The 72,089-nt window shown below is 41.5% G+C and overlaps 1 protein-coding gene across 2 annotated transcripts; it reads right to left on the bottom strand.

The window, feature by feature from the left end:
- Positions 1-29,849: 29,849 nt before the first annotated feature.
- On the bottom strand, positions 29,850-71,539 carry ANAPC4 (anaphase promoting complex subunit 4). 2 transcript variants are annotated; one of them, XM_079921093.1, is made up of 28 exons: positions 71,192-71,538; positions 68,326-68,431; positions 66,498-66,630; positions 64,896-64,970; positions 64,754-64,780; positions 64,617-64,661; positions 63,881-63,965; positions 63,143-63,247; positions 61,766-61,849; positions 60,608-60,694; positions 60,121-60,185; positions 59,320-59,362; positions 59,135-59,211; positions 57,583-57,683; positions 57,447-57,498; positions 51,021-51,076; positions 48,667-48,713; positions 40,319-40,375; positions 39,933-39,989; positions 37,759-37,852; positions 34,436-34,533; positions 33,802-33,863; positions 33,681-33,719; positions 33,483-33,584; positions 32,596-32,670; positions 31,498-31,671; positions 30,738-30,861; positions 29,851-30,371 (listed from the first exon to the last, which is right to left on the bottom strand). In XM_079921093.1, the coding sequence occupies exons 1-28, from the start codon at positions 71,318-71,320 to the stop codon at positions 30,144-30,146; spliced, it is 2,427 nt and encodes an 808-aa protein (XP_079777219.1). In that variant the 5' UTR covers positions 71,321-71,538; the 3' UTR covers positions 29,851-30,143. The 2 variants fall into 2 exon arrangements, with proteins under 2 accessions (XP_079777220.1, XP_079777219.1); XM_079921094.1 differs by lacking the exon at positions 31,498-31,671 and having other exon boundaries at positions 29,850-30,371; positions 71,192-71,539.
- Positions 71,540-72,089: the final 550 nt, after the last annotated feature.

Genomic DNA, 72,089 nt, shown 5'->3' with positions numbered 1-72,089 from the left:
CATCCACGGCTATCTCTCTGTCTCTCTGACTTGCCTCAGCCTAATCCCAGCTTCAGAGCCCGTGGCTTAGCCCTACTCCGTACAGAACTCCCTGCGTCCACACTCCCCTTGGCTCCTGGGGCATCCTTTGTCGAGGACCTTGATCAGATGGATTCAGACATCCTCCCCTCACCCTACAGGAGGCTAGGCCCTGTCCCTCAGTGAAGACTGATTGGAGGAGAGCAGAGAATTGGAATCTAGTAGAAAAACAAAAAAGCCCCAATAGCATACTTATTGATTTGGGGAGCCTGTTCAAACTTCTCAGCAAAACTCCTCAGAATCAACATTACTCCTGCATGGGCCAAGTGGAAACACTGGGAACAATGTCTCAGACACCAGGGTCCCGATGACTGGAGTGCCTCCGTCCTGGGCCGTCCAATCAGCCATCCTTTCAACACGTTTGATTTATTGCCTACTATGGGCCAAGCCAGACCTTGGCTCTGGGGACACAAAGATGAAAAGCTGTAGTGTAGCAAGAAGAAACAAATACAGGCAAACACTTACGTAAAATGGAAGTCTCTAGAAAGCAGATGTGTGATAGCAGTGAGACCAGGCTCATCCTGGGTCATCCAGTGTCGTTTTCACGCCTCAAACTGTGACTAAGAGCTCGTCCCCGAATAAACCACAAAGCTCTGACGGCTCCCTCCCCAGGAAAACCAACATTTGGTTCACTCAATTTCTGGAAGGCAGAAGTGTGTCTGACATGGACGTGCCATTGATCCACCCCGCCACACACACACACACACACATACACACACACACACACACATACACAGGGCACCAACACCCCCTGGAAAGAAACTCATGCAAACACACAAACCCAGAGGACTGACCTCTCTCCGTCCCTGGAGTGCATGTGGGAAATTTCCAGAAATGCACATGTGTCAAGAAAGCAGTGAGAAGAGGTGGCAGCAAACACAATGAGGGCTATTTCCATCAGCCCATCAGTCATCAAGATGGGATTTACTTTCCCATCTACTTCTGAGTTTTAAATACCCAGCCCCTGCCCTCCGCCTCCACTTTACAGCCAGCGATTGTCAGTGTCCAAAGCTTATTTGCATACACTACCTTTATTCCAAACCACCAAGACCCCAGGGCCACCCACGCCCTCCTGGCTCTGCTGTGTGTGCCACGAGCACGATGCAGGCTTCCCCGGCCACGCCCTGGCGGGAGACACATACGAGCATCCCGAGAGAAACAATAATTCCTCCCAGGTTGCATTGCAGGATGGGTGCCAGATTCCTGGTTTTATCCGCAAAACCCAGGTGTCCTTTCGCTGCCTGGCCAGATGATAAAAGTCAGAAAGAGTGTTAGCCTTGGTTTATCATCTTTTGAGAGGCTTTGGAAAGAACTGCCAGGTGGTCTGCACCCAACACTTAGATAAGTTTCCTCTGCCACTGCGCTGCTCTGCAGGGTGAGGCCAATCGAGTGACATAAGCCAGTAGAGGGCTCAGAGAAGTCAGGAAGAGCAAAAGTGGTGAGGCCTGTCCCCCACGCTGCAAGAACACCCAGGCTCTGGAATGGCGGCCTTGAGTTCGAGTCCTAACTCTGCCACCTGTGTGATTTCGATGCTGAGCATGTCCTGGCCTCCAAGATGGACGCACGGGCCACGCTCCCCTGCCCGCTGCTCAGGGTGGCCGTGCAGATTCCACACCAAGGCAAGCCAAGTTTCAGACACCAAGGAGGGCTGCTTAATCAATGCCAGTCTCCAACCCTTTCCCAGTGAGGTTTGTATTTATGATGATTTTAAACATCACTGATGGAATTCCAGGCCCCCCTGAGCTGGAAACAGGTTTCATATAAGTTAATATAAGGCATCCCTTGGAACATAGGAAACAGGAAAGGAGACAATGAAAGGAACAGCTCTCCAGACTCTGGGGCCCCCTAGCAAGCTAAGATCTGCCTTGGCCTCCTTTCAGCACTCAAACCTCCCCCTCCCTCTCACACACTAACTAGGTTCTCCTAAATGTTGGTGTTCTTTCAGGCCTCAGGGCCTTTGCACATGCTGTTCCCTCTACCTAGAAAGCCCTTCCTCCTCTTCTTCACTTGGACATCCCCAACTCATTCTTCAGAACTAAGCTCAGGGGTTTGTTCCTCCTCCAGGAAGCCTTCCTGTCCCCACCCAGGCTGGGCTGGGTGTTCCCTCTGTGACTACTCTGAACATCTGCTTGTTTGCTCATCTCCCCACCAGACCAAGAGCCCTGGAGCCAGAGACCGGATTTCACTGATATAGTAACATTCCCAGCACCTGGCACATAGAAGACACCCAATACCTGTTGATTCATTCATTAAACAAGTATTTACTGAGCACCTGCTCTGTGCCTGGCACACAGAGACTGTGGTTAACAAAAAGGCCAACTCCCTGCCATCATGAAGCCAGAAGCCAGACAATAAAAAAATTAATCAAGAAAGTATATTACAAGTCCAGTCATTGTAAGCACCAAGAAGAAAAACTAAAGCAGAGTAACAAGGATGGGATTGTGTTGGAGAGGGGACTGCTATTTTAGGCAGGGTGGGGAGCAAAGGTGGGGCAGTGGGGTGAACATTGAGCAGAGCCCTGCAGCGAGTGAGGATGGGCCATACGGATATTTGTGGGAAGCAGACTGGCTGGATTCAACGCACAGCTCTATCAAGTATTACCTGTGTAATTTTTTTTTTTTTTTTTTTGCGGTACGCGGGCCTCTCACTGTTGTGGCCTCTCCCGTTGCGGAGCACAGGCTCCGGATGCACAGGCTCAGCGGCCATGGCTCACGGGCCCAGCCGCTCCGCGGCATGTGAGATCTTCCCAGACCGGGGCATGAACCCGTGTCCCCTGCATCGGCAGGCGGACTCTCAACCACTGCGCCACCAGGGAAGCCCTACCTGTGTAATTTTAAGAAAGTCTCCTAACTTCTGTATGCCTCAGTTTCCTCATCTGCAAAATGGGAATCATACCTACTTCATATAATTGTTAAGGTTTTTTTAAATTGTGACAAAATAGACATCAATTAAATTTATCATCTTAATTATTTTTAAGTATACTCTTCAATGGCATTAAGTACATTCACATTGTTGGGCAACCATCACCAACATCCAGCTCCAGAACTCTTTTCATCGTGTAAAACTGGAACTCTGTATCCATTCAACAATAACTCCCCATTCCCTTCCCCTGGCCCTTGGAAACCACCATCCTACTTTCTGTCTCTATGAATTTGACAACTCCAGGTACTTCATATAAACGGGATCTTACAGTATCTGACCTTTTGCCACTGGCTGATTTCACCTGATATAATTTCTTTAGGTTCATGCATGTTGTAGCGTGTGTCAGGATTTACCTCCTTTTTAAAGCTGAATGATATTCCAATGTATGTGTTTACTGCATCGTATGTATATACCACTCACCTGTGGACGAATGCTTGGATTTCTTCCACGTTTTAGCTACGGTGAATAATGCTGCTATGAACATGTGTGTACAAAAATCTCTTTAAATTCCTGCTTTCAGTTCTTTAGGGTATATACCCAGAAGTGGAATAATTGGATGACGTGGTAATTCTATTTTTAATTTTTGGAGGAATAGCCATACTGTTTTCTATAGCCGCTGCACCATTTTACATTGCAATGAACAAGCATCCCAATTTCTTCACATCCTCGCCAAGAATTATCTTGTGTTTTTGATAGTAGCCATCCTAATAGGTATGAAGTGGAATCTCATTGTGGTTTTGGCTTGCATTTCCCTAATGATTAGTGATACTGAGCATCTTTTCACATGGTTATTGGCCATTTGTATATCTTCTTCGGAGATTGTCTACTCAAGTCCTTTGCCTACTTTTTAATTGAGCTGTTTGTTTGTTGGTTGCTTTGCTACTGCTTTGTAGGAATTCTTTGAGTATTCTGGATATTAACCCCTTATCAGACGTGTGATTTGCAAATATTTTCTCCCATTCCATGGGCTGCCTTTTCACTCTGATTGTGTCCTTTGACACACAGAAATTTTTAGTTTTGGTGCAGTTCAATATTTCTATTTTTTTCTTTTGTTGCCTGTGCTTTTGGTGTCATATCCAAGAAATCATTGCCACATCCAACGTCATAAAGCTTTTCCTCTGTTTCCTTCTAAGAGTTTCACAGTTTTAGCTCTCAGGTGTAGGTCTTTGATCTACATATGTAGTTATTTTTGTAGACAACTTTTTGTGTGACGTTATTTTCTCCTTGAGTGCAGAGATCAGGTCTGTATTCCCTACGATATCTAGGGCAGTGCAGGATGCATTAGAAGGCGCTCAGTAAAGGAACCTTGCAGATGATGGCAGTGATTATTGGCCAGCAGAACTTCCTGTTTGAAACCTCCCTGTGAGAGGATAGGACAGACTAACACAACTACCTAGTGTCAAACCAGCCCACCCCCAAAGTTTGTTTGTTTGTTTGGCTGCATTGGGTCTTTGCTGCTGTGTGCAGGCTTTTTCTGTTTGCAGCGAGCGGGGGCTACTCTTTGTTGTGGAGCACGGACTCTAGGCGCACGGGCTTCAGTAGTTTCAGCACACGGGCTCAGTAGTTGTGGCTCACCAGCTGTAGAGCGCAGGCTCAGTAGTTGTGGCGCACAGGCTTAGCTGCTCCATGGCATGTGGGGTGTTCCCGGACCAGCGATCGAGCCCGTGTCCCCTGCATTGGCTGGCGGATTCTTAACCACTGCCCCACCAGGGAAGTCCCACCTCCCAAGTTTTTTAACCAGCATTTCCTCTCTCAATTAATTGAAAATATGAGCCAGGAATGAAGTCAAAAGCAGCTACTGCAGTGGGCTGGGTTGGCTGCTCACGCATCTTTAGAACCACGCTGGAGTTTACCATGAGGGATGTGCTTTGGCAGGTAAATGGACCAAACAGTCCCTGCGACACCAATCTTGCTGCCCATCAGCTCTCCCTACTCAGTCTCCAGCTCTGGGCAGAAATAACTGCCCAACCTCAGCAAGAATGATGAGGCAGGAGAGTGGTGGACATGAGCAAACAGATACACTCCCACGGGGAAAAAACTCACCGTAATCTTTTTGGGCAAGGCCAGGAGCCTCAACTTCCCGACAGATCAAAGAGGAAACAACAGTCTAAAAATAGGACCTGGGAGGAGGAAGGAAGGACCAAGAGAGAGATGAGACTAAAACATCAAAAGAGAAAGGTTACACCAGTGCAGCCCAGCCAACTGCCAGGACCCACTCCTGTGCTTTGGTTACCAAGGGCACACAGAATCCACTTGGTGGAATCACACGTTTGGTCATTACTGTCCACATAGCATCCACGCTGCTACTGGGGTCAGTCATGTCCCAGGCTAAAGTGGACTCAGCAACAAGAGAAGCTGTGACACTTCCAGAAAGATTTTAAAGTTCCTATATGAGAATGCGTTCTCAGTCTCCTCCCCAATCTCACATCACCATGGCAACCAAATCACCTGACAAAAGCGGGCAGGAGGTGATGATTCCATTCCATCCAGAGGCCTTGCCCCTTGATAGTTCAAGATTTTACCACCATCCATTGTGCTGCACTGTATTTGGAAGATCTCAAAGCACTTAAATGTTTGTCAGTGGAGCTTGTTTCACACCCATGGGGTTCCAGAAAGAGCAATGATATTCTAAAGCAATCTGCTTATTCCCACCCAATGACCCTGAGGAACCCTGGCAAAGAACAAAGAGAGAGGTTGAAAGGCAACCTGGATATATTCCTGTCCCTCTGGTTTTATTTACCAATCAAATTTTATGTTAGCTCATCTTTTTTTTTTTTTTTTTTTTTTTTGCGGTACGCGGGCCTCTCACTGTTGGGGCCTCTCCCGTTGCGGAGCACAGGCTCCGGACGCGCAGGCTCAACCGCCATGGCTCACGGGCCCAGCCGCTCCGTGGCACGTGGGATCTTCCCAGACCGGGGCATGAACCCGTGTCCCCTGCATCGGCAGGTGGACTCTCAACCACTGCGCCACCAGGGAAGCCCTAGCTCATCTTTTGATTAATAACTTTAAATATTTCTCAACAATAATCAGCAGGAATTCAATAACTCCTGACTCCACCTTGCAAATATTGGAACCACTAACTCTTGAGCTGGAAGTGCCTTGGGTAAGTACAGAGAGCTTGGACCTGGGCTGGCCAGGCATGTCCTCTCCTGAGTATTCTCCCGTTGTCCCCCTTCAACTACCGCAAGCCAGCACACGGCAGGTGCCCAATAACTGGATGAGGATGAGCATGATGGAAGTGTGCTTCAGTTTCCTCATCTATAAAAGGGAAACAAATAGCGTGACCTAGGAGAGTCTTTGGAGCATAACATGAGCTTTTATGGATACAGCTGTCACATGTTAGCTGCCGCCACTCGTATTTTACTACGTATTCACCCACCACCCACACACCCATGGGGCCAGATGTCCCAGAGAGAAAGAGCCGTCCACTCGGCGGTGTGCCTTAAAATCATAAATATCTCACATTTCCTCTTGGAAGGAAAGGAGGGAGAGTGGGAGGGGAAGAGAGGAGGAAGAGGAAATAATTCATTCTGGATGCCCACTAAGTAACCTCCTCCCTCACTGCATTATTTCTTTTACTCCTCATGCAACTTTAGTGATTATGTTTTTTTTTTTCTCGTACGATTGATTGATATTTAATTTTTTTATTTGATTTTTTAAAAATTTTTATTTTATGTTGGAGTATTGATTAACAATGTTGTGTTAGTTTCAGGTGTACAGCAAAGTGATTCAGTTATACATATACAAGTATCTATTCTTTTTCAAATACTTTTCCCATTTAGGTTGTTACATAATACTGAGCAGAGTTCCATGTGCTATACAGTATATCCTTGTTGGTTATCTATTTTATTATAAGTTTATTTATTTATTTATTGGCTGTGTTGGGTCTTCGTTGCTGCACACAGGCTTTTTCTAGTTGCAGCAAGTGGGAGCTACTCTTCGTTGTGGTGCACGGGCTTCTCATTGCGGTGGCTTCCATTGTTGTGGAGCATGGGCTCTAGGTGCGTGGGCTTCAGTAGTTGCGACTCAAGGGCTCTGGAGCGCAGGCTTAGTAGCTGTGGTGCACAGGCTTAGTTGTTCCACGGCATGTGGGATCTTCCTAGACCAGGGCTCGAACCCATGTCCCCTGCACTGGCAGGTGGATTCTCAACCACAGCACCACAAGGGAAGCCCTTGGGTACCTATTTTAAATATAGCAATGTGTTCATGTTGATCTCAAACTGCCAGTCTATCCCTACCCCCACCCTTCCCTCACTGGTAACCATAAGTTTGTTCTCTAAGTCTGTGAGTCTGTTTCTGTTTTGTAAATAAGTTCATTTGTATCATTTTTTCTTAGAGTCTGCATAAGCAATATCATATGATATTTGTGTTTCTCTGACTTATTTCACTTAGTATGGTAATCTCTAGGTCCATCCATGTTGCTGCAAATGGCATTATTTCATTCTTTTTAATGGCTGAGTAATATTCCGTCATATATATGTAGCACATGTTCTTTATGCATTCATCTGTAAATGGACACTTAGGTTGCTTCTATGTCTTAGCTATTGTAAACAGTGCTGCAATGTCTAGTGATCATGTTTTATGTTTTATTTTTCCCACTTACAATGAGAAACCCAAGTAAACATGAAGCCTAGAAAGTTTAAGTTGCCCAAGGTCACAGAGCTTATGCAATTTGGACAAAGCTAGGAACCCAACAGAGCTCTGAACCAGGGCCTATCTTTCCCGCAACTGCCAGTGCCTTGGGGATTAGTGAGAATAAACGAGGGGGGTTGAATCACCTTCTAGGAACATTTAAAATCACCTTCTCTATGTCTTCTTCACCCTTCAGGTGCCCCTGGCCCCATAGAGCTGACACCCTCAACTCCCGGTCCCGCTTTACCCGTCGGTCGTGGAGAAGTACTTCGTCAGCAGGAAAGCATTCTGATCTGTGAAGACTGACTCGGGCCTTTTTGTAAAAACCAAGTCTTAATGCTATGTGCATAAAATGGTATTTTATGCAATTTAATGCTATTTTCTCCCCATCTGTGAGCAAAGAGAAAATTCTTAAACATGTACACTTCCCAATAAAAGCATCAAAATGATCCTCTCTGCTAAGGGCTGAATTGTATTCATCCAGAAGATATGTTGCAGTCCTAATCCGTAGTCAGTGCCTGAGAATGTGACCTTATTTGGAAACAGGGCTGTTGCAGATGGAATTAGTTAAAAGTTCAGATGAGGTCATACCAGAGTACGATGGGCACTAAATCCAGCATGACTAGTGTCCTTAAAAGAAGAAGAGAGGGCTTCCCTGGTGGCGCAGTGGTTGAGAGTCCGCCTGTCGACGCAGGGGACACGGGTTCGTGCCCCGGTCCGGGAAGATCCCACATGCCACGGAGCGGGTGGGCCCGTAAGCCATGGCCGCTGAGCCTGCGTGTCCGGAGCCTGTGCTCCGCAACGGGAGAGGCCACAACAGTGAGGGGCCCACGTACCGCAAAAAAAAAAAAACAAAAAAGAAGAAGAGAGACACCCAGGAAGAGGACAGCCATGTAACAACAGAGACAGAGATTGGAGTGAGGCAACAGTAAGCAAAGGGACCCCAAAGATTGCCAGCAAACACCAGAAGCGAGAAAAGGCAAGGAAAGACCCTTCCCTAGAACCTCAGGAGAGAGCACAGCCCCACTGACACCTTGATTTTGGACTTCTAGCCTCCAGAACTGAGAGAATACATTTCTGTTGTAAAGCCACTTTGTTTGTGGTACTCTGCTACATCAGCCCTAAGAAACGCCCTCCATCAATCAGCAGCCTATCCACACGGCCACTGTAATTCTGGGAAACTCCCAGCCCCACCTCACCCATCTTACCTCACAGCTCTGACTTCTGCTGCAGCCCTCAGGGCTCTGACTGGAGGGGCAACTCCGAGCATCCCCACAGAGGCCTGGCATTGCCTCAAGATCCACACCAGAATCACCCTGTTGGAAACAGTGTTTCTCAAACCGTGGTACCCACTGGATCAGAATCACTTCAGACAGTTGTATAAAATGCTGAGACCGATTGACTCAGCATCTGGGGCCCAGCAGCTTGAATTTTTAACAGACATCACATGGGCCTCTTATGTACAGAAAATTTTGAGAAAGGATGGGCTTGGATATATTTTCTGAAGGTACCCATCTCACTTCCCCGAATGTACTGTGTCCCTGAGAAGCTCCGTCAGCCAGGTGGAGGGAAGGCAAAATGTCAGCCTTCGGAGAACGTTGTAAAGGAGAAAACGGCCTCAAAATGGACATTTCGGGGCCAAGGAGGGAGCAAAGGGGCAAAGGTAATGGGTGAAATGGAAACTATTTCAGAGGGTGGGCAAGGGGACCTCGGGGCAAGAGGATGTGAGGGTGAGGAAGGGGAAGGCAGAGGAAACTGGTTCAGAGAGGACACATAAGGAAAGATGGAGTAGGGACTTGCCGTGGGGAGGGATAGCTGCTGGGAGTTATACAGCAGGGAGGCCAGGGAGAGGGACAGAGTGGAGCAGGTGGACCTGCCTTCAACACCAGCTCTACGCCTTACCAGCTGTGCAACCCTGGGTACGTCCTGTCCCTCTCTGGTCCTGCATTTCCCCATCTGTAAAAAGGAGATAGTGCCTGTGCTTCCTACTTCACAGAGCACCAAGTGAGATGAAGGATATGAATAATAAAGAGCTCTGGTAACTATAAGTCTAGGGGTGAGAAGGGAGATGATGTAGGTGTTATTATCAGTGCCCCAACACAACAAGAGACCTGGGGAAACCAGAGGCCAAGAGCCCCTGGGGATACAGTCAGGGGCACAGAATCTGCAGCTGGAGGATCCTCGTTTGCATGACAGTTTCTCTATGTACTGGCTGTGTGTTCTCAGAGTTACTCAACCCCTCTGTTCCTTGGCTTCTGTAAAACGCGGCTAACAATAGTTCCTACTTCACAGGGTTATTACAAGTATTAAGTGGATTACTGTTGGAAAAGTACTTAGGGTCTGACGCACGGTGAGCATTTGTTAAAATATCTTGTGGGTCAGAGGAGCCTATTTGTCAAGGGAGCCATTGTGGGTAAGGGTGGGGTGGAGGTGGAGAGGGGGTCCTAAGAGGAGAAACAAGCCAACATTTGCAGCTCTCCTGTACGTTTCTCCACCTCTTAACCCCATGCTCAATAACTGCTCCAGCTTATGCTGTTCCCACAGCTGCCCACTAGAGGGAGCCACTTTCTCCTTCCCCTGCCCCGCCAAACACACACACACACACACACACACACACACACACACACACACACACACACACACACACACACACACACACACACACACACACACACACACACACACACACACACACACACACACACACACACACACACACCCTACCTGCGTAGGAAAACACTCATCTTCCTTCTCAGCAAAGCCACATGGCTTTGATCTCTCTAAAACAGTGTTCATCAAGAAACAAAGTCATCTATGGGATCATACAAGTTTGAACCAAATTTTACAGACTTTGGGGCCTCTCCTTGCCCAGATGCCACCTTGAGTCAAACCAGCTGCCCAGTCAAGGGGATGCTGACAGGTTAGGCCCAGTAGGTCCTCATGTTCTCCCAGAGTCCTGCCCTTTCTCTCCACTGCCTTCTGTGGGGAGCTTGACCTGACTTCTACTCTGGGAGGAGAAGATGGATTCTGGGTATTGGGGGGTGGGGCAGTGGACACACTCTCTCTCTAGGGCAGAGGCTAGGCAGGGGGCTGGGGAGGACATAGGTTCCATTAGGGGCCGAGTGGTCATTTCCTACTTGGAGAGCAAATGTTACAGTGAGACCAGCGATCCAGGGAAGTTGTTTCTCCCCTTGGACAGAGGCCTCCCTGTGAATGACCCCTCTGTCCAGCCCAGCCGTCAGCTTTCCCATCTGGTGACCTGTAACCAATGCCCTTGGGTATTGGTTCATACGGGACTGAAGTCCTTCTGTAATAGGGAAGAACAAATCTGACTCCGTATTAGATCTGTTTCTTTTACTTTAACCTTTGTGTTCTATTGCTTTTGCTTCCAGTTAAGAATGTTGCCTATAGCCTGAAATATACAGGATAGCCCATTCTCAAGGCTCTGACCTTTAAGGGCATAACACTTTTTCATTCATATGGAGATACAAAGTTGCAGAACAGAGAATAATATTTGTCTTGTTGGAGGTTTTCAGGAACATCCTGACCTGACCTACATGGACAGCTGCAAGAACAAAGGATTCCGGCACCAGAGAGGTTTGCAACAACCAACCATGCCCCTCCTTTACCTTGCCTTTAAAAATGCTTTGCTGAAACCCTCTGGGGAGTTGAGGGTTTGGGGGCATGGGCCGCGCATTCTCCTTGCATGGCCCTGCAATAAACCTTTCTCTGCTCCAAACTCCAACATTTCAGGTTGTTTGGCGCACAAACTTGCATTCGGTAACACTTCTACTGCTCTGAGCTCCTGGGCAGCGCTGTTCCTCTCCAATCCCTGCACCCAGCACTGCATCTGTGCAGCTCAGAGCCTGTTCAGAAGAGGATAAAAAGGAGGGAGGGGAGAGAGGGGGAGGAAATAATGGGGGAGGAAGATGGGAAGAAAGAAAGAGGGGAGAAGGAGGGAGAGAGGAGGATTGGAGAACAGTTTAGAGGAAGGAGCCAGACATCAAGAAGCAAAAGTGATGGTGCCAAGCCTGCTCTTTGGAGTGAAAAACTGTCTTTGGGGTAATTATAGCAGGAGGATTTCAGAGGAAAAATCATCTCAGAGCACCAACTCTAAATGACAGCAGCTGCCCCTAACCTAGGTCTCTTCCAGCAAGAACTTTAGGTCCCGCCTACAAGGAAAGGTGGGGACCACACTGACTGCAAATAAGAATAACAGCAACTAAGTCAGAATAATAGCATTCCTTGAACACCTACTGTGTGCTCAACACTATTTTATACATATTACAGACGTTTTCTCAATTCAGTTCTCACTGCAACTCTCCAAAGTAGAGGCTGCTTTTTACCCTCGTCGAAGACAAAGAGTTTAGGTGGTTTATCAGATGTGCCACAGAACTTTCTGGGATAGACTAGGGCTAGACCAGGACTTGAGCCTAGATCTGCCAGAATCCAGGATCCACTGGATCTTCACCACTACTGGGTGAGGACTTCAGCAGGCCCATTGCATGATGTTGCATAGGTTGTGGACTGCACAAGAGCTCCCCACCAGGAAGGGCTCTGCCTGCCAGACTCCTTGCAAGGCCATGAGCTCCCACCTGTTCCTAATTCATCCAAACGGGCTGGATGAGCCACTGGTCTCTCTGCCGTTGACCTAGCCTATTTCCTTTTGCTCTTACAACAACCCTTTCAGGAAGGTACAGTAGCCCCCCAGAGTTCACAGACAACATTGACAGGCTTGATTATCTGCAGGACCCCCCAAAGCAAAGCCGGTCTGTGATGTGAAATCATTGGTCTCCTTGCTGGGGCTTAAATCTAAATCCTTGTGGGAAGGTCACGGCTGGCGAGTGGCTCGGTAGCTCACAGGCCTGATTCAGCTCTCAGTGTCACTTGGTTGTGTCCCATTGTTTCCTCTTTTATGGGGAAAACTCGATGGAGGATAGTATTCATAAATATTAGAATTATTTAAAAAATCAAAAAGTATATCATTCAGGGAAGGATGGAGATGGCATACTCCAAGGGTTTAGTTACTATTTATAACGAGTGGGCTGATGAAGGGAGCTAGTGAGCTGGTGCAGACCCCAGAGACCAGCATCAGTGGGGAGCTGGTACCACCTGAGGCCCAGAGCGGTGAGAGGAGAAAACAGCATCCCTAGAAGCAGGCGGAGCTGGAGCTGGCCCAGCAGGGACTGAGACCAAAGAAGAAGGCCGCCTCTGCCAGGAGGGGGGTGGCAGGAATAACACCTTGACTTCTGTCTCCTCTCATCCCCTGATCTCCTGTCCCAGCCTCTCTCTCAGGTCAAACCCAAGAGGATGGCCAAAAACAGAAAGACAGAGTGATTCGATCCATAGAGATCAGCCAGCCCCACAAAGAGTTCAAGGGTGAAAGATGGAGGAGGAATGGGGCTGGGAGGAAGGTAGAGTGTGGCCTCTGCTTCCCTCTGAGAACAGAAGGATGCTTTCCTCAGCTTCTGGGGGTGTTGCTGCCAGACCGCCATCAGCCATCAGCCCTTGTGGGGGGATCAAGGCCTGGAGCCCTCACCTCCCAGGGATGAAACACTTGAGCAACACTGAAGAGTCAGGGAGGATGTAGAGCAACAGGAACTCTTATGCTCTGCTAGCGGGAATCTAGATTGGTATTGACCAACTGGAGACCAATCCGGCAAAACTAAATGAGGCTGGATATTTGCAGACCTCTTGAGTTAGCAATTCCGCTCACAGATAAATACTTTGAAGAATCTCTAGCAAGAACACAAGGACGCAGTATGAAAATGTTCATTGAAGTATTGTTTGTAATAGCAGAAACTTGCAACAGCCTGAACAGCCATCAACAGAAGAATGGCTAAATAACTTGTGATGTATTAACATGATGGAATGTTTGACAGACTTGCAACGACTGAACTACAGCTCTGTGGATCAACCTGGGCAAATCTCCAAAGCATAATATTGAACAACAAAGAAAGGTAAGTTACAGAAAGCTGCACATTGTAGCATAACAGTGTATAATGTATGTACATACACAGTATATATTATTACATAATAAAAATTTTATGTTATAAATGATATGTAAACTTTAACAACATATACAATAATAGAATTATTTATGGAGACAATATTTGTATTAATAATATAAAAACAAGCCTGGGAGTAATAACCAAATTCAGAGAGAGGAAGGAAAGGGAAGGGAACATAGGGGACTCCAATTATGCCTGTAACGTTTGGGGTTTTTCTTGGGAAATCTGGCAAAATGGGAAAATTTTATAAACCCGGGTAGCAGGTGCATGGCTGCCGGGCTCTTCTGCTTGCTGGCATTGTGCATACATTTATAAGGTCTCTAATATTTCATGAATTTCATTCTGGGACCCTTGGGCTCAATATTTCAAATCACCCCTCTGATTAACTAATTTCACTCACGTGTTCCTAAAGACTTCGACCCTCCTCTAAAACCCTGCCCTCCCAGCTCCGTAAGAGAGCTCTCAGTCCTCACTCCACGGCCCCGGAATTCGGGTGAGTGCACTCTTGTTAAATCCAGCATTTGCTTCAGTTTGTTTTCAGAATCCTCTGATATGCAGGCTGCCCCCAAGAACACTTGACTTGTTTCTGCTTCATCACTGGAGAAGTTTCAGGCTGTGCAAAAGGACTCAGGAAAACACTGCCTCCTCCCCCAGGGAACTCTGCCCAGTCCCAGGTACCAGGAAACCTGAGGACACAGGTCTAGAGGGAAAGGCTTTTCCAGTAATTGTGGCACTCAGAGGGCCTGGTTTCCTCTCCAAGCCCTCAGCTTATCTTTATTTTACCCTCAGGAGGTTTCTGGGGGTTGCCGCCTGCCTTTGCCAAAAGCAAAAACCAACTCCAGAGTTTCAAGAACTTCACAGCGGGGGCAGAGCACGATGCCCTCTGAGTTATTTCCCGAAATCTGCACTTAAGAAGGCCTTCGGGGAAATATCTCATCAGACTTGGTCTTGAGTCCTGACAAAAAACCAAAATCGCCTTTCAGTTCACTGCCTCAGAAGCCCCCCTACCTCCTCCAGCCCCTTCTAAATACAGAAAGGGAACTCAGCCACTCCAGGGAGGAAAGGGCAGAAGCTGGGAGTGCGGGGCGATGGCCAGTCCATTCCGGTCTTGCATGCGTCGTCCCCGTGCTCCCTGAGGGCACATTGCAGGGCTGCAACCCACTCTCTGCTCCTCACTGGGCACCAGCCGGGCTGCTGTGCCTGCCGGGCAGGCGGCTGTGAGTCAGGCCAAGGAGCCATGTCTGGAGGAGCTTACCTTCCAGTGGGGGAGACAGGTGATTTACAAGTAAACTAACAGTCACACAGGATCACTGCAGGCGGAGACACGTGCTGGGCGGAAAAGCAAGATGGAGAAAGAGGCGGAGGGTGGGAGTAGTGAGAACAATGCCTCATCAACAGGGTCAGGAGGCCTCCGTGGGGAGGCGACTTCAGAGCACAGTGGACATCTGAACACGGGGTGGGAGCCAGATGGAGACATCTGGGGGAGAATGGGTCCAAGAAGAGGGGCCAGCAAGGACGTGACGGGAGATGCAGGTGGTGACTCAAGCCAGGGCAGACCTTGTCCCAGGGCTGTGAGAGCACTGTCATGGCTGCCATTTTACAGATAAAGAGACAGAGGGTCCAGGAGGTTATAAGGCTTGCCAAGACCGCACAGCCAGTACGTGCGTGCCAGCTGAAGCCGGGCCAACTGACCCTGAGAGGCGTTACTCCCCCCTGCCTCTCTGTCATAGGACACACACAGATCCACAGCCCGTATCCAAACCCTGGTCAGCTGTGGGTTGAAATCCAGAAGACTCCGATTTAAGAATGTTCACACAGTGCAGTATGGCATGGTCCATGACACCCCCAGGGAATCCGGGACAGCACACAATTAGACATATTCGTATTTCTGCATCAAAACATACTAATCTTCACGCTCAGTGGAAAAACATACTAATCTTCACTTTCAGTGGACTAAATAAAGAGCTATTAATAGCCTCCATTCAGGTGAGGTTTTTGCCACCAAATTCAGGTCACTTTTTTTTTAAAAAAATTTTTTTTGGCTGCCTTGGGTCTTCGTTGCTGCACACAGGCTTTCTCTAGTTGTGGTGGGAGGGGGCTACTCTTTGTTGCGGTGCGCGGGCTTCTCATTGTGGTGGCTTCTCTTGTTGCGGAGCATGGGCTCTAGCCGCGAGGGCTTCAGTAGTTGCAGCACGCAGGCTCAGTAGTTGCGGAGTGTGGGCTCTGGGGAATGTGACTCGCGGGCTCTAGAGCTCAGGCTCAGTTGTTGTGACGCACCAGCTTAGTTGCTCCGCAGCATGTGGGATCTTCCCAGACCAGGGCTCAAAGCCGTGTCCCCTGCATTGACAGGCGGATTCTTAACCACTGCGCCACCAGGGAAGTTCCAGGTCACATTATGATGCCAAGTTAGTTATCAAAGTAAAAAACAACTTTCGGTTTTCAGAGCCTTTAGGATTTCTACTAAAAGGACTGGGGGAAGAATGTTATAGCTTCTGAAAATGACAGCTCTGTGAAGACAGGAGGTGGAGAAGCCAGCTGGAAAGGAGGTCACCCACGTTCCCATCTTGGCATGGCTCAGACTGCGGGAGCTGTCACCAAAGTGGCCGAGCGCTCTGGATGCAAACTTCCTCCTTGACAAAGGACCCAACAGCAGCTCAAGAGCAGCTGGCAATGTGCAGGAGAAAGGTGATGCAGAAGTCCAGATCCAGGTGAAAATGGGTGACAGGAAAGCCCAGCTTTACCAATAAGGCACAAAAATGAAAGTTTTCTTTTCAATTCTTCTTATTGTGCCCTTGCTAGACTGGGTTGGGTTTGAAAACCTAGCCAGAGGCAGAGAAGTTAAAGATGGGAGAGACAAGGCTTCCCTGGTGGCGCAGTGGTTGAGAGTCAGCCTGCCGATGCAGGGGACACGGGTTCGTGCCCCGGTCCGGGAGGATCTCACATGCCGTGCAGCGGCTGGGCCCATGAGCCATGGCCGCTGAGCCTGCACGTCCGGAGCCTGTGCTCCACAACGGGAGAGGCCACAACAGTGAGAGGCCCGCGTACCGCAAAAAAAAAAAAAAAAAAAAAAAAGATGGGAGAGACAGAAAAGCATCTTTCTTCAAATTAAAAAAAAAATTGTTGCCTAAGTCTTGGTCCTCCTGCCCCTACCCCTACCAGGAAATGCAAACCAATTTTGGTCCCCCTCCCTGGGGTCCTCCCCGCCACCCTGCCTTAGAAGGGCCAGAACTGGAGTAAGGCTGAGGGCACTGGGCAGAGAAGCCATGCTCGGAGAGGCCATTACTTCCTTCTGCCCCTTAGCCTAGAGAAGAGGCCTTGGCCATCATCCCCACCCAGAGTCAGGTTGAAACTCACAGTCCACGTATGGCCTCCACTTCTGTCCTCATTAGCTTTAAGATTCACTGAGAAATGAATGGCAACAGAAGTAAGAAGGAAATGATATAATCCCAGGCTTTCCTTGGGAAATTGGGGAAATATCCATTCATTCAATTAGTCTACAATGTTTATTGAGCACCTACTATATGCCAGGGGGTTGGGATACATCAGCGAACAGAACAGCAAAAGTCCTCATCCTCACAGGAGCGGGGAGTCAGACTTGGATCCAAAATACCGTGGTGGGCAAAGGTGATGGGTGTTTTGGGGGGTAATATCACAGAATAGGGAGATCAGGGTTCCCGGGCAAGGAATCAAAGTTTTAAATAGGGTGTCAAATTGAGCAAAGAGTCAAAGGAGAAGGAGGAAACCACCCCAACAGTCTGAGAGAGAGTGTTCCAGGCAGAGGGCACAGCCAGGGCAAAGGCCTGGAGCGGGGAGTGTGCCTGTGAGTTCTAAGTACAGCAAGGAGGCTGGTGAGGCTGGAGGTGAGTGAGTAAATGGGAGGAGGGGGAGTAAGTGTCGGGGGGAGGGGGCTCAGACTCACTCAGGGGCCGACCCCTTAGGGTATTTTCTTTTATTCTGGATGAGAAAAGGAGTCGTTGGAGAGTCTTGAGAAAAGCCCATCAGCATGTTGGTTAGAAGAGTCACTCTGGCGTCTCCAGAGCCTGGGGATCATCATACTTGGGGAACCAAGCTGAGCTCTCAGCTTCCAAGTAAAGAGGTCCACTATGACCCCAGGATTTTAGGACTGTAAGTATGGCTTGGAGAAGAGCTGGGAGGGAGCCTGGAAGCCCCAGGAGGAGGCTGCTGGAGGTTCTGGGATGGGGAAGGCCCACTGTGGATGGGGAGCAGGGCATGAAACCGAAAAAATATTTCACAAGTACAGTTCAGACTGGATACAGTGGATCAGTAAAAGGAAAACAGAAGAGACGAGCCGTAAATAAGCGTTCTGATCTGGGAATCTGGACCACAGTGCATTTTAATAAAATGCCCCGAATTAATAAATGGACATGAATACTCATTAGATGACCCACCCTCCAACCGTGTCCAATCAAGTCTATCTCTTACACAAACCACGGTGTGGATGAGTTCAGAACTGGGTTCACTCTGCCCGAGTTTGAATTCTGCTGTCTCACAGACAAAATGGTGTGGGGTTTTTGGTGTGTTTTTTAAAATTTTGTTTTAAATTGCAATAACATATATGTAACATAAAATGTGCTATTTAGCCATCTTCAAGCACACAATTCAGTGGCACTAATTACATTCACAAAGTTGTGCGTGTCGTGCTTCTTTTATAACTTCAACCAGCCTCAGTTTCCTCCTCTGTTAGGTGGGAATGATGATAAAACCTACCTTCCTTCGAGGGCAATGCAAGGATTACACAGAATAATCCAAGTGACACAGCACAGTGCCCAGCATATAACTGACACTCAACAAATATTAGCTATTTTATACCTTACTGCTTGTCTCTTACTTCTTGCATCATCCACAGGCACACTGGCCTTCACGGTACCCTCATCACCTCGTGCTAATTACCAGGTCCCCCACTCCTCCCTCCATGGGGAGTTATCCTAACAGGCAAACGAGATCCAGGCCAGTTTCTGCCTCAAAACTCCACAGGACTCCTCAACCTCATCATCTCGAGCGAGCAGGCAGTGTTTCTCTCACTTGCCCCAGAAGAGAAATCAGATCATGTTCTTCCTCTGCTTAAAATCCTCCAGCAATGTCCCATCTCATTTAGGATGAAACCCACAGGCCTCACCATGTCCCCCAAGGCCCTGTGATGCAGCCTCTCCCACTGTGGGCTGCCCTCCTCCCCTGTCCCCTGCACACACCTCAGGGCCTTGGCAGATCCTGTCCCTTCTGTCAGAATAAATCTATCCCAGATACTCTCTGGCCTCCTCTCTCACCTCCTTCAGATCGCTTCTGGAATGTTCCACCTAACCTAAAACAGCAACTTCTTCCCTCTTCCTTCCTTCCTCTCTAACTCTTTAACTGGCTTCACATTTCTTTTTCTTTCTTTTTTTTTTTTGGCTGCACTGCACAGCTTGTGGGATCTTAGTTCCCTGACCAGGGATCGAACCCAGGGCCACACAGTGAAAGCACCGAGTCCTGATCACTGGACTGCCAGGGAATTCTCTGCTTCACATTTCTTTATTAAGGGTGCCATTCTCTGAAATTATCTTGCTCACTTATTTCTTTGCTGGATTCTTGTCTACCCCTCCCCCACCACTGGAATGTAAGACCACAGGGGTGAGGATTAGGGTTGATGAATACGTATCATCAGTGTCCACAGCGATGAGAGCATGTTTGGTTGTTTTCGTGTTTTGATTTTTGTAATTATTTCTCTATTTTTTTCCAGTTTTATTGAGAAATAATTGACATTCATCACTGTATGAGTTTAAGGTGTAGCGCATGGTGGTTTGATTTACATATACTGGAAAATGATTACCATAGGCTCATCAATCTTCTCATACAGATACAAGAAAAAGAAAAGAGAATTAAATGAATGAGTGAAGAGGAAGAGCAGGAGGTGCAAGAAAACAAGGCACGTGTTGCTGTGGAAATCCTGCATCTCGGGAGCATGAGCTCAACAGTCATGGAAGAAAACAGAAATAAACATCCAAGGCAGAAACTTGGGCCTGAATGATGAGCCACACGGACTCCGTGGGATACTCAGCTGAGGAGAGGTCACTGCCCATCTTCATAAGCCTCTCACGATGGTCCATGGTTGACCTCTGCTCCTCCTCGAAAGCCCTACGCTTGGCTTCCTGACACCCATCTCAGGCTCACTCCTACCTCCCAGCTGTTCCTTCTTGGTTTCCTTTCCGGATTTGGTCCTTCTCCAGAGTTCCACATCCAGAAGGCCAGTAGCCAGGTTCTACCAAAATCCCATTGTCTTCTCACTCTCTGCTCTCTCCTTAGATGACCTCGCCACACCCAGGCCAATGTATGAATTTATATTCCAATTTAGACCATTCTTTTGAATACCCCCAGAAAGCCAACAACCACACTTGGATATATCAAGGGCATCTCCAATTCCATGTATCCAATATCAAGCTAAAGATAGTTCACGGAAATAAAAACTAAATGCACTAAAAACACACACACAATGTTCACATATATTTTCAGAGACATTACACAAGATACTGCAGATCTATAAGAAGGAGGAGGTGAATGAAGAAAATAATAATAATCGAGGAAGAGGAAAGAGCTCTTGGAAATTAAAATATTCTAGAAAAAAATCAAAATTAATTAGAAGATTGGAAGACAAAGTTGAAGAAGTCTTTTAGAAAATAAAGCAAAAGGCTTCCTTTTATTTCTTTTTCTTCTCTGATTGCTGTGGCTAAAAGGAATCCAAATCAGAAAAGAAGAAGTAAAGCTGTCACTGTTTGCAGATGACATGATACTATACATAGAGAATCCCAAAGATGCTACCAGAAAACTACTAGAGCTAATTAATGAATTTGGTAAAGTAGCAGGATACAAAATTAATGCACAGAAATCTCTGGCATCCCTATACACTAATGATGAAAAATCTGAAAGTGAAATCAAGAAAACACTCCCATTTACCACTGCAACAAAAAGAATAAAATATCTAGGAATAAACCTACCTAAGGAGACAAAAGACCTGTATGCAGAAAATTATAAGACACTGATGAAATAAATTAAAGATGATACAAATAGATGGAGAGACATACCATGTTCTTGGATTGGAAGAATCAACATTGTGAAAATGACTATATTACCCAAAGCAATCTACAGACTCAATGCAATCCCTATCAAACTACCACTGGCATTTTTCACAGAACTAGAACAAAAAATTTTATAATTTGTATGGAAACACAAAAGACCCCGAATAGCCAAAGCAATCTTGAGAATGAAAAATGGAGCTGGAGGAATCAGACTCCCTGACTTCAGACTATACTACAAAGCTACAGTAATCAAGACAGTATGGTACTGGCACAAAAACAGAATTATAGATCAATGGAACAGGATAGAAAGCCCAGAGATAAACCCATGCACATATGGTCACCTTATCTTTGATAAAGGAGGGAAGAATATACAGTGGAGAAAAGACAGCCTCTTCAATAAGTGGTGCTGGGAAAACTGGGCAGGTACATGTGAAAGTATGAGATTAGAACACTCCCTAACACCATACAGAAAAATAAGCTCAAAATGGATTAAAGACCTAAATGTAAGGCCAGAAACTATCAAACTGTTAGAGGAAAACATAGGCAGAACACTCTATGACATAAATCACAGCAAGATCATTTTTGACCCACCTCCTAGAGAAATGGAAATAAAAGCAAAAATAAACAAATGGGACCTAAGGAAACTTAAAGGCTTTTGCACAGCAAAGGAAACCATAAAAAAGATCAAAAGACAACCCTCAGAATGGGAGAAAATATTTGCAAATGAAGCAACTGACAAAGGATTAATCTCCAAAATTTACAAGCAGCTCATGCAGCTGAATAACCAAAAAACAAACAACCCTATCCAAAAATTGGCATAAGACGTAAACAGACACTTCTCCAAAGAAAATATATAGATTGCCAACAAACACATGAAAGAATGCTCAACATCATTAATCATTAGAGAAATGCAAATCAAAACTACAATGAGATATCATCTCACACCGGTCAGAATGGCCATTATCAAAAAATCTACAAACAATAAATGCTGGAGAGGGTGTGGAGAAAAGGGAACACTCTCGCACTGCTGGTGGGAATGTGAATTGGTACAGCCACTATGGAGAACAGTATAGAGGTATCTCAAAAAACTACAAATAGAACTACCATATGACCCAGCAATCCCACTACTGGGCATATACCCTGAGAAAACCATAATTCAAAAAGAGTCATGTACCAAAATGTTCATTGCAGCTCTATTTAAAATAGCCCGGAGATGGGGCTTCCCTGGTGGCGCAGTGGTTGAGAGTCCGCCTGCCAATGCAGGGAACACGGGTTCGTGCCCCGGTCTGGGAAGATCCCACATGCTGCGGAGCGGCTAAGCCCGTGAGCCATGGCCGCTGAGCCTGCGCGTCTGGAGCCTTTGCTCCGCAACAGGAGAGGCCACAACAGTGAGAGGCCCGCGTACCGCAAAAAAAAAAAAAAAAAAAAAAAAAAAAAAAAGCCCGTAGATGGAAACAACCTAAGTGTCCATGATCGGATGAATGGATAAAGAAGATGCGGCACATATATATAATGGAATATTACTCAGCCATAAAAAGAAATGAAATTGAGCTATTTGTAATGAGGTGGATAGACCTAGAGTCTGTCATACAGAGTGAAGTAAGTCAGAAAGAGAAAGACAAATACCGTATGCTAACACATACATATGGAATTTAAGAAAAAAAAAATGTCATGAAGAACCTAGGGGTAAGACAGGAATAAAGACACAGACCTACCAGAGAATGGACTTGAGGATATGGGGAGGGGGAAGGGTAAGCTGTGACACAGTGAGAGAGTGGCATGGACATATATACACTGCCAAAAGTAAGGTAGATAGCTAGTGGGAAGCAGCCGCATAGCACAGGGAGATCAGCTCAGTGCTTTGTGACCACCTGGAGGGGTGGGATGTGGAGGGTGGGAGGGAGGGAGTCGCGGGAGGGAAGAGATGTGGGAATGTATGTATATGTATAACTGATTCACTTCGTTGTAGAGCAGAAACTAACACACCATTGTAAAGCAATTATACTCCAATAAAGATGTGGAAAAAAAAAAAAAGACAGGATCAGGCAGGAGAACAACCATGGACAACCACTTCTCAGAGCCAGCAGGGAGAGCTGCTGAGTCCAGCTTTAAAAATCAGAACTGAGCTCCACCTCCACCCTGGCCTTTAGTCTTATCTCCCAGATGGAGGAAGTACCAATCTCCGGGTGATACAGGACTGGAAAACACTGCAGTGCTCACAAGCTGACTTTTTATTCTTATCCTGCACCAGGTCCTCTACAACCCTGGGTTCTGCTTCGAGCATCTCTTGGGCAGTCGGCGTGGGGCTTGGGAGCCTGGCCCTGCCTCAGCCCGCCTGGGCTTGACTCCCTGCCTCATGACTTCCTAAGCGACCTTACATAAGTCACGGACCCTCCTCTGGGCCTCTCAAAGCCCAGGAGCCTTGGAAGCACAGGCAGCTTTTCCTTTCCCTCCTGTTCCGCTCACAGCTGTCACCGCATCCTCCTCCTGCCCTGGTGACCTCAGCACCCAACGCACGGTAACCTTCTCCACCTGGTTGCTGTCATCTCCTTTCTCAGCTTGAGTAGCCACATGGATGGATGAGCCATCCAAAAACCCCGGGCACTCAATTCTTGATCTACTGATCCCCAGTGATTTTCTCCTTCCCAACAGCAGCCACCATGGCCACAGTTCCCCTTGTCCTCATCAACTCCACCACCTCTGTACCACTCACTGCAAACGGCCCCTCTGGCTGCCGCCTGTCTCCCCATCCTTCTGGTTCCCAAACCCCATGATCCTCCACCTTCTAACCCACTGGCCCTGTCACAGTGGTACTACCTTCTCTAAGCCCCTCCTCCCTCTCTGCCTTGTCGCAGTGGTTTGACAAAAGCCCAACCCAGATTAAACCCAATGCTCCACCTAATCCGCCTGACACCTGAGCAGTGGCAGAAAATGATTCCATTAATTGGACTCTTTGAATTTATGCCACAAATCTCCAGCAGACTCTCAATGCTAACACTTCCTCGGCAAAATTCACTTTCCCGTTGGAGGTCAACAATTTCACACATCTCCTCCCATCTCTCTCTGCTGAGACCTTACCTCTTGGGGGAAATTGTTGTACTACCCACAGTTCCACCACCCACCAGCAACTGTCCCCACACACTCCTGTGAGTGTGCGTGGAAGGAACACCGTGCTCCAACCCAAGACAGATCCTTCTGCTGACCAATGGGTCTTAGCTCTTTGCCTTCTCGAGGGTTTCACTCTCACATATTCCCCGCCTTCTCTAGAATGGTCAATTTCTCCCCCTTTCGTGGATTACTCCTATGGTTGTATAAACATGCCTTCACAGCATCCATATTTTTTAAAGAGCCCTGATGCCATGTCTCCCTCTGGCCACCACTCCATTCCTCTCCCCTCTTGCAGCAAGATTCTTCAAGACTTGCCTACTGCTGTGGTCGCCACTTGCTCACTTCACATCTATTTCACACCCACTCAAATAGGGCTGCTGCTGCCAGCACTCCTCTGGAACACTTCCTGTCAGGGTCACCACTTTTTTTTTTAATACTAAAAATCATCTTTCTAAATACATCATCTCTATCCTAAATTCACAAGAATGAAGGCCTTAAAAATTATGTGAAGGCTGAAAACTGGGAATCCTGATTTGGAAATCAAGGCTGATATTTGGATAGAGGTGAGCTTGCAGATCTGTAATTGTTATTTTCGGTAGGTGCAGACCGGGACCAGCAATGACAGTTTTTCTATAGAAAAACAGAAATTAGAGAAATCTAATCCGAGTGTCAAACAATCAGTTTGCAAATTTTGTAATACAGCCCATTTGTGAACAAATTCAACACATTGCAATGTTGTTAAGACTTCAGGATAATTTATCATATTTCAAACCAGTGTCCTCCATTTTGCTGTATATTTTGATAATTGAATCGAGTATATTTTGAGCACCTACTATGTGCCAGGCACTATGCCAGACACTGGGTATAGAGAGGTAAACAAAATGGACATATACTCTGATGCTACAGGGTTTATAATTTAATTTAGACAATAAAATACTAAGCACCAAATTAATATATAAGTACAAAATTGTGACAACTGATCTGAAGGGAAGGGGTCAGTAAGAGAGACTCCTAGAAGCACAGTAGGCTTCTCTGAGGAAGAGACACTGAGCTGAGAAATTAAGAATAAGTGTAAATTAACTTTGTGACGGATTAGGAAACAACATCCCTAGCAAAGGGCATATCCCAAAGCCCCGGAGTAGGAAAGAATTTGGTTCATTCAAGAAAAACAGAAAGAAAGCCCATCTGAGCTGGGGAAGAGCTCCGAGATGACGGGAGAGTGCCGGGGCAGAGCCTGAAGAGCCTTGGAGAAGATGTTAAGGAGACTGAGGGTTATCTGAAAAGCAACCACCACCAACTCTCAGCTTTTCAGAGGTAACAGCCAATCCCCCACCACGCCCTTTCTCCACTTGTTGGCAGCATTTCACGCGGCTGACTGCTCTCCTGACTGGGCTTCCGTCAGCCTGTTACCTGGGTCTCCTCCTGCCACGTGGGTCACTCTTTCCAAGTCTCCCTTGATGGCTCCTCCTGCAGCAGGGAGAAAATGGCACCCAGAACAATAGCCTTGGCCCCTTGGCTATCCACATTCTGCCACCCGGCGGAGACCTTGACTTTGCACCCCAAGAGAGCAAACCAAATCTTTTTTTTTTTTTTTTTAAATCCTTCACATGCCTTCCTGCAGGAATTGGGCAGGACAAAATAAGTGGTGGAAAGGAAAATGGGAAGGAACCTGTTATCAATGTTAGAAAGTTGGGCAGCGTCACTTAAAATGTTGACAATCACATCTAGCTGGGCTCCTAAACACCCAGTTTTACCATCTGAACAGTGGGGAAATTTAAAATAATAATGTTCCCTCTGCAACCGGAATCAGGAATCCAGTCTGGTTGGGGGAACGTGACAACGTCGGAATTCGGAGGCAGGAGGCATGGACTACAGATTTATCTCCTTGCCTGAACGTTTAAAACATCTATCAAGCCGGTAAACACAGTGTCATTAAGTCATGTCATGGGACAGTTTTATCATCGGTACAGCGGTAACCACACAGCACACTTCGTGTCCAGAAGCGCTGTGGCTTCAGTCTGACTGCACACACCTGAGGAAAGGTGACATTTATGAACTGAAATGGACTATTACCAACTCATGGCCCACAGAGACCCAACTGAGCATCTATTACTTGGTTGAACCATACCTTCCTTGGGCTGAAATGTGGCCTTAAGGGATTCATTTATACATGCCATAGTACATAGAGAGTTGGGGTACAATTAGGTCCACCGCCATCTAAATAGACTTAATGGAAGTATGAGCACCTTGCATGTGAAATTCATCACCAGTGAGGGTTATTTTTAAAGGAAAAAAAATACATCAATTTTCAATGCATCTAAGGGAGCAGCTTTTAACCTTACAACAACAACAACAAAATACTAAACATCTAATTACTAAAAAACAGCTTCTGTGGAGAATACTGGTTCTTACCCTTGGTGGGCATAAGATCAGGTGAGCTGGTTAAAAACGCAGACCTGGGCCCCACCTTCACATTCTGACTGAGCAGGCCTGTGGAAGCACCTATAAATTTGCATCTTTAATCACTGGCCCAGGTGATTTTTATGTGGTGGCCTGTGCTTCATGGGAAATCCTGTTCTAGTTCACTCAGAAAGTGAAAAACACTGATTATCTACCATATTAACAGTTCACTTCTTAGCACTAACCCTTCAACAACTGAGAACTTCTGATCACAATATTCCTCCTACGAGTTCAAATACCATTTTCTGCTCTAATATTATCGAAATATTAATATCTTACTCTCACGTTATAAGGTTTTTGTGACCCTGACTTTGTGTAATCCTAGGTACCATCTCCCTCCGGCTCAGTGAGAACTAAAGATGATACGCGCAGTCAAACATAGATTCTAATAAATGCAAACAGTCTATAGATAATTGTCACAACTTCAAGAGGTGCCAAAGAAACTGATTTGCCCCTGGTGAAATCATGCAAACCACAATTTCAGGTATAGCATCCTCTAGAAGTTTTTAGCGTACATCTGCTTGCTGGGCCTCCTCAAGAAGGGAAATTTAGATTAATTCAGATATATACAGACTCCTCTAGTTATGGCATCATAAACTCAGGCTATACCCTAATAGCTTTCTTCACATTTATATTCAAATGCTCTGAATAAAACATGTTTTAGCATCTTTTGGAGGGTAAAATTTTTATTTTGGAAAAAAGTGAACAATAAAACAAACAAAAAAAAGAAACCCAGAGACTTAAAAAGACTATTGTCACTGTCCAATAAGTCTGACAGAGGAAAAAAAAAAAAGGCTATTTAAATTTCTAAAAAACTAACACAATTTAACACAGAAAAGAGCAGCACAGAATACTGTACTAAGAAGTGCTCATCTATCAGGTGTCTCCTACATGCCAACCACAATGCTCTACTGAGCCGTCATTAGTCCTCAAACCTGGGACAGGTTCTCACTTATCCCCACCGTACAAAGGTCAGGGCCCAGAGTTCCGCACACAGCCAGTAACTGGTGGAGGCCCACGGCCCAGGGTGCTCACGTCACCACACCTTACTTGTCATTCACTAAATTCAAAACTCAAATTCAGCATGTGCTGCTAAATACACTAGAAATAAAGTGATAATCTATAATGATCAGATTGCTTCTAAATATTAAAAGCAAAGTTTCTTATGATGTGGAAATGATAGCACGTATCTAAAAATACAATGATAAACAGAAAATTGTTTTATACTTATTAAAACATAAAAAAGATATATGCAGATATCAGTTTAAACTTTTTCACTTTGATATAATACAAACCCAGTTCCAAAATAGGTGATTTATCATGTACATTAAAAGCATTAATGAAAAAACTATACTCCTATAATTAGGAATGATTCACATTTTTTTAAATTGAAGTATAGTTGATTGACAATATTTTGTTACTGGTGTACAGCAAAGTGATTCAGTTATATATATATATATTTTTTTTTTCATATTCTTTTCCTTTATTACAAGATATTGAATATAGTTCCCTGTGCTATACAGTAAGTCTTTGTTTCACATTTTATATATAATAGTATGTTATCTGTTAAGCCCATACTCCTAATTTATCCCTCCCCTGCTTTCCCTTTGGTAACCATAAGTTTTTCTGTGTCTGTGAGTCTACTTTATAAATAAATTCATTTGTATTATTTTTTAGATTCCACATATAAGTGATATCATATAATGTTTGTCTTTCTCTGTCTTACTTCACTAACTATGATATTCCCTAGGTCCATCCATGTTGCTGTAAACAGCAATATTCCATTCTTTTTCATGGCTGAGTAATATTCCAGTGTGTGTGTGTGTGTGTGTGTGTGTGTGTGTGTGTGTGTGTGTGTGCGCGCGCGTGTGCATGTGTGTATCATACGTATTCTTTATTCATTCATCTGTTGGACGCTTAGCTTGCTTCCATGTCTTTGCTACTGTACACACTCCTGCTATGAACACTGGGTGCATGAAGGAGCGACTCACATTAATTTAACTCAATGTTAAGGGACAGCTAGTGCATCAACAGAACTATTTCTGATCCCTGGCTCAAGATAAGGGCAGAGTCTAGGAGTCCCAGTTTCAATCTATCCCTATGCTGGAACCATAGAAAGCAAATATTCACATATCAAAAAATCTTTATAAATTTAATGACGTCACATGAGACAGATTAGTCTAACAAAGAACTGGCTGCTTATTTTGAGACTGTAATTCATTCTAAGAACAATCTGTAATTATTTGTCCCTAAAATCCATCAAAGTTATTTAAATGTTATGTGGTATATCTGTGCAATGCATTCACCCTAATTTGCTCCACATACCTACAACCTGTACTTTCTCTGTAATGTCATCTGACATTTCACCTTTCTTGCTGACAGAAGTTAATTCAAGGCATTCTGCACCATGCCATCAACACTGACCAACCATTAATAAACATATATATAAACTGTATATTAATCGTATTTAAGGACTATTAAGTGCAAGGCTGAGGGCTAGCATGGTTGGTCTCCTGAAGAGAGTTCTAATCTCCAAGCTCATGCACACAACAGTGGATTCTCTTCAGTTTTCCCTTCGAAACCAACAAAGATCAGTCCAACTGAGGTACCTTGAGAATCTTAAGTGTGACATACCTAAAATCAAAGTACAAAAGATCCCTATTAAAGAAACAAATGACACAGCAATCTTGCAATTACCCACTTACCTGGTTATAGTATATGTTGCTGCCTAAAGATATTTAAAGCTTTCAAAAGTGATTCTTTTACTTACCAGTGAACTGATATTAGAATTCACATAGGACTTCCCTGGTGGCACAGTGGTTAGGAGTCCTCCTGCCAATGCAGGGGACACGGGTTCGAGCCCTGGTCCGGGAAGATCCCACATGCCACGGAGCAACTGAGGCTGTGCGCCACAACTACTAAGCCCGCACACCTAGAGCCTGTGCTCTGCAACAAGAGAAGCCACCACAATGAGAAGCCCGCATTCCGCAACGAAGAGTAGCCCCCGCTCGCTGCAACTAGAGAAAGCCCACGAGTAGCAATGAAGACCCAACACAGACAAAAAAAAAAAAAAGAATTCATATATGAAATGGGAACTTTGAAAGTCACATGACAGTACCATTCTACTTTAGAAACGAGCATTAGGAAATCAACAAGCGCTCATTTGCACTAATGCTAAATTATGTTTAGTTGATCCCTATTTCTCATGTTCCCAAGGAATCAACCACACAGACAGCCACATATGTCCTTGACCAATTCTGAACAGGGGAAAAATACACTTCTAAACACTGGTGATTCAAAGAATTCAGAGCTCAAATAAAGTAGCAGTGAGAAAAGATAATCATGCAGGTGTCAAGCAATGTTTTTGCTATTTAGATCATAAAGATAGCACCCATCTCTTGGCTTATTTAGGGTTACAGTAAATCAGTATAAAAACATAATTTTGAAAGCATTCTGGAGATCTAAAGTGAACTAGAAGAGGAAGATGGAAAAACAGGAACAAATGTTGTCTGCGTTTTAAACATACTAAATGCATCAAAACTTCCAGTGATGAATGACTAAACGTAATTTCTTCCTGATACAGGAATGATTCCTGATACCTACCTTTTGACAGAAAAGATTAAACTTTTTCTTCACATTCAATTTATATTTTCTTTAACACTAGTTCTGCACACAGTATTAAAAAGAAATCATGGTGAAAAGAAAATCTATCACAGTGGCTATACCACTAAAAGAAGATGACGCAGAACAAAAAAAATAAAATTTACTGTTTATTTCACAAAGAAAATTAAGTGGTCCAACACATCTTCGATCATCTGTGTCCTTTCTGACAAGAGAACATACAAAATAATGGCAAGCTAGATCATGAGTCTAGCTCAGGGTCAAGTTTTTCTACTTTAATGACCATCTCTGGAGCTAAAGCAGCAGTGCCAGCTTGCTGGTTCTCTGCTTCCGACTCAGACAATACTTCTTCCTTTATTTTTACAGGCTTATTACTGGCTTCCTCCTCTTCATCTGAAGACTCATCAAGCTCCCATTCATCATCTATGTCCATTTCAAATACTCTCACATGACGGAGATTCGAGCTTAACTAAAGAAAAGGCCAAATAAAGAACTTTTAAAATGGCTTAACTAATACATTATATATAAAAAATTAGAAACAAGAAATCGGAAAAAAGTGGTTTTATAGGCAAGTTATTTTCCAATCAATTTACAACAAAATCACTAAACTCAGCTTTCATTTTGTATAAAAGGATCTCCACATACAATTTCAAGATTACTAAAATCTAAAATTGTTATTAATTACTTAGTAAGCTTTCTCAGAACAAGAGAACTAAATAGCTAAGGCCACTACCTGCTCATAATCAATAAAAGCTTGACATCACTAAATGTTTGCACCGAGAGGACTTACAGATCCTGTTGCTTCTGTTACTCTTTGCAACAATTTAATACTTACCACACAGGACACTTTGCGAAAACCATTCCCAGCAACATACTGTGCTTTCATACTTTCCAGTAATCTCCAGTGCTTTTCAAAGTGCATGGTACGGGTGGGAATAGCACTACGCTGCTCATCCAGCCTAGAGAGGGGAGAAAACCAATCCAGGAGTGAAATGGGGCTGTTCTCCCTGGTTTACTAGGGGTGGTATCAGGGTTTGATTTCTACCAGTATTCCCATTTCCAATATAATTCTACCAGCCACTGTATAAAAAAGCTGTGATACTATATTCTATGAAAAAACTGCATTTCCAAATAGGCAGAATACCTTTTTAAGGCAGAAACCTTAGCAAGGTTTTTGATTCACTTTCAAGGTAAGCAAATGGACTCATTTTAAAAATTAGAGATCTGCCTATTTAAATTTCAATCTAAAGCCATCTCGTTCAACTGACCTTGAACGTCTATGTGGCTACTGAAGTCCTAATTCTGAAAGGAAAATACTAAAGGCAAATCTAAAATAACTCTACTACAAATTGGGGTTCATGCTATCCTTGAAAACAGTTCCATTCTCTACACCAAATAATTCCCCACCTTGTTCCAGCAAATAATTCTTGACAGAAGAGCTGTTGAAGCCAGTATTTTTTCAATAAAAAAATAGAAGCATTTCTGCTCAGCTGACTTTATTTATCTATCAAACCTAAAGAACCAGAATGTACAATATACATTAAAAAAACATTTAACTGTTCTATCAGAAAGACAATCTTACTAATGTAAGTTACCTTGTAGAGTAAGACCCAGTGAACTGATATTCTGCAGAATCTTCACTGTTATACACTAAAGACAACGGCAACTGGACCAAGAGTCTATCTCTTCCTTCACGTCCTACAGTGTCTTTAAGAACTACTGTGACAGTTTCATCATCATAAAACTGTGCATCTAAACAACTGTAGGTGCTAGAATTAAAATAAGTTTTGTTATATCAAAGATGTTATCATGACTGAGAAAATACTGTATATATAACATTATACTGGTACCAAGCAGAAAACTGACAATGAAAATATCAAGTGACATTCTATACAGTAACATTTAAAATATATCATTAGTTTACACTAAAGTCACAGTTACCTGTTGTACTGATTATTCACAAATATAACTAGGCCCTGAAAATAGATAATCATGAAAAAAGAAAAACCTGTGAACTTGGTTCACAGCTCCAGAAAACTCTTGACATCAATGGTCAGGCCTTAAGCCTGTAGAGATTCCATGAATGACACCATGTATATACATATGTGTGTGTGTGTGTGTGAGTGTGTATATACATATATACATATATATAATAAACAGAGTTTACTAGAGTGAAAAGTAAAAATAAGATTTACATATGAAAAGACACAACTTCAAAGACATTATCATAAAGAACTTCGTTTATGTAAGGAAAAGAGTAAGAAAAAGGTTGGTTTAGGATTAGTGTCAGTTCTTTCTCTTGCAAAAGCCTCAGGATGACATCAAGTATTGTTACCCTTTGTGCCCTAAGAAAATCCCACCCCAGTGAGAAGGATACCACCTCACACCTTGCTGGTCATAAGAAGACCTTCAGCCATCTGCCCCCTGGACCCACATTACTTTCTTAGTTGACAAAGAGCTCAGAAGTATTAATTGTAGGAAAGCACACTATAAAAATTCCTGCAGGCCAGTAAGGTTCCTTTCACTGTAAGTCAAATCATCCTCTAAGTATAAAATACATAACCAACCCAGCCCCCTAAGTTGCAAATGATGAAGGCCTTCTAAGAATATCATCACTGTAACTGAGTCTAGCCATATTCCTATAATTGTATTTATTATATAGACATCTCACTCAAACAAGATTCAAGATTTACCTTCTTCTCACTTTTTCAGTTGTGGCATATGTGAAGCTCCCAAATTTAATAGCAATTAGTCCATTACTTACAGATCTTCAAGAAAGAAAGGGGGTGGGGGAAGAGACTTTGTAGAACAAGTTGGATAGGCAATAATCTATATATGCTTGAAAGAACATGATTGTTAGTACATTTACCTAATCACCAAACCTGAGACCCAAATACTATTACACTCACTCTAGAATACTGATAACTGATATAAACCCCTGATAGATAAAACTAACATCAAAATTACAGCTTAGTTTAAAATCTTATAGTCACCAAAGTAGCAAGATTCCTTATAAAATAAGGATGTTTGGGACAACCAAATTATTTCTCTCGGGCTACATCTTGGTTTCAAAAACTTTCCCTCAGGTTTAGTTTTAAATCATTTAAGATCCTAGTGACATCCTGAATATGATTTATTTTTCAGAACTTTTATTGGCATTCTCAAAAGAAGTCTCTATATGCAAGGCTTCTTGTTTAATGAAAGGCATACTTAACCTGAGGTAAAAATCCTTTCTATAAGGAAGCCAAAATATAATTTTGAACTTCCACAAGTTGATGAGATATAATCCTGACTATTCTGTTGCTATATTTTTCCTAACCCTAAAAATATCCTACATGTAACAGCTATATACCAATACAAAATTAAATAATCTAGAATTAAAAGGGATCACATAGCTTCCTAATTTGGCATTACCACCTTAAAAATGTGAAAACGAAGACCAGAACAGTTAAGTTAGCAAGCTTAAAGTCATAAGGCAGCTTAACTAAAACCTGAAATGTAGGGAAGGGAAGTGGTATGTTTTATGATTAAAAATAATAAAATCTTATCTCCTTGGTTCAAACTTCAGATTAATACTTACTGGGAAATATCAGTATGTCTCCTTAAGATGCACATTTTATAAAGTGAATCTTCTAAAATAGTAAAAAGAAGATAATGCAGATTTGAGGTTTTATTATTCCACCTAAGGAAAAAAGTTAATGTCAAAATATGATTATTTAGCTACCAATGCAGAGAACCAAACTGTATTATTCACATGAGATAGGGGAGAGACACTTACAGAAAAGGGAATTTGAACAATCTACGTGTGGAGTCCTCACTAAAACAAAAGAAAAAAAAGAAGTAAGAAAAATTTTAATTGGCTGCTGAATTATATCACCCAAAAAGGTAAAGAGAATTACCTTCTAGCATCTCTATATAATGGAATACATATTGCTTGATTCATCGATTTTCCAATTACATCCTAAATAAGATTTAAACATATAATTAAAGCATATACATACACAAAAATAAATACTCCACAGAAAGTGACTGCTCGTCACTGTTTAAGTCTAGTGCAAAATCATCTATATCACCAACCTTCATGCAAGAAACTTTAATGACAGTCATGGCAGTAAGGAAGAGAGAAAGTTCTGAGCTGAAAAGGACCCTGGAGATAAGTGATGGCAGGTTAGAAACCACCTCTTCTAGTCCCATAGCATCAATCATCCATCATTCATTCAGTAGTTAACAGACACATCAGCTCTGTAACTAAGACCATTTATAATAAGTCTGTTCTGGGCACAAGTAAAATACTAAAGGACGTCAACACGTTCAATAACCATGTAGTTATTTTTTAATTTATGTAAGAAAGCAACAATAAGAGGAAATATTAGAGTGAGCCATATGAAACTGCCATTTTTGTTAGTCAGAAATAGCTGAACACCAGCATTTTGATATGGTTCATCTTAATAACTACGACCATTTACATAAGCGAGCCGCATAGCGCAGATGTTCTTGCTCCTACACAAAAACATGCATTTCTTTCAAACTTACTGCTGGCTTTTGCAAGCAATGATCAATAACGTTCTCCATCCGCCTTTTCACAAAATGCAATGATTTTCGAGGATAATAAGGAAACAGCAGAGGACTTTCTGGTTTGAAACAAAAACAAAAAATAAAAAGCTATAACAAACCAGATAACTAGGAGAAACTGATCTACTGCTAGAGCCAGCCCACACAGCTCATCTGATGGTGGAACTCTCCCTGGCCACTTCATTATACCTTGGCACGACCTCACTAAAGATGACCGTGGCCTTCTGCCTTGCATCATCCCCTGCTGCCAGTCCTTGCAGCTTATTATTCTATATTTTATTTTTTCCCACCAAAATCCAACAGTATGCTTCTGCTGGCTATAAGAAAAAAGGGATGATTTGGAAACCATAAGACATATAATGAAATAAGTTCATTTTTCTCTCTTCTTTGCCACAATGGTATAACAACAGCGCTTGTTTTGGAAGAGTGTGATAGTGAAAACAAAAACAGGAGACAAGAAACTGGTGCTATGAAAATAAGCTCTTTACTTTTGAAAAGACTACTTTATCAGTAGAAAGTAATATATAATTTTTCATTTAGTGACACCAAGTATGCTAGGTTCTTTTTATACCTGTTATTTCTATTGTTTACAACAGCTGTATATATTAAGCATCATACTCTTTATTTTACTGATTAAAAAAAGAAAAAAAATGAGGCTTAGGAGGTGTAGGCAATTGCCCAGCGTGAGAATGACTAGGAAGCTAGACTCTGAATCAAACCCAGGTCCAACTCCCAAGCCCACCCTCTTGCACTGTGCTCTGTAGGCCTCCCTCACAGCACCTCATGTCCCAGCTACACTGGATAAAAGGAGCTTTAATCGTGTTAACATTTTAAGCTCCCAACAGGGGACAGACGCTGTGGTATCATAGAGAGATATTTGGTCTTTGTCCCCAGTTCCTGGCCCAGAGCTCCTTAATGAGTTTTAATGAGGCCCTTAGATAGCTTCAGGATGGGGGCTGGTCTCCATAAAGACCAAGCCTTGATTAGAAGCTTGGAACTTTCAGCCCCTTCCCTCGACCTGCGGGTAGGGGAGAGAAGCTAGCGTTGAGTCCCGTCACCAATGGCCCCTAACCCCTACATAATGAAAACTCCATAACGCCCCTAAACGACAGAGCAGAGGGCCTCTGGGTCGATGCTTAAGGTGCTGGGAGGGCAGTGCGCCTGGAGAGGGGATGGAAGCTCCACGCCCCTCCCCATACCTTGCCCCATGCGTCTCTTCCATTTGGCTATTCCAGAGTTGTATCCTTTATAATAAACTGGTAGATGTAAGTTAAGTGTTTCTGAGTTTTGTGAGCCATTTTAGCAAATTATTAAAACTGAAGCATGGGAAGCCCCAACTTTGTAGCCAAGTGGAACAGAAGTGTGGGTAACCTGGGGACCCCGTACTTGTGACTGAACTCTGAAGTGGGGGCAGTCTTGTGGGACTAAGCCCTAACCCTGTGGAGTCTGGTGGTAACTCTGCAGAGTTAGTGTCAGAATCAAACTGTAGGACACCCAGGTGGTGTCAGAATTGGTCTCAGGAGGGAAAAAAGCCTCTCATTTTGGTGTTGGAAGTGTTTTGAGTAAAAACAGCTCAGATGCATACTGCCTGCTTATATGCTATGTGCCGGGCACTATCCTAAGTGCTTCATCTAGGTTAATTTGTTTCATCTTCCCAACAGCTCTTTGAGGGAGGCGCTCTGATCACCCTCACTTTACAGAAGAGAAAACTGGGGCACAAAGAGGTCAGGCAACGTGCCCTCAGCCCCACACCAGGGAGTGGCAGAGCAGGACTTCAGCCCAGGCAGCCCGGCTTCCAGCACACCGACCTCTACCCACGTAACAACACCGACTCTCTCACATCCCCTGGGAAGCTAGGTGTGCTAAGCATTTAGCACTTGATTTTTGCAAAGTGCTAGGAAGAAGTTTCATTAAAGGTTTCTTAATAGCTCCATAATGACAGTTGGTGTTACTTCATACTAGACTAAGAAACTGGGAGATTAATGAGCTTGCCCAAAGTCACACACTAGCAAACTCTTAAGCATTTAAGAGATGGAGTTAATCTGAAGTTAAACATGAGAACTGTAACTAAGATTACACCTTTCTATTCAGCCATAGAAGATGTGGGGAGAAAAAAGGGTAGAACCCGCTTTTAGTCCAAAGTCCCCAGGATGGATATTAGCCCAACAGTGACAGGGTCCAGGTGCCACACCCCTGCTGGTACACTGCCATCAGCCCTCCCCAGGCATCCTTCCTTACTCCTTGGACATCCTGATTAAATACGATAAATGAGCTGAGTCAGCTGTACTTTTATTTTCCCTCTATTCAATAGCTAACTTACGTCAATACATCTCTCTCAATTGATCTTAAGACTCTCAAACAATGTAAAATACGTCCTGCTCTGAAAAAGAATTTGGGCTTGTAGGGTTAAATCAAAACAGCAGTAAGCAAAGTTCTGGGCCTGAGATTTCTCTGCCTCCCCCCACTCACTCACTCATTCAGATACACAGCAACCACACAGAGCAGAGGTCACTACTAAGTCCAGTTAAAAACTCAGGCTCTCAAGTTAGCAGAATCCTAGCTCTATCGCTTATCACCTTGGGGCCTTCTCTAACCTTCAGTTTCCTCACTACTAAAATGAAGATAACAAGTACCTACCTCATAGGTTCTTGTGAAGATTAAAAGAGGTAATATATGTATGTGGCTATTACCCCAAGGATCTAAGAAATAGCTAAACTGTGGTCAGATTATTCTTTGAGAAAGCAAAGAAACAGATGCTTTAAAAATCTTTTCATCTAAAATGGAGACGTTTCGACATATTTAATGGTTGCTATTTTGTGCTGTATTCCCAGTAATGTTGGCTAAATAAAGTTTTACCAAATCAACATCCTAGAGAATGAAAGCATAACAATTAAAAATACAACCTCAGAAGAATACAGTGATGCATCATTATAGGAGTTAAAAGCATCATATGCTCTTAAAAGCTAATAAATTGGAACTGGCAAAACAGACTTCTCTGACTGATAGGCTCTACAGTTTTCTTCCCAATATCCTATTTTTTAATACATATTTTTTATAATGGACGATACTTAAGCAATTTTACTACATCACAGTTAATATCAGAGTGTTTCTGAACATGGTAATGTCATATACTGTTATTATTTTACTGTTTCTATAATCAAATAAAATGGACACAGAAGATAAATCTAAAGAACTTGGGTAAGTATTCAGCAAGTACACTTGCTGATGTACTGGTCTCAAATAAATATAAACATGGCCAAAATCCATGTTGGTTCATGAAATACCTTTAAGGTGGCTGCTGTTTTGAAGAAAGTCATACCACTGGTTCCCTTCTGTGTTAGGGGGTGACACAAGATCATCATCTTCGTCTTTCAAGTACTAGAAGTACAGAATTAGAAATTTAAGTTTTGTAAACCAAAGCATTAGGCTCCGAAATTGTTTATATTTAACATTATTCTACTTATTTTGTTTTACTGCCAAGTCCTCTGAAAGTGCATTATTCTGTGAGATGACCAAAATCTGCTAAATGCCAAGCAACTGAACTGCAAACATTAGAATGCTGCAGATTTAGAGACTATAAATTGAGTTTAAATTTCATGTTCTATATTCAGGAAGCACATTTTAAACTTACATATGTAAGTTTATAAATTAATTTGAAAAGTATCAACTGTCAGTGTAATCTATGGCAGTAGTTCTCAAAGTGTGATCCATGCAGCTCTGAGAGTCTTCAAGATGCTTTCAGAGATCCATGAGGTCATTACTATTTTTATAATAGTATCAAGATATTATTTGCCCTTTTCACTGTAATGACATCTGCCCTGATAGTCAAAAGCACAGGTGGAGAAAACTGCTGGCACTGTCACCAAGAATCAAAGTAGTGGCCCCAAACCATACTAGCAGTCACTATATTCCTTTTTGCCACATACAGTTTCACTAATCTCTAATGAGGCTATTAAAATGATTAAACTAAATCTCAACAAAATCTTTTTAATATTCTGAGTGACAGAATTGGGAAGTATAAATAAAGCACTTTTGCTGCCTACCAAAGTATGACAGTTATCATGAGGGAAAGCATTTATGAAAATGTAGTTGTGAGTCAGGCCAGGCACTTCTTTGTTATTAATGGAATTCCATTTTCACTCAAAAGAACAACTGGCAGACAAACTATGATTATTCATTCTTGGGTATTTGGCAGATATGTTCTTGAAAATAAAGAAAGTGATCCTGTCACTTTAAGCAAAACAACTGACAGGGGTTTCCCTGGTGGCGCAGTGGTTGAGAGTCCGCCTGCCGATGCAGGGGACACGGGTTCGTGCCCCGGTCCGGGAAGATCCCACGTGCCGCGGAGTGGCTGGGCCTGTGAGCCATGGCCGCTGAGCCTGTGCGTCCAGAGCCTGTGCTCCGCAACGGGAGAAGCCACAACAGTGAGAGGCCCGCATACCACAAAAAAAAAAAACCCACAAAAACAACAACAACAAAAAACTGACAGTATTTATTACCAATGATAAAATTTAAACATTTAAGCCAAAATTAAAATTTTTGAAAAACATGTATCTGCCACTATGTGCTTGACAACCTCACAGTAGTTAAACATTGTCTGATGAGATTGGTAATGACATTAACAAAATCTGACTTTTGGATACTTTATGAAGAAAGGTGTCAGCATATGGAAGATCGTTGTAATTCAGCGAATCAGTATTTTCCAAATGACCAATACATGATATGGCAAAACCACATGCACAGCGTAGAGGATCCATCCAAAGTGCAAGGTAGATGAATGAATTTTAGTGAATCAGAATGTGAAAAGTCCATGATGCAATTTAGATTCCATACTGAAACTAACCTAAGATACTACCACTTGTCAGGATCTGGTGTAGTATCAAAGAATATTCACAGTTATCTAAAAAGCTATTAAAATACTTTACCCTTTCCAACGACACCCCTGCGTGAAACCAGGCTTTCTTAACCAAAACAACACATCACAATAGATCGAATGCAGAAGCAGATATGAGAATATAGCTGCCTTGTCTTAAGCCAGACATCAAGGAGATTTGCAAACATATAAAACAATGCCATTCTTCACTTAATTTTGTTTTGTAAAGTATAGTTACTTTTCGTTAAAAATATTTATATTAATGTGTAACGGTAAGTGGGTTCTTTTTAAATTAATTAAGAGATAATTCTTTATTCTGTTTAATTTCGAATACCTAATAATATCTACTATTGATAGATACAGTGCACATAAAAGCTCTCCGGAGTCTTCAATAATTTTAAGAATGTAAAAGGTTCTGAGACGAAAAAGTTTAAAGCTACTCTTTGGTGATTTTACTCAAAGGGCACGGTTACTATATAATGTGGAATTATATTACTTTCCAAAGGTTTTGTATAATAAAGACTAACACTGCTAAAGTTTTAAAAATAAAAAAATTAGTAACTAGATTCAATCCAGAGCCCATACCTGACCAACTTTTTCAACGTTAAAATATTTTCCTTTTCGATTATAAAGATCTGGAGCCTAGAAAGAATAAATATAGTTTAATTCTTAAGTCAACTCACTGAGGAAAAAAAATCTTATATATTTACACCAAAAACTCTATTGTTTAAGAAAGCTGTTGGTGGCAGTTACTCTTTTATATGTAGTAACACACACACAAACAAAAGTTCCATTCCTATGCTTTACATTTAATAAATAAGTACTGCCATTAATTAGCTCAATAGTTTAAAAAGCATACAGAATTGCTTAGAACTTCAATTAAATTGGATTAAATTTGATTACTTCCTACCATTATCCCGATTTACTGTGATTGTTTTTTAAGAAGCACTATAGAAATACCGATTTCCTACCTCATTGAAATGTTCAGTAAGAAATTCAGCAACAAATGTGATGTCTTTTTGAGTCATCTATCAAAAGCAAAAGGAACAAAAAGAAAACAGATTAAGATAAGAGAAAGCTTGCCAATAAAATTCTATGTAATAATAAATGTGACTTTTCTACTATCTACTAAAAGTTATGGGACAAATAAGCAAAGTTCCTTCAAAGAAAATGTCAATAGAAATTCAGGAGATTATGCAACTCTGAAAATATGAAATCCTAGGGCTCTGAGAAGCATGTAATTAAATATTTTAAACCCATTTTCCAATCAGCGACGCCAACAGCTACAGAACTCTTTATGGCCTAAGGCTGTTTATTATTTTATGCTTTATGCTAAGACTACGTGTGTAGAGTCCCTCCTTTGGGAGTAGGGGACTGTCAGTCCAGATAAATGACCTCAATGTGAGTTAAAGGCTGCAACCCAAGAGCGCTTCAGTGTTGGCCCTCTGCTTCTTTCAATGACCCTGCCTTCTCCCTATCCCGGTTCTTCAGCCCTCAAAAAATTACACATTGAGGGCTCTCCCAACAAGTAACATATTATGTTTCCCCAAATAAAGCTAAGAGTGATATCAGAGAAACAGCTAAGGTGAACGCCTCTGGTTTGCAAGGCCAGTCATCCACAGCACAAAAGATCTACTTTGTGTAAAAGCTGTGATCCTTTACTCATCTGGGCCACCAAGGCTAATCTTTTTTTTTTTTTTTTTTTGCGGTACGCGGGCCTCTCACTGTTGTGGCCTCTCCCGTTGCGGAGCACAGGCTCCGGACGTGCAGGCTCAGCGGCCATGGCTCACGGGCCCAGCCGCTCCACGGCATGTGGGATCTTCCCGGACCAGGGCAAGAACCCGTGTCCTCTGCGTCAGCAGGCGGACTCTCAACCACTGCGCCACCAGGGAAGCCCAAGGCTACTCTTAATGCTCTCCATTTTTTCAGACTCAAAATTACCTAATCTATCTGAATCAGACAGTTTGGGCAGGGGTGAGGATGAGCGAGCTGCAGGAACCAAGTGGGAATTTTGCCTTATTCTGTAAGATTTTTCTAGAAGAAGGTTCCATTGCTACTTGTCACAATCCTTAGAGTCAGAAAGAAACTGGTGTTTGCCAGACCTCAACATAGGTACTAATACCTAAGTACTAGCTTTCCAAGGAAAATAAAAATGCATTTAACATTTTAGGAAGTTAAAGTAAGGAATCCAAACACCCTATGTTATATAGATTACAAAATCTTACACAAACATGAAAACAATAAACTTAGCCATAATAAAGGTGTTCTGTGAGATTAAAAAAAATATCAAACACGCAAATTAAAAAAAAAAAAGGCTTACTAGGATCTGTCTTGTGTCTAGAGCCTAACATCTTGTTAACTAATAACTGCATAAGACTACCAAGATGACCAGCAAAGCTGAGCTCAACCAGGGCAATATTAACATATTAGGAGAGGGGCGGAGTCAAGGTGGCATACTAGGAGGATGGAGAATTTCTGTCTCCACACAACTAGGGCACCTACCAGGCACAGTGGGGGACCATGGACACCTAAGGGGATGAGAGGAACCCCCATCAACCGGGTAGAACGTGGGGTGTGGGGGGAGTGAGGGGGGAGCAGAAGTGGAGGCAGGATGGGACTGGCGCCCCTGAGGGGCAGCTGGGGGATGGGAAGGGATCCCACGCCCAAAGGGGGGAATTGTGGGACCATTGAGAGGGCAGAGGATCAAAAGGGAGCGTGGCCAGGCTGCCCCTGCTCACTGAGGCCCCCTCCAGCCGTGGGTCCTGAGGGAGTAGGAGGGAGGGAAGGGGGAGCAAAAATAAAGGCCAGACCTATGGGACCGGCACCCCTGAGGGGCAGCTGGGGGAGGGGAGGAGTTCCTACAGCCAGAGAGGCCCTCCCATGGTTAGGGGTCCAGTGGGGATGAGGGAGACTGTTGGTGGGGGGGCGTGGAGGAACGGAAGGGAATGTGGCCAGTGCTTTCCCTGCCCACTTAGGCACCAGGGAGCCTCTTGGGCTCCTGGGCCTAATCCTCTGCCCTCAGAGCCTCCCTCCTGCCGTGCAGAACACAAGCCCCGCTCCTACACCCCCACCCAGGGCCCCGCCTCCACACTCAGAGATGCCCTCTGAGAACCCCTCCAACTGCGCTGGGCCTAAACCCCACCCACACTCCCCCACCCAGGGCCCCGCCTCCACACTCCGGAACTCCACAGCTGGAAGGCTCTCCTTTGGAGATGCTGCCTCTCCCCTTAAGGCGCAGGTCCTAAGCAGAGGCCCCGCCCCATGCTCAAACACCACCCCCAACCCCACCTAGGCTCCGCCCCACCTTAAACCCCACCCCTAAGTTCCACCCCTGCCTAAGCTCTGCCCCCATAGCCAAGGCTTTTTTTTTTTCTTCTTTTTTCCTCTTTTAGACTGGGGTTCTGTTTTACCTTTTTGATTCATTTATATTTTATTTTTTTCTAATAAATCTTTTACTTTTCTAATTTTATATTATTCTTTATACTTTGTTATTGTTCTCCTTTTGGCTTGTTCCCTCCCCCCACCTTTCTTTTTTTTTTTTTTTTTTTTTTTTTTTGCGGTATGTGGGCCTCTCACTGTTGTGGCCTCTCCCGTTGCGGAGCACAGGCTCCGGACGCGCAGGCTCAGTGGCCATGGCTCACAGGCCCAGGCGCTCCGCGGCATATGGGATCTTCCCAGATCGGGGCACGAACCCGTGTCCCCTGCATCGGCAGGTGGGCTCTCAACCACTGCGCCACCAGGGAAGCCCCCCCCCCACCTTTCTTTCTGTTGTGGTTTTATTTTACCTTGTTGCAGTTGTTTCAATTATACTTTTATTTTTCCTAATATATTTTTTATCTTTCTAATTTTATTTTGCTTTTTATTCCTTGTTATTATATTGCTCCTTGTTTTATTTTTGTGTTTTTTTTTTGTCACGCCACACGGCTTGCAGGATCTTGGTTCCCGGGCCAGAGGCTGGGCCTGAGCTCCTGCGGTGGGAGCTCCGAGTCCAAACTGCTAGACTAATAGAACCTCAGACCCCAGGGAATATTAGTCAGAGTGAGGTCTCCCAGAGGTCCTCATCTCAGCACCAAGAGCTGGCTCTATCCAACTGCCTTCAAACTCTAGTGCTGGAGGCCTCAGGCCAAACAAACATCCAGTAAGACACAAATATAGCCCCACCCATCAAAAAAAAAAAAAATTAAAGAAACGACAAAAAAATATGTTACAGACAAACGAGCAAGGTAAACAACTACAAGACCAAATAAATGAAGATGAAATAGGCAACCTACCTGAAAAAGAATTCAGAGCAATGAGAGTAAAGATAATCCAAAATCTCAGAAACAGAATGGAAAAAATAAAACAAACATTCAACATGGATCCAGAAGAACTAAACAGCAAACAAACAGTGATGAACAACACAATAAATGAAATTAAAAGTACTCAAGAAGGAATTAATAGCAGAATAACTGAGGCAGAAAAATGGATACGTGAGCTGGAAGACAAAACGGTGGAAATAACTGCCAGGGAGCAGAATAAAGAAAAAAGAATGAAAAGAATTGAGGACAGTCTCAGAGCCCTCTGGGAAAACATTAAACACACCAACATTTGAATCATAGGGGTCCCAGAAGAAGAAGAGAAAAGAAAGGGTCTGAGAAAATATTTGAAAAGATCACAGTCAAAAACCTCCCTATGTGGGAAAGGAAATAGTCAATCAAGTCCAGGAAGTGCAGAGAGTCCCATACAGGATAAACCCAAAGAGAAACATGCCAAGACACATGTTAATCAAACTATCAAAAATTAAGTACAAAGAAAAAATATTAAAAGCAGCAAGGGAAAAACAACAAATAACATACAAGGGAATCCCCACAAGGTTAACAGCTGATTTTTCAGCAGAAACTCTGCAAGCCCTAAGGGAGTGGCAGGGCATATTTAAAGTGATGAAAAGGGAAAAACCTACAAACAAGATTACTCTACCCAGAAAGGATCTCATTCAGATTCAATGGAGAAATCAAAAGCTTTACAGACAAGCAAAAGCTAAGAGAATTCAGCACCACCAAACCAGCTTCACAGCAAATGCTAAAGGAACTTCTCTAAGCAAGAAACACAAGAGGAAAAAAACCCCACAAAAAAATCCTCAAATCAATTCAGAAAATGGTAATATGAACGTACATATCGATAATCACCTTGAATCTAAATGGATTAAATGCTCCAACCAAAAGACACAGACTGATTGAATGGATACAAGACTCTGATATATGCTGTCTAAAAGAGACCCACTTCAGACATAGGGACACATACAGACTGAAAGTGAGGGGATGGAAAACGGTATTCCATGCAAATGGAAATCACAAGAAAGGTGGAGCAGCAATACTCATATCAGATAAAATAGACTTTAAAATAAAGACTGTTACAAGAGATAAGGAATGACACTACATAATGATCAGGGATCAGTCCAAGAAGAAAACATAACAATTATAAATATTTCTGCATCCAACACAGGAGCACCTCAACACATAAGGTAAATGACAACAGCCATAAAAGCAGAAATCGACAGTAACACAATAATAGTTGGGGACTTTAACACCCCACTTACACCAATAGACAGATCATCCAGACAGAAAATAAATAAGGAAACATAAGCTTTAAATGAAACAACAGACCAGACAGACTTAACTGATATTTTTAGGACATTCCACCAGAAAGCAGAAGAATACACTTTCTTCGCAAGTGCACACAGAACGTTCTCCAGAATAGATCACATTTTGGGTCACAAATCAAACCTTGGAAAAGTTAAGAAAACTGAAATCGTATCAAGCATCTTTTCCAACCACAACGCTATGAGATTAGAAATCAACTACAGTAAAAAAACAGTAAAAAATACACAAATACTTGGAGGCTAAACAGTGTGCTGCTAAATAACCAAGAGATCACTGAAGAAACCAAAGAAGAAATGAAAAAATACCTAGAAACGAATAACAACGAAAACACGATGAGCCAGAAACTAGGGGACGCAGCAAAAGCACTTCTAAGAGGGAAGTTCATAGCTATTCAAGCTCACCTCAAGAAACAAGAAAAATCTCAAATAAACAATCTAACCTTACACCTAAAGCAACTAGAAAAAGAACAAAGAAAACCCAAAATTAATAGAAGGAAAGAAATCATAAATCAGAGCAGATATAAATGAAATAGAAACAAAGAAAACAATAGCAAAGATCAATAAAACTAAAAGAATACTCTTTGAGAAGATAGACAAAATTGATAAACCGTTAGCCAGACTCATCAAGGAAAAATGGAGAAGACGCAAATCAATAAAATTAGAAATGAAAATGGAGAGATTACAACTGACACGGCAGAAATACGAAAGATCGTAAGAGACCACTACAAGCAACGATATGCCAATAAAACAGACAACCTGAAAGAAATGGACGAATTCTTGGAAAAGTACAACCTTCCAAGATTGAACCAGGGAGAATTAGAAAATATAAACAGACCAATCACAGGTAATGAAATTGAAACTGTAATTGAAAATCTTCCAACCAACAAAAGTCCAGGACCAGATGGCTTCACAGGTGAATTCTATCAAACATTTAGAGGACAGTTAACACCTATCCTTCTCAAACTCTTCCAAAAAATTGCGGAGGGAGGAACACTCCCCAACTCGTTCTATGAGGCCACCATCACCCTGATACCAAAACCAGAAAAGGATATCATAAAAAAATAAAATTATAGACCAGTATCGCTGATGAATATAGACGCAAAAATCCTGAACAAAATACTAGCAAACAGAATCCAACAACACATTAAAAGGATCATACACCATGATCAAGTGGGATTTATCCCAGGGATGCAAGGATTCTTCAATATACACAAATCAATCAATGTGATACACCACATTAACAAGTTAAGGAATAAAAATCATATGTTCATCTCAATAGATGCAGAAAAAGCTTCTGACAAAATTCCACACCCATTTATGATAAAAACTCTCCAGAAAATGGGAACAGAGGGAACCTACCTCAACATAATAAAGGCCATATATGACAACCCACAGCAAGCATCATACTCAATGGTGAAAAACTGAAAGCATTTCCACTAGGATCACGAACAAGACAAGGATGTCCACTCTTGCCGCTCTTATTCAACATTGTTTTGGAAGTTCTAGCCACAATAATCAGAGAAGAAAAAGAAATAAGAGGAATACAAATTGGGAAAGAAGAAGTAAAACTGTCATTATTTGCTGATGACATGATACTATACATAGAAAATCCTAAAGATGCCACCAGAAAACTACTAGAACTAATCAATGAGTTTGGTAAGGTTGCAGGATACAAAATTAATGCACAGAAATCTCTGGCATTCCTATATATTAACAATGAAAAATGAGAAAGAGAAATGAAGGAAACAATCCCATTTACCATCACAACAAAAAGAATAAAATACCTAGGAATAAACCTACCTAAGAAGGCAAAAGACCTGTACTCAGAAAACTATAAAACACTGTTGAAAGAAATCAAAGATAACATAAACAGACGGAGAGATATACCATGCTCCTGGATTGGAAGAATCAATAGTGTGAAAATGACTATACTACCCAAAGCAATCTACATATTCAGTGCAGTCCCTATCAAATTACCAATGGCATTTTTCACAGAACTAGAACAAGAAATTTTACAATTTGTATGGAAACAAAAAAGACCCCGAATAGCCAAAGCAATCTTGAGAAAGAAAAATGGAGCTGGAGGAATCAGGCTCCCAGACATCAGACTATACTACAAAGCTACAGTAATCAAGACAGTATGGTACTGGCACAAAAACAGAAATACAGATCAATGGAACAAGACAGAAAGCCCAGAGATAAACCTACGTACATATGGTCACCCTATCTTTGAAAAAGGAGGCAAGAATATACAATGGAGAAAAGACAGCCTCTTCAATAAGTGGTGCTGGGAAAAATGGACAGCTACATGTCAAAGAATGAAATTAGAACACACCCTAACACCATACACAAAAATAAACTCAAAATGGATTAAAGACCTAAATGTAAGGCCAGACACTATCAAACTCTTAGAGGAAAACATAGGCAGAACACTCTATGACATAAATCACAGCAAGATCCTTTTTGACCCACCTCCTAGAGTAAGGGAAATAAAAACAAAAATAAACAAATGGGACCTAATGAAACTTCAAAGCTTTTGCACAGCAAGGGAAACCATAAACAAGATGAAAAGACAACCCTCAAAATGGGAGAAAATATTTGCAAATGAAGCAACTGACAAAGGACTGATCTCCAAAATATACAAGTAGCTCATGCAGCTCAATATCAAAGAAACAAACAACCCAATCCAAAAATGGGCAGAAGACCTAAACAGACACTTCTCCTAAGAAGATACACAGATTGCCAACAAACACATGAAAGACACATGAAAGAATGCTCAACATCACCAATCATTAGAGAAATGCAAATCAAAACTACAGTGAGGTATCACCTCACACCAGTCAGAATGGCCATCATCAAAAACTCTACAAACAATAAATGCCGGAGAGGGTGTAGAGAAAAGGGAACCCTCCTACACTGTTGGTGGGAATGTAAATTGATACAGCCACTATGGAGAACAGTATGGAGGTTCCTTAAAAAACTAAAAACAGAACTACTGTATGACCCAGCAATCCCACTACTGGGCATATACCCTGAGAAAACCATAATTCAAAAAGAGTCATGTACCACAATGTTCACTGCAGCACTATTTACAATAGCCAGGACATGGAAGCAACCTAAGTGTCCATCAATAGATGAATGGATAAAGAAGATGTAGCACATATATACAATGGAATATTACTCAGTCAAAAAGAAATAAAATTGAACTATTTGTAGTGAGGTGGATGGACCTAGAATCTGTCATACAGAGTGAAGTAAGTCAGAAAGAGAAAAACAAATATCGTATGCTAACGCATATATATGGAATTTTAAAAAGCGGTACTGATGAACCCAGTGGCAGGACAGGAATAAAGACGCAGACATAGAGAACAGACTTCAGGGCATGGGGGAAAGGGGAAGCTGGGATGCAGTGAGAGAGTAGCATTGGCGCATATACACTACCAAATGTAAAATGGGCAGCTAGTGGGAAGCTGCTTCATAGCACAGGGAGATCAGCTCGATGCTTTGTGATGACCTAGAAGAATGGGATAGGGAGGGTGGGAGGGAGGCTCAAGAGGGAGGGGATATGGCGATATATGTATACATATAGCTGATTCACTTTGTTGTACAGCAGAGACTAACACAACAATTGTAAAGCATTTATACTCCAATAAAGATGTGAGAAAAAATACTACTATATACCTTATTCAGCTCAGGAAGTACGTGGTCTTCCGTCATTCTCAACATTGCTGGAAATATAAATTTTAAAACTATCTTTAAAGGGAAACTACAAACATAATTTTAATTATAGATGCATTTCAAAAAATAAATGTATTTCACTGGACTACATTTTCCATTTTCAACAGCTTCTTGTCACCAAGGAAAACTTATTTTTCTTCGAAGAACTAAAAGAATTTAAATTTGATTTATATTTTCAGGATCAAAATGGTTGGGTATAGCCATCCTAAACTATTATTTTTCATTTTCTCCTTCAGTTCAACCCACTGCCACTCCAGACAAAGAAACCTAACTGCTGCCTTGAGCTAAGACTACGTGTGTAGGGATTCCTCCTAACTCGGTGATGTTTCTTCTCTTAAAATGTGCAAGCAGTTCTTTCCTCCAAAAGTCTCAGAATACCAAAAAGATGTATTTCTTTCCCTTGGGCTTTTTTGCTACCTGAAGATATTTGCACTAAGACTTATGTGTGTAAACACACACTTACGTGTGTATATATATATTTATATACTTTCTTTAATATTGTGGTTGGTTCTTTTTGTCCTTTCATAGGGGTGTCTTTATCAATACCGTGTTTTCTATACATTACATCCGCCTAAGTCAAGAAGTATGCTGCATGTGCTTTTGCATAGTTTTGAATATGCTTATATTTGGCTGAGAAAGAGCACGTTAGACATTATTCTGCAAATATGGATTATTTTAAGAAACTGTTTTTAATTAATTCAAACTTCTAAATTATCTGAAAAACCAGCCATAATCTAGGTTCCACTAATTCATTTATCCATCCAAAAATTAATTATTGAGTGTAATATAGGTACTAGGGATACAGCAGTATAAAAGAAGTCCCTGCCTTCAGGGAGACTGCATTTTACACAAGAGCAAACCAAGGTTAGAGCGCTAACTAGTGGCAGCACCCAGTTACAGTTAGGTCTCCAGTTCTCCAATCCAGTGTGCTTTGCTCTAATGATAAGGACTGAGCAGTAATTCATTTATCTTCTTATGCAGCTTCTTATTACAGTTAGGACAGGCAATAAGAATATAAACTGCCTAATTACTCCAATAATTATCAGTAAAACCAAGCTACTACTTCTGTAAAAGAAAGTCACTTCTAAGGTTTCGTTTAATTTTAACATTGTAATTTATTCTAATTAACTCTGATATTAAACAGGCTGGCCTGATAAACACTTTGGCTCCCCATTCTGGCTAGTGTTGGTATGGTTTTGAGAAAAATATAAGAATTTTAAATGTCAACATCTACAGATCGCTTTCATTTTTTTATTGAAAGCAATTGTACTAGGCTAACAAATATGAAAAGTCTGTTTTAAAAATATGAGAATTAAAGATCTGGGCATTTGTTTCAAGGATATTAGCACATTATAGGTAATTTACTTTCTATTTTACTCTTTAGAATTTTAACAAATATGGGATAAATTCCATTTACGACTAAATTTTGCATATGTTGGAGGGAAATGTATGCTAAATTATTTCAAAGATATTAATAGAGGTCACAAAAATAGCAGTACAAATGGACCTAAATAAAATATGCATATCCTGTAGAGTGAGCATTAAAACATTTAGTATCAAGTCAGTAACTATTTGTTAATTACCTACAAATGCAAAGATACTGTGGAGACATAAAGAAAGGCCACAAGTGGTCTGCATTCTATTTAGCTAGGGCATCACTGTCCAATAGAAGAGATAACAGAAATGTTCTAGCTCTGTGCTGTTCAACATGGTAGCCACTAAACACATGTGGCTCCTGAGCACTTAAAATGTGGCTAGCATGACTAAGGGACTGCGTTTATAATTCTACATAACTTCAACTAATTGAAACAGCCATACATGACTAGTGGCTACCATAATGAAGGGCACAGATCTAGAGACAGAAGACCAAAGTATAAAACAGGAGCTAAGCTATTCAAGGGCAGAGGTTTTGTCTTATTTTTTCTCCCCCTTTTCCCCCAAATCTAACACCTAACAATACCTAATACAAAGCAGAGATTTAAAGAATGTTATTTTAACCTAAGGAGACATTACAAGGTAAATAAGGGTCAATTCTCAGTGAGTGACAGAGACAATCAATGCTAGAAGGTGTATCTGCGGGGGTGGAGATGGGTGGGTGTATAGAAGAATAAGACTGGCCATGTGTTGAAAACTGCTGAAACTGAGTGACTAGTAGAAGGCAGATCACTTATACTATTCTCTCTACTTCAATAGGTATTTAAAATTTACTACAGTAATTGAAATATGCTAAACTGATACTCCCACAATTTTTTTAAAAAGTGCTAAAAATACAAGAATGCTTCATTCAATTCACTTACCCACATACAGCCACCGAAAAAATGCTTTGAAGTTTTTCATACTGCTATCTATAACTCTAGAAGATAAAAATAAATCAGAAATGAAATTATTATATGGGGTTCATGTATCATTGTTCAATCACTGTAGAATATAATAATCCTTTTTGTTCTACTATATCCTATCTGGATGACATTTAAGCCTTTACAACAGATTTAACAAATAAAACACATACCCAAAAATAAAATTTCAAAAAAGCAAATCCTGATTCTCTTAAAAGAAAACGCAAATAACTCAGATTCTAACTGATTATAACAGCCTTGCCACAAACTGTGTAACAGTCTTTCCTTTCCGGGCACTCAGTAAAGTACGAAATCCTTTTCTAACTTTGGAAATAAAAGAAATCAGAAAAAAAGTTTCCGGCACCATTCTCAGTTTAAAAAAAAATACTCACTGATCAGTAAGAAGAAGAAAACATCAAACACAAAAGAAAATCATTATTATAAACTTGTAATATGTCACTACCACTAGCTCTGATATCAACAGACATTACTTTTGGAAGTTGATTTTTTATCCTTACAGTAATGAATCTCAAAATTTGAATTTCCTTGGGCTTTACACAAATGTACCCCCAAGATTAAGGGTTATAAGTGGAAGTCATCTTCCCTTTGATGAAACTGTCTCTGAATATAAAGATGGATATCATTTTTTTAAAAACCTCTTTAAGCTCACATCTGTAAGATAATTACTCTAAGCAAATAATATGTGCACTTTTCACCCCTAAATCTCAAAGTCCCTTCCAAGCATTAAATGTCATAAATACTACTGGAGAAGTAGGTCAGCATCATTAACCTTTCTGTACACAGTAAAACACCTGACATAAAAGACTGTAACATCTCTTGCGTTACCAATCACTATGATCAAAATTGTCTTGCAGCAAAAATGAAAAACAGAAAAGACGTTCCTTTCTGTCTTTCCCAGTCAATACTCTCACCTCAACCCCCAGGCAACCACTGATCTATTATAGGCTAACGTCAAAGTTCTCACTGCCTCAGTTTCTCCATTATAACCTAAAATAATGCTATATTCTACTTAGCTCAAAGGAGGAAGAAGTTAAATCAAAAACTACCTTCCACTGAAAGGTGAAAGGTGATCACAGAAAGCTTAATATTTTATGTTCACTCTCTGCAAATACGAAGAACCAAAAAATTATTCAACATTCAGGAAAAGGAATATCATTTCTCCTCCTGCTTTGTTCTTTGAGTACACACATCTGTAATAAGCTCTACCTTCTAAAAGCCCAATAGGGGCTTCCCTGGTGGCGCAGCAGTTAAGAATCCGCCTGCCAATGTAGGGGACATGGGTTTGAGCCCTGGTCCAGGAAGATCCCACATGCCACAGAGCAACTAAGCCCGTGTGCCACAACTACTGAGCCTGCGCTCTAGAGCCTGCGAGCCACAACTACTGAAGCCCGTGCGCCTAGAGCCTGTGCTCTGCAACAAGAGAAGCCACTGCAATGAGAAGCCTGCGCACCGCAATGAAGAGTAGCCCCTCTCGCTGCAACTAGAGAAAGCCCGTGCACAGCAACGAAGACCCAACGCAGCCAAAAATAAATAAATAAATTCATTAAAAAAATAAAAGCCCATTAAAATGATGGTGGATTGGTGGGGAGAGGTGGATGTGTTATAAACTCACACACAAAAAGAGAACACTAGAAAAAAAATTTTTTTGAGTTTCAGAAATGTCAAAAGCCGACAGAAGACTAGTGATTTGGTGAAGGTCACCAGAGGCGGCCACGTGCCAGGCATTGTGGAAAGAGAGCAGCAAGGAGTCATCCACCCGGCAGATGCCAAGGATACTCAGTCCTTAGAAACATCAAGTTCAACAGAAGACATTAGGATGACATCTGGGGCTGGACAAAGGAGGACAAACTGAAACACAGAGTGGCCAATACACTCTTTCCCCCAAAATATGAATGCCCTAGGCACTTACTTCCTTCCAGACAAAAACAAAGTTCTTCAAGGAAGCTGAATAAACTGGGAAGAGCCAAGGCGGTTCTGGGTCGGCACTGGCTGCCCACAGCACAGGTCCGCATGCTCTGGCACTCATGCTGGCTTTGGGCCGCTCTGCACCCAGCAATTCCAGGCAACTTTAAACTGCCTCACGAATAAATATGAGTAAACAATCGGGCATCAGGTTTTTGAAGAAAGCTTGCAACAAGAGACCAAAATAAACAGCAAAATGACACACAAAGAGGAGATAATTCAGGGAGCAGCAGAGATTTTTTAAAACTCTAATTAACGTCCTCAGAGAGCTGTGGGAAGATGTCACATCCACAAAGCAAGAGCACAGCTTTGAAAAATGATTAAACAAATAAGAAAACGCTTAGAAATTAAAAGACGGGACTGCCATAATAAGACATTCAATAGCATGGTTCAGGTCAAAGATCTCGTCCTGCACTCCACCTGGGCTATTTATTCTAAAGTTCACACCCTAGACCTTCATTACCAACGTGAACCTTCTGTAAAAATTTATTTATTTATTATTTTTGGCTGCGTTGGGTCTTTGTTGCTGCACATGGGCTTTCTCTAGTTGCAGCAAGCGGGGGCTACTCTTTGTTGCGGTGCATGGGCTTCTCATTGTGGTGGCTTCTTTTGCTGTGGAGCACGGGCTCTAGGCACGTGGGCTTCAGTAGCTGTGGCACGCAGGTTCAGTAGTTGCAGCTTGTGGGCTCTCTAGAGCGCAGGCTCAGCAGTTGTGGAGCACGAGCCTAGTTGCTCTGTGGCATGTGGGATCTTCCCTGACCAGGGCTCGAACCCATGTCCCCTGCATTGGCAGGCGGATTCTTAACCACTGCGCCACCAAGGAAGTCCACCAACGTGAACCTTTTAAATCTCAATTTAAAGCACCCTGCTCACCAACAGCCAGCAACTATCTTTCCAGTGACTTTTCTCCAGTAGCCCAACATTCATCCCACCAAGACTACCACCTACTAGTTCTACCACCTTTCACTGTCTCGCACCCCCTCTGTGTCCTCACTTCCCTCCTAAATCAGTACAGATTTGAGGTTTATCATTTTAATCATGCCCTTGCTTCAATTTCTTGCCTCTCCTTTGCTTCCTTTTACTCACCAAGCCTAGTAAATCAAACTGCTCACCTATTCTGTGCTCCCACTCGAGCAGCTGACCCTGGCTGGAGAAAACCACACAGCCATGTTGGCTGGTCTCATTTTAACGCTCCTGGGAACGCTAACCAAGCAGCCCTTAGCACTACTGACAATCCTCCTGCTTCATCAGCCCATTCACGCTCCTACTGTACTAGACAAATGGCTCACACCGCCTCCTTTATTCTCAAAGCTCAATACCACTTCACCATCCTTACCTTCAGCTGATGACAGAACATTTCATATTTCCACTAAGATAATAAAAACAATTAGAAGTGAACATCCCCAAGCCCTCATCTGCTCATATACCAGCATCTCTGACCCCTGTCTTGGCCTTCTCTCCTATAACTATGGAGGAACTATTTTTCCAGCCCCTTCCCTGACACACTAAATCCCATCCCCTCTTGAATCCTCTTGTTCTAGCAATCTTCCCTCTCTTTGCCATCTCAGCTGTTCCCCTTCAGAAGAACATTCCCATCATAAATAAATATGCTCTAATTTCTCCCATTGTAAAAAGAAAGAAAAACCCAACGACTATTTTTAAATGCTGGCCATTCCCTTTACAGCAAAACTCAAGAGACTACATTTGTTGTTTTCTTTGCATCTGCTCTCATTCTGCATCATACCTGCTCCCATGATGCCACAGAAGTGGCTCTCATCGAGGTCACCCATCATCTATTCTGATAATATTCTGATCTATTCCACTTCTGGTCCTCACCTTACTTGACTCAGCAGCATTAGACAACCAATCCCTCATTACTTCTTGCAATGCGTCCTTCACTCAGCCTGCAGGACACCCACTCCTTGGTCTTTCTGCCTCTCTGGTTTCTTTCGCTAGCTCCACATCAACCCCATTTCTAACACTGGAAAGCCCATCACCCAGTCTTCAGATCTCTCCTCTAAGCGCACTAACTATCTCATCCAGGTTCTTGGCTTAAAATAATACCAATGTGCTGATGGCTCCCAAATTTACATTTCCAGCCGGGATCCCTCACTTGAACATAATCTCATACAATCAACAACATGCTGGACAGCTCCACCAGGGTATCTAACAGACATTTCAATTTAATATGCCTAATACATTGACCATGTGATCAAAATTAACATCAATAAGAAGAGGTAGACGGACACTGTTTGCCTCTGGATCTGACACCTTGAGAAGGACACTCCACCGATTACGTAATATTCTGGCCAGGGATGTATAACTTGAATCAAACCATGAAAAAATCAGATAAACCCAAATTGAGGAACATAAAATACATATATATTTCCTATATTCTCCCCCAAGTCTTCCCCATTTCAGTAAATGTTAGTCATACTCTACCAGGTGCTTAGGACCTAAACTCGTAATTATCTGTGACTCCTCTATTTTTACCATCCACACAACCATTCAGCAATCTTGTTATTTCTACTTTCAAAATATATCCAGGTTCTGACCATTTCTGATTCTGACCACCATTTGTCTCATGGCTTCTGTCCCTGCCCTCATATCATCTATTCTCAATACCAAGTAAATAACAAGAGGGATCTCTTTAAACCTAAGTCATATCCTGTCGCTCCACTGCTAATAACTCCCTAAGAGCTTATTATACCCAGAGTAAAAGCCACAGTCCTTACAACTGCCTACAGGCTCTACACAACCTGTCCCATCCTCTGTGACCTCTTTCAATTCATCCCCTACAACTTACATTGCTGTTCAAGTCACTTTAACTGTAGTGGCTCCTTGAGGTCCCTCATATATACCAGGCATGCTCCAAACTCAAGGCCTTCATACTTGCTGTCTCCTTTGCCCCCAAAGTAACAGGGCTCACTCCCTCCTCTCTCCAACATCACCTTCTCAGTGAGGCCTTCCCTGACCAAAAAATTGCACCTCTACCCCCAGCATGCCCTAGGTCCTCCTTCCCTCATTAGCTTTTCCCACCACTACTTATCACTATCTGACTTGCTGTATGTTTTAATTATTCATTTCTTTATTGTCTGTCTCATCATGTAAGAATATAATATCTATGAAGGCAAGATTTTTTTTATCAGTTTTGTTTACTGCTATACCCTCAGCATCTAGAATAGTGTTTAAAACATAGTTAAATGCTCAATAATTGTCTATGATGAATGATAGCATTGGATAATTAAGTCAAGAAAATTTCACAGGAAATAGAAAAGACAAAGATATTTTAAAAAATGAGAGTAAAAATAAAAGACATAGAGGATCAATCCATGAAGTCTAATATCTGACTAACTAGATTTCTAGAACAAAAATCTAGTTAAAAAAAGGAGAGGGAGAAATTATCAAAATAATAATACAATATAGAATTCAGGTTAAAATGGCATTTTCTTATTATGAGTACAACAAATGAGAAGACCCACATTTAAAACTCTATTGTGAAATTTCAACATATCAAGGATGAATAAAGCTTTTTGAGAGGAGAAAAAAAAATAGCACACAAAGGAATGAGAATCAGAAGCACCAGACCGTCCACTGGCAACAAAAAGGCCAAAATACAATGGAGCAAAGCTTTGAAAGTTCTATGAGAAAATGAATCTCCCTTCATAATCTATACCCAGTCAAAACCATCAATTAAGTGTGGGTGAAGGAGAAAAGACCCAAAAGGACACACAAAGCTTACCCTCACACATCCGTTTTCTAAGTTACTGGAAGATATTTTCCACAAAGTGATTAAATGAACCAAGAAACAGAGGAGATCCTGGAAGTAAGGATCTAACCCATGAAAGCAATGAAGAAAACGCCAGGGCGGTGGCTGCACAAGATGGAGCCTGCACGCAGGCTGGTGCAGGCAGGGGGAGGCTAATGGAAGAGGCAGCAGGGACAGAGGCAGTTCCAGGGGTGTGACACTGCCCCTGAGACGGCGGAGAGCCTGAGGATGTGAGCAAGGCAGAACTGTGCAAGGAGAAAGCAAGCAGAGTCTAGGAAAGACAGACATACAGAGAAGAATAATTTTTCAAAACTGGTAAGTAAAAGAAAGGCAGTACAGTCATACAATTTAGAAATATGGAAGTAACCTACAGACCTAAAACCAGAAATAGTTAAAAGGATTCCCTCTGGAAAGAGGACCTGGGGTGAGGATGGGCGGGACAGGAAAATACCACTTTAATGTATGAAACTGCTGTGCTATTGGACTGTTTTAATCATGTAAAGGTATAATTTTGATAAAAACTTAAAAACTCATTTTTAGAAAATCACAACAATTTGCTACATTCTTATTTATAAGTAAAAAGTAAAACATTTTCAAGTTAATGATTCCAATATTCAAGTATCCCCAATACTTACTGAAGAAGTTCATTTGCCTTGAGTATGAAAGAACCCACTGCAGTAATAGCATCTAAAAGGAAGTAAATAAATAAATATCATTTGTCAAGTAAGTAAAGTGGATTTAATGCATTCTATTGAGGAATTAAATTACCACCTTCAATTCCTGAAGCATCTAGTCCAAGAGGTTCATATTTTTGCTTCCATGAAGCCATTCCTTTCAGTTCACTCAAATGGTATAATAAAGACTCTGAGCCACTATCAAAAACAGAGCAGAAACACCATCGTCAAGGCGGCAGGCAGCTACTATCTTGCTTCAATATTTCTAAGTTTTCAGAAATAAAAACTGAAAGTAACTTTTTCTATGAGAAATAATTATTTCTCAAATTATTTTGAAAAACTGTAGAAGAACATTTGGTTGTCATGACTAGTGAGATGAATATATGACCACAAGATTAAACTTTGTAAGATCAAATTATGCTCCACAGTTAGTCCTGGCACTTTTAAGATAGTCATATCGTTCACCCAACAGCTATGTATTTAACATTCAACAAATATTTATTAAGCTCCAACTTTAGGTCTGGCACTACGCTAAATACTGGGGACTTAATGGTGAACAAAACAAAAGGGTCCTCATGACACTGCCAGTCTAATGGGGGAGACAGTCATAACCATACAATCAGACAGTATATCATTCCAACTACCATAAATGCCTTAAAGGAAACACACCAGGTGCAGGTCTAACAGAAGAACCTGATCTAATCTGGGGATTAGAGAAGGCTTCTCTGAACAAGTGAGATTTGAGCTGAGAGCTAGAGAATGCAAGTGAAGAACAGGGTGGGAGTGTTCCAGAAAGCAAAAGGGCTGTACAAAGGCCCCAGGTAGGAGAAAAACTGTCAAGTTTGAGAAGGCCACCAGTGTAGGTGAAGCAGATAGGCAGCCATCCAAAGGTCTTAGTCCTAAGAAATGGGAAGACACTGGAAGTTTTTAAATAAGAGTAACATGATCAGATCCACTGTGGAGAATATATTTGAGGGGCATAGCGTGGACTGGAAGAGGCCAGGCCAGAGGGTCCTAAAGTGATCAAAACGGGAGGTGATATAGTAAGGCCCAGGGTCTCAGCATAAAGAAATTTATCAAAATTTAAGCCAAACACTGAACATCTACCTGCAAACTGCTTCACTGAGGTAGCTGTAGCTAGAAACAGCATGAGACTTGAAGATCTGGGACAGTCTTGGCTCTGACACTTAATAACTTTGGGTCAGCCATATATAACCATTCTGAACTTCAGTTTCTTCTAAATGAGGATAATCATAACCAACACCTTGCCAAGGAGTTAAATGCAAAAATATATACATGCTTTTACATAACATATAAAATGACATACAAACTTACTTAATTTCACCACTCAAAAAAGGGTATATGCCCTATTCAAGACATACCTCATGGCTATCTGGGTGAGATAAAAGCCCAGACAGGGCCTCGGGTGGTGAAAAGATGTTGGAAAGTTATTTCATAAAGCAGAACTACCATTATTGACTCTTTAAATCTTGGGCACACCAAGAGTCCCCTCAAATGCTAATGCAACAATCTTTGCCAGAAGAGGCTCAAACAGAGAATGCCAGATGATGAAAAGAAGGTTGCAGAAAGAAGACCAATGCCAAGTACGTGTAGATGCAATACCAAACGAGTCTACATCGCCTTCATACCTCTGTAAGTGACTTATAACCAATTTTTGTATACTGGAATATGATGACTCTATAGATTGGCCAAGCTTTTTTAAGCCCTAATTAAGAGAAAAAAAAGTATTCAGCATACAAGTAAGATACTATATGCCATTCTAAAAAAAATTAAGAATGTGTTCATAGCCATTAAAATACAAAGATAACCGCACCTTTACTGTTAACTGGTTCATTAAGAGGGTCTGAAGTTCAGCACTAGAATGAAAAAGAAAGTATTTTTAGTCTCCTCTATTCAAAATCTGAATACATCACTTAAAACGTTTAAATTTCAAAGAACAAACAAGATTTTTAAACAAAATTAATAAAAAGAAATAGCCCAACAAAAATTAAGACTTTGTTGTACTCACAAAGAAATGGGCAAAACAGGAAACAATAAAGTCTAGGAACAGACTGAAGTAGATGTAAGAATGTACTATATGCTAAAATGGTATTTCACACCAGTAAGAAGAAAGTGTAATACTCAATGAATTATACTGGGCAATTACCTGAACACTGAAAAAAAAAAGAAGTTAGTCTTCCACAGCATATGACCAAATAAATCACATCTGGAACATGTAAATGGAATAAAAACATAAACCGCAAAAAAATCTCTGGAGGAAAATACAGATCTTTGAACACTTAATATGGGAAAGATCTTTTTAAGAATAATGTGAAGGCAAATACAATAAAGGAAAAGACTGATTTGGCTACAAAGAATTTTAAAATTTGTATACATTTAAAAAGTACATATATAATATATTTACATATATTATACATACACTCAGAACAATCACATTTATGTAAAAAATAAATACGTGAATAAAAATGCCTAGAAAAATATATACTACTTTTTTGGTCTTTGCGCACCAGAATTTTCTTTCTTTTTTTTTTTTACAATGAATGTGAATTGCTTTTGAAATAAATTACTTTAAAAAGAGAAGGAAAAGCAAGAGTACCTAATATGAGCTCATTACCTTGCTTTCCCCCACAACAGCAAGTCCATGAATTCATCTTGCACTGATGTGGTTGTATTCTTTTCCTAGAGAAAGATCAATAAAATCGTAATAGGTATTTTTTAAATTATAAGCATATTTATTCAAAATTACAGGAACATGTCTCCCTTTCTTATTACCCTTAGCCTTCTCTCAAATTCATATTTAAATTGATTATCTGAATAGCAGTTACAGGAAAACAACCAGAAAGCTCTTCCAACTCCTGTCCTTAATCCCCAAGCCCTACCAGCTCCACTTCACAATCCTGTCCCCACCTAAGTTGTACCAAGGGGAAGAGCTGGTGTATCACTCTCTGAGATAACAGTATGAGGTTAGACCAAACCGTTTGAAAGAAATCATGATCTGAGCCTTTTACAAAACAGACTGATTTTTCTCATGTCCTTCATGAAGTAAACAAGGATAACGTGCATTCTTTAACACCTTCCATGGGAAACTCCAGGCATATTACCTGCACAAACTTGGTGAGACGAGAATCCATCTGCATCAATATTTCTTCCCATGCTTCACACATACATGTCAGTGACAAATTTATATACTATTAACAAGAAGACAAAAATATTAAAGTAGCAAAAAATATTTAAGTCTACATGCTAACTAAATAATACATGTTTCTTACTGTCAACTGTCTCAAAGAAATCCAAAATTTACTATAAATCACTTTTAACTCAGTTAAGCCTGAGAAAGAAAAGACTATAGCTAACACTTGATAATCATTTAACTATCAAACTTTCTCAAATTCAGTTTTTATCTGGTAAAACAGATATTTTCCAGCTTTCTACATATAAGATGCATTTTATATACAGTAACTGTCAAAATGCTGACTGGCCAACTATTCAATTTTCAAACAGTATCCTTTTAAAAAGACACTAATCTCCAGAAATCTTTGACATGAAGTACATGTAGCTCCTCTATGCAGATGCAGACTCAATTTCTCCAGTCCTTCAGTCGGGCTGGCCTTGGGGCTTAGTGTGACGAAAGCAGAAGTCTAAGGCCCCAGAAGGTTTTGCATGCTTCCACTTGCACTCTTGACACCCCTGCCGTGGCCACCACTTCATGAACAAGCCTGGTCCAGCCGGCTGGGAGATGAGGAATGTGCAGTCCAGACAAAGCCATCACAGCTATGGGACACTTGGACCAGCCAGCTGACCACCAATGTACGACCAAGCCCAGCCCCGAATAGCTGAACCTGGCCCAGAACAACAGAACCTTCTAGCTGAGCCCAGCCCAAATCGTCGACTAAAACACCAATCACAAGCTAATTTGGGGTGCATTTATCATGTACAAAAGCTAACTGATATGATGTTTTCCATACTACTTTATTTGTAAAAACACTTAAAATTCCAAAATATTGTTTTATTTATGAGAATGTTTAAAAAGGTTTAAACTACTTTTTTTCTTTTCCTTTGGAGAAATAGAGATGGGTAAGAGTAGATTTTCAATTAAATTTCTCTTTCTTGCTTTAACAGACATTATAAACTTGTCTATCAGACTAGACACCTCCGCCACATAAAGTTGGCTTTAAGAAGTAAGATTTTCAAGTTTTTTATTTACAGAACATTAGAAATTTATAGTAAACAGTCACATAAAACAAGCTATAAATAAATACCTGTAAAAGAGCCGAAATGTGAGTAAACTTTCTGGCCATTCGAGTTACTTCAGGTAAGAAAGAGTACAATAGATTGGTTTCAAGCTGTCAAATCAAAATAATAAAGTAAGTTACAAGCAGACATATTTACTTCTTTTAAAGAAGAGTCAAAGTCTAACTACATATCAGAAAGACTATGCCAGACTCTGCTCCTTTTGAGCATAATGGTTTGGAGAGTAACAGAATACAATCTTAGGATTTTCTAATCTGCAGTGTCTATCTATGCACAGATCACCCTCTCGAGGTGAGCAACCCCTTCTACATAGTTAGAATAAATGTAAGAATCTATTTTATAACACTCTTATGAGGAATTTAAAAAATGATCACAAATTTCTGTAAAAATGTTAAAGGAATTATAGTTATTGATAAATACAAGTGAAATATCTATTACAATGGTACATGAATTATCTCAATAGAGTTGTTTGAAAAATACCTATTACAAATTTCACATTAATAGTGAATCATTTTATTACAGCACCAAATGCAATCCTGGAAATCACATTTTCACAGAACCTTAAGATGAAGAGCAAATATGAACAACTGTTCCAGCAAACGTCAGGAAGTTAAGAGTTCTCTGATGGTCTGAATACAACGAATGTTGGAAGGCATCACATGCATCACACCTTGCATCTTTTCACCCTACTTCTGTTTGAGAGTTCATGCGTTCTTAGGCTAAGTGGCTGGGTTATCTGCGATGAAATTTTAGGGAAGGTTTTCTTGAAGACAAGGCTACAATCTAAATAATCTACAGGAGCCCAGTTTCCACAATCTATGATACAAACAGCACACAATGAAAAAGGGTTTTCCCAACATTAAGCAGTCATCTTACACAAGAGGCAATGTGTTAGTTAAGAGCACCAGCTCTGGAGCCAGACTGCGCAGCATCACTTTCCAATGCTCACCAAGCAAATTACAGTTTGTGTGCCCATTTACTCAACTATAAAATGGGGATAATAGTACCTACTTATTAGGTTATTGTGAGGATTCAAATGAGTTATACTGAATCACTCAGTACTGGGCACATATTAAACAATTAATAAATATTAGCTTTTATTATTATTAGGGTCAGAATCCTAAGAAAACACTTGGTACAAAGATGGAACTGGTATAGCAATGAGTTAATATAGTCATTAATAGACCATATTAACTATGCTGTGCCATTGGAATGGTAAGGTATTCACCAGTAGGACTCTATATATGTCTTAGAAGCTCCAAGTCGATTTTTTTGCTTTGTTTTGTTTTGATGACCTTAGAATCCAGTGAAATGGATAATAAAAAACTATAAAACCTTTAAAAATATATATTTACCCTCTGCTGCTATTAGGTTCCAGTACTCACCTGAAAGTACGAAACTTCTGGGGCACCACTGGTGGAAACTTCTGTGACCACTGACAATGATTTCAAATCACTTGATAGACATAATGCAAGACAAGTACCAACAATCTGTAAAACAGTCAAATCTCCATTATATGTAGTGTTATTGCTAGACTGCATCTGCTTACAATATAGGAGGCAAATATTCAGAGCTCTAAAAAGCAGAAACACATGCCTGGCTCCTGCCACACATGTGGCACATGAAGGCATGTATCCTCTTAGTTGCAAGGACACAAACACACACCCCCAACAAGGGGCCCAAACTAAGTGTTGGAGAACTAACATTCCCACAGAGCCTATAACATTTTCTATCCATTTAGGGAACTGGAAGAATAAGAAGAAAAAGATATGGAGAAGACTGAGACTGAGCATAAGATTGCTTCTGATGATGTTTATCAAATTCCAATCACAAAGTGTAGCTCTTAAACACAAGACTAGAAAAACATTAAATCATAATCCAGTGTATCATACCAATCTTTTTGTTAAGAAAAAAATTTTTGACTAATTCCACTAAGAGCCCCTGATCTTCATAGACATCGTATCACTATTCTTAGTAGGAAAATTATCCTTTTAACACTTAAGAACAAATAATTCCAATAACTGAAATTAAGAAAAAAAGTAATGTTTTATTCTTTTTCCATAAATCAGTCAGCTGCTGTATTCTAAGAGAAACAAAAAGGAAGATTTTAAAGAAAAACTTACCCCAGTGACTCGAGCAATTTTGAACATTCCATAAGCATAAAGCTCAATAAATGCAGAGCTTCCTCCAAGGACAAGAATATTAAGCCTAATTAAAAATAATGCAACAAGCTGAGGACAACAGACAGGAGCGAGTTCTTACACCAAGACATGCTCCTGCCCTCACATAATCTGCATGTTCAAGCTTCCTTGTGGGGGAACTGAATCCCACAACAAATTCACCAAGCCTCAATCACATTGGGCTTATTCCTTTCTTTCAAAGGAACAACATACATTTCATCCAGCCTAAAAAAACATCAGTTTACAGTAAAATAAGAATATATTATTTTAATGATGATTATATTTGTATACTCTCAATAACAAAATCATCTCTTTTCCAGTTAATATAAAGCGCCAACAGTTTTATCATGGCTCTGATGCTAAATGCATTAAGTGTGCTTAAAGAACCTGAACATTTAAATTTAAATTTTAGAAACTCTAGCACTTCCACCCTCCTTTACTTTTTAAAATGAAAGTACATCATAATATTAAACTTGACACAACCAAGTATCATAGAATAAGAACGAGTAAATAATAGATATTGTCTGTTTATTGTTCAGAGGTATTTGTCAGCAATGAAATAACATGACAAATAAGGAAATTGTCCTTGGAACTTTAGTCTAAAAACTGCCTCAAATATCAAATATCAAATTTAAGAAAATAAGACTTGTTAAATATTTAAGATATCTGCAAGATTTACCTGACGTCTCCCAAAAGCTTAATAATTTCATCAGAATTTTCTTCACTAAAATATAAACATAAATTGGGTTATCTTTAACTATATCTTTCAAATAATAAAAGAGTATCTTACTTGCAAGGAAAAAAGGCATATCTTACCTAAATATTTTTGAGGTGTTGTTATAACTAGAAAAAAACCAGAAATGCATTTTTTAAAACACATGAGAAAATTGTCAGTGTTAAAAGGAAAGGAAAGAAATCTGCAAGATTAATTCCAATGAAATTAAACTCTGATACTTACTTTTTGGGCAGTGTAGGAAGTTTCGGTAAGAGAAGATTTGATTCATCCTCAGAATTATAAAAGGACGTTAGAACACTAAAAAGGTGAAAACAAAACAAAAACAAGTATTATAAAAACAAAGATTCTACTTTTCTTTCCATTAAAAAATACTAATTTTTTTAAATGCCCAATTTTATACATCACACCAAGTAAACAGATGCCACACACAGTTTATCACTGTAAAATAGTCACTATAACAATCACAAACAAGAAATAGAAAAGTTGGAATTTCTTCATTTACTTATAACGTTATTTCTGGGGAAAAAAAATCAGCCTACCCACTTTACATTTAGAGGAACAAATATTTATAAACAATTTTCTCAGCATATGAAATGTATTCAAATGTATTCAGTATCAGCACCAGATACAGACTGACTGACTTAACTCTCCTCTAAGAACCAACACTGAACATATGAGTTCCAAGAGTAACTGTAAAGAACACTGCAATTATTATATAATGTAATGATGGCTTCTATAGCTTACATACATATGAAGATGTAAAAACCCAGCAGGTACATAAGATGACACCACGTATTTTGAAACAGTCTTATTTATCCCCCCCCCCTTTTTTTCAATCCTATCTCCGAATATGGCTGGAAATAAATGAGTAAGAAGGTGAAAAAGTAGTGTCCTGAGAGACCCTGGAATCTCCACATAATATTTCTGAACTCTTAATGAAAAGCGTGTTAGGAATACACTTAGCAGGTAACTGGACTGAGATAGAAATTACATGGTATATTCTGTTCCTCTAATCTTCTATGAATTCACATGACCATTTACAACCTTTATTTGATGATGGATTAATCACTGTTTTATCTACAGTGAATTTCAAACCCCAGGCTAGACCTTGTTATCTAATGCTTTACAGTCCCTTTCTTAGGAAATTTGTCAATTAATAATCAGGATTTACAAATTCATTTGATATTAACTTAAAACTTAATTAGAATGAAAAGAAAATTATCGTATTTCCTCAAAAAAGAAACTTTTATTTTCAGTATTCACTAAGCCCATTGATTCTTTAAGCCATCTTTACTGCAAACCTGGCATAGTACTTGACTTCACAGACTAAGGCAAAACTATTTTCACAAAATAAGGAAACTATAGGGACCATGAACACAGAAAGAACCCATTCAGCATCAAAACAGAATGCTCAATTCAGCACTTTTTGTACTCTAAGGATATTCACTTGGACACAAAAACACAAAGCTCCAGGTGAAATATATGGTGAAAAGGAAAACAGAACCTCAATTTGCTAATCAATGATTTTAATTAATATTCCTTGAATGTATAAGTCATCGATATAAACCGTTAAAAATAACTGAAAAGAAAAATCTTGGTCATTGAGGCGTTACTGCTCCAATAAGAAAAGAGATTTTTTCAAGAGAAAAAAAACCCAACAGAGCATTAAAAAAACTGCATCTTGATAAGCTTAAAACAAAAAGTTAAATGCAATGTACACATACTCAACACCCAGATACTCCTAAGTTTCCACTTTTAAAAAATGATAATTTCAAAAACATCCTACTGTGACTACTGGGGTTTTTCTTTTTTTTATTACTCAACCTGCTCTCGACGGTCACTTCCATCCAATGCATACAAGAAACTGGAGCCTCCACAGAAAAAGAGTGCAAGCTTTCAGGTTTTTCTACATCACACAAAACGATTTTCTTGGTGTCAGCAAGAGCAAAGGCCAAAACTAAAGAAGAAATAATCAGAATAAGTTAGTGCAGTATTTGAGAAAAACAGGTATTTCATTGCTTCCCCAATTTTACTATTTTAAAGACAACATAATCATAGAAATGATTTAACCCCCAAATCCTTGCTTTAAATAATTAAAAAACTAAAAGATATCTTTGCATATAGTTATGCTGTTACCTACGCTTATTTTCAAATGCTCAGACTTTCATGAGCAATCTACTACTTTCTCGTGTACTGTTCTTAACATCTTACGTATCACAGCCTCTAGACTGGAACCTTGATGCCAAGCAGAAAATACTGAACAGGCATCAACAAATAAACAATAATATCGTTATCACCAAGACATATTGGTCCCCACCCAAAAGCGGAAAAGTGATTCCATCTGCTTGGTTCTTGGAAGGTTTTTTATTCCTTTTTTATTTCTAACCCTTAATGAACAGGGCCATCAAATACCGATGGGTCTTCTTCCTTTCACTGTGGCTGAATTATCTAGTATAGTTTCTCTACATAAGTCATTAACATCGTCCTAACATATCAAATTGAAGAATTTCTAAATAGAGGGCTGTGAGTTTCACTGTATACCAATATATGCAGCTTTGCTAGATGTGAGGCAATCCAAGTCTCCTCTTCTTCAAAACGATTTAAAGCAATCTTGAAATAATCATTACCAAAAAAAACCCCTATTTTACTGTCGAAAATCACAAGACATTTTTTAATGATAAAAATATCATCTACTTAAATACATTTTCACACACACTGACTTTCATAATTTTTGAGATCGTGGCATTTTTGGATGAATAGTGCAAGATCTCAAATTATTACTTACAAAAGTTCTCTAATTTTACACATACTTTGTTTTTATGTAAAAGATGAAACAAGAACGGAGCAAAATGAGTACAGACAAAAATAGTTGTTAACTGTAAAGTGACAGGCTTTCAGGGCATTTTTACATACTTATATTTATCTAGAAAAAAAGTAAGCAATAGGGAGTACATATCATTTTACAAAAACAATTCTTTTTCTTTTTTTAAGCACCAATGATACAGATGAACTTTAAGCTGTGCGATTTGTAGCATTTTCCTGTGCTGACTGGACATGTACAACAGCTCAAACAATGACTGTCCTTGTAACAACACATGGAAGAGGAGAGTTCAGTCCTCAGAGCTACAATGCAGCAAGCTACAACATACAGGGCACCAAAAGGAGTAAGATCACACAGAAGTTGCAGGAAGCGGGTCAGAACTGACAGTCCTTCAGGTGAGGCAAATGTGCAGAGAGAATATTTATGAGCCACTCATTTAATGCTAAAACACATTCTGGGGAGAAAAGGGCCATGATGGTACTGAACTGACGAGTGAGTGACAAATGAAGCTTAGGGCAAACAGTGCAGGACAACACGACAGCGAAAGAACAAAACCAAAGTACTCTGTATATTCCTATCAGATTTCTTTTCAGCCTTATCTTTGCCAAGAAGTCAGATTTCGTTTTAGAGATATCTTTGCCAAGAAACAAGATGGTAGAATTAATCTGAGTTCTATGAAAACACTTTAAAGCATTTGAAAAAAAGGCAAAGTTCCCAAATTTAGAATTCTAGTATATAATAAGAACAATAAATTCTTTCTGGAAATAAATTCTCTTTACAGAATACTCCTTCTGAAAAACAAAAATGTATTTTTTACAATACTATCATTACGTTTGCCATCTGGTCTCCAAGCCAGACAGGTCACTTCCTTTCCTGTATTTTCATTTGGTGGAAAACTCCAAACTCGATGAAAACTTGCAAGTCGATGAAGTAAAACCTGAGACAAAACAGATAATAATGGCAAATAATAAAAAATCCGTTTCCAAAAATAAAATATAACTAGATCCCCACTATAAATTTTTTTAAAAATCATATCAAATATAATATTTAGCTATCAGAAGAAATTCGAAGACAAAAGTGTCTGAATGAACTTAAGGTATTTTCAAAGAAATGGCTGAAACAAGGTCTAATTTAACCCTGTACCCTATACATTTCCTAACTTTCATGTCAATAAGAGACTTACCTTTTAGAAAAGGAATAAGGCTGTCCAAGAAGATAACGAAAAAAGCAATAAAGGACACAAACAGAACTAGAAAGGCAGCTGTGTAAGATCAAGTAACACGAAACTTGGAATCAGACAATTTCAGCTGTGTCACTTACTGGCCGTGGATCTCAGACAAGTCACTTAGTCATTCTAAATTTCCATTTCCACCGGGTATATTCCCACCTTGGAGGATAAAGATGACGCCCTGGAGCTCCTTGTGCTTCAAAAGTAAAACTGTCCCTACTCTCTCCTCTATACAACCGGTAGAAATGAAGAAAAGGCCTCGAACTGCATGTGCTCCTGAAGATTCCCCCCCACACACACACCTTCTTAGTTTCCTGTACTCACAGCTTTACCACTCCCTGCCTTATCTCATAGCATCCTTCCTTCACTCTTGGTTACAGGGAAGCCAGGACTCCCAAGGAATCGCTCATCCCCGAGACCCAGTGCTCTTTTCTGAGCCCATCTCTGACTTTCCTTACTTCTGAAACCCTTCCTCTGTGCCCTCTGGAATTCATGGTCAGGTATCAAGATCCCCTGTATCTTCACTGTCTTCCCTGAAATGTACTTCTCACCTGAGGACACTGCTTCCCTACAGGATTCTCAGGTGGTGGCCGTTTTGCACACCATGTGCCCTATACTACTACTGGGCTAGGAGATAAAGATTTCCTCCTTGATGTCATTTCTGGCTGGTTTTTCTTCTCTTCTCTAAAATCCTCTAACTTTGAATCATATGCAATCAGACCATACCACCTGCTATCCCTCTTAACTGCAGTCACCTATAGCCTCGTAGGCCCCCCCCCGCCCCCCCCCCCCATTCCTGGGAGATTTGGACTCCTGTCTGGCTCACTCACGCTTTCCAACACTACTCATCATCATTCTTGGCGATTTCAAGAGATACAATGTCCTGGCTTTTTGGTGCTCAACTACCTCTTCTTCAATGATCACATCCTCTACCTCACCTCAGTCACTCTCAGGGTCATGCCTGTGACCTTGTCGTTACCAACAACTACAAATGCTGCCATAATCTTCAGTTGCAAACCTCCCACTTTCCATCACCACCTGTATCTCTCCTGCTCATCCCAGATACCCAGCTTCAATTCTTCAACCTCACCAAGACATACAAGCCATGGACTCTACCACTGACCAACTCATTGTCCCTCACCCAACACGTGACCTCACTTCCCTACTTAATCAGGTTACAATCCAAAGTTCATCATTACAATCATTCCTCTTACATATAACTTCAACCCCCTTGCATCTCTCTTGCTTTGTCACAGCTAGTCACAACAACTCTGGTTAAACCCAACCACGCCTGCACCCATACAGCTGAACAGAAGAGACATACAACCATGCTCACTAGTTTCACTACAAAATCACTAACCTCATGTGGCTCTTAATACTGACGAACAATCCTACCAAGTTTCACCAGTCCACTTGTCAGCTTTTTCATACCTCTCTTTTCTCCTCAAAATTCCAATATTTTCTTCTCCATCCTTACACCTAAACAGCGCCCCTTCTTCTTCACTGAGAAAACGGAAGCAACAAATGCCCACAATTGATTACATCTATCCATCTGATCACAGTGACGCTCCTATTCTCTCCCTTCTCTCCTACTGCTGTGGCTGTACTAACTGCACTCCTCTCAGGGCCAGGACAGCGTTCCAAAACACCCAGGCAGTGGAGGGAGACTAGAAGATTTCATAGAGGGCCTTGAGAAAGCAGATATCAATACCCTGACAACGAGGTCATGAGAGTCAACACAGTTTTGCAGGCTGCTAAGTTTCCCTGACTGCTAAGTTCTCTTTACCACCTAGTTTCCAAGGTTGGCTGCACACCACACAACTCTCACCCGGCCAGATAACTATCAGGAACCCTGCCAAAAGGCCAAAGGAGTAAAGAAGCCAAGGTGAAGGTTTCCTTACAACATGGCTGCCAAGTAACAAAACTCTCAGCAGAAAGCTACAACCCGTTTACACCTGACGAAGCGTAGTACAATGTGAACTAGAAATGCTAACTGACAACACTCGTGCACATTCCATCAGGAATCCAGTGATGGCTATCCAACCCATTCTGTATAACTTGGACAACAGAATAAAGATTCTTAAACATCCTCTGTGGCAGCTACAGACACGCACATTCGCAGCTCAAGTCTGACAATAACTCATCTTTCTTCTGCCTAAACTGCAAGTAAACTAACTGCAGACTCTGTGGACCTACTACTATGTCTAGCTCATGAGTGACACATGAGCCTTTAAAAAGCCCATTTAACAAATAACTGAAAGTCTTGGGGATGCAGGACTGTACGACTGCGTTAAGCTGCATGAAAACTGTTGTTCTGGCCATAAAATGCGGGAGGTGGGCGTATAAATGACCTTTCCCATATGTGGCCCCTTAGATTCACTTAAAGTTTTCAGCAGGGCTGGAGGAAGGGGCGGGGTACACAGGTGGCCCGGGCTCGGTGTCCTCGGGGCTGCACGCCGGTTCACTCACCTCGCCCGCCGTATTGGCCAGAGCAATGAGATCCCGCTTGGGTGACCAGACCAGGAAGATGATCTCCTGCGGAAGCTGTTTCTCTCCCACCACCCGGAAGGACGGGAAACAGGTCGGGAAACGCAACATGGGGGCGGCCCTGCAACTACACCCCTAATCGGAGGCCGGCAGGGGCCCCCCGGGCCGCCCTGCCCGGGCCCGGCGGCGGCGGCGGCGCCGCCTCCGCCCCCGGCCCTTCGCACAGAGCCCGGAGGGTGGCGGTACTTGCCAGATGCCCCACGGCAGGCAACGCGACCCGGGAAGCCTTTGCCTCCAGTTCTCCCCCAGCACGTCGGCTCCCGCCGCCGCCGCGCGCGCGCGCGCGCGCTCCGAGCACTTCCGGTAGCCGGACTTCCTCGCGAGAGCACGGAGGCGCGCTCTCGAACCGCCGGAACCTCTTCGATAGTTTCTAAAGCAGTGGGTCTCAGCCTTGGGTGCTTAGTAGAGAGGGTTGTGGGTTTTTTTGGTTTTGTTTTGTTTTTTTTAAAACCCTGCCCAGGCAGAACCCCAGACGATTAAAAGAGAATTAATACGGAATGGGGCCAATATTTATTAAAACGCTCTAGGTGCTGCCACTTTGCAGCCAAGGTAGGAGAGTCATACTCTAAAACCTCTGACATAGGCAAATATCTTGATCCTTTATCCCATGCCTGCAACTTATTAGTAGTATTAGCCCCCACCATGATAAATGAGGACTGTGGGCTCAGCCAGGATTTGTCCCGTAGCTATTGGAGCATCTACTATGTGAAGGAGCCTGAGCTACACAAATGCACGGGACGGAGGCTCTGCTCTGTAAGGTTCACAGGTCAGCCTGGCGGGTTATGTGAATCAGAACCCATCTGATGCTTCTTGTCACACA

The sequence above is a fragment of the Stenella coeruleoalba genome (assembly GCF_951394435.1).
Source record: "Stenella coeruleoalba genome assembly, chromosome: 4".
Classification (NCBI taxonomy): Eukaryota; Metazoa; Chordata; class Mammalia; order Artiodactyla; family Delphinidae; genus Stenella; species Stenella coeruleoalba.
This window is presented reverse-complemented; position numbering and strand designations above follow the sequence as displayed.

Bases quoted from the DNA above. Each gene is read 5' to 3' on its own strand.
- ANAPC4 (XM_079921093.1), bottom strand. From the start codon at position 71,320: ATGTTGCGTTTCCCGACCTGTTTCCCGTCCTTCCGGGTGGTGGGAGAG. The intron at 51,077-57,446 runs GTAAGTATTGGG...TTTATCTTCTAG, and splicing joins AAGGCAAATGAACTTCTTCA to AGTTATAGATAGCAGTATGA. The intron at 33,864-34,435 runs GTAAGTTTGAAA...AATCTTATTTAG, and splicing joins ATTGCTTGCAAAAGCCAGCA to GATGTAATTGGAAAATCGAT.